Source organism: Gorilla gorilla, chromosome X, assembly GCF_029281585.2.
Source record: "Gorilla gorilla gorilla isolate KB3781 chromosome X, NHGRI_mGorGor1-v2.1_pri, whole genome shotgun sequence".
Classification (NCBI taxonomy): domain Eukaryota; kingdom Metazoa; phylum Chordata; class Mammalia; order Primates; family Hominidae; genus Gorilla; species Gorilla gorilla.
Window position 1 is genome coordinate 146,661,393 of NC_073247.2, and position 71,729 is coordinate 146,733,121.

Sequence of the window (71,729 nt, forward strand, 5' to 3'; positions counted from 1 at the left end):
GGCTTTGGGTCTACGCCACAGCCCACAACCAAGGGCCATCATAAGCACAATGAGTGCAGCTTCTTATGTCTCAAGTTTTCTGCCCCATCAAATAATCCACCAGGTGTAATTTGTAATTTCCAAAGAGAAAAGGTGTTTTCAACTAATTTAGTAAACCTGACATGTTCTCAGTTGCCTTGGTTTTTGTAGGAGGTCATTTTTGTGGCTACTGTCACGCTGTCTTTTTCTTCAACTTATGGGAAGTGGAAAGAATGCAGGGCTGGCACGTGATCTGCTTGCTGGTCTTGGCTCTGCATCTTACTCACTGGGAGGCCTTTTTTCAGAGGGCAAGTAACTTCGACTTCAGAGTCTTAGTTTTCTCAGCTGTAAAAGAGAGATAAATAATAACTGCCCTTCCAATCTTACAATGGTGGTCATTGAAATACAATTATGGCTTAGAAAAGTCTTGTGAAGCTTTGGAGGGAAAATACAGTGATTAATACATTATCAAAATACACTACTAATAGTACCCTATTTTAAAATGTTCTTCAGTGTTTAGAAAAACATTCTTAGAATAACTCTTAAGGTCTTATCTATTTACCCTATATGTTTTTTGGTTTTGTTTTTGCTTATGTTGACTCTATTAATATTGTTCATTACATTTTTTAGTATGAGGGCAAGGTTGGCCATGAAATATTAAATTCATTAGAATGTGGGATAAAATGACCCAAATGGTTATTTACATGGCAGGGGAGATACACTAAGAATTTGATCTCATGTATAAAGACAATTAGCTTTGTTGAGCCAGTAGGTTTACTACTTTTCCATAGTATATTACTGTTTCACAACAGCACATTATGTCCAGGTCATTTGGTTATAAAGGAGAAAGTCAATCATAACCCCATGGCGACCTATCATCAGGCCAGTTTGTGAACCTCTTCACCTGGTCTTTTTGATTATGAGAGCAGATTGCCCTGAACTGGATCCCTGGAGCTTTGAGCTAAGAACTTCATCAGATTCCTGCTAGAGGCTAATTAATCATCAAATCAGCTCATTGCAAAACCAAGTAGCCATGCTGATCCATTAATGCAAGTCCCCAGAGTCATTAGGGCAGCAAAAGAGAAGGAAATGGCCTAATCTCCTCCCAGGATTAGAAGGGAGAAGTTCCTGAGATCTAATGAGTTCCTGCTAAACTGGGGGTTGTGCTCCAAGAATTATGCTTTTTCTACCTTTTCCAGTAATATTCCTTTCAAAAAGCTACCCAGAAACAAAAGCGCCTGTTGTATTGCCCTGCAGTGCTCAAGCATTTAAGTTTCTCTTCTTGGTGTAAGCAATTCAACACTCATGCAGAGCTACAGGCTAAGGTCACTCAGTGGGTTAGAAAGAGAAATAGCAATCAACTACCTGCCCTTTCTGCCTACATGAAGTCAGACTGATCTGACTGATTTTTTAAAATGCCTTTACCAGTTATGTGGGACTATAGCAAATCTTCTCTTTGTTCTGGAAGAGCATGTGGTTTGCAATTTGGTTCCTATTTGGGTTAACAGTCACTGACAAGAGAGAATAACTTTGATAATTGCTCTAGGTTTTTTTCTGATTGCTCTGAAATGTTTAGCTGTCCAACATGACACCATAATAACTGGCTGAAACGTGAAAAGCCTTCTAGTGGAGCAAGTAGCATGCAAGTAGCTTGCATGGTAGCAGTTTGGTTTTCTGCTGTTGTTGCTGAGATGACTGGTTGTTTTGGTGTTATGTATACACATACCATCCTGGTTTCTTTTTTTCACTGAGTTGCCCTAAAAGTAAGCTCCTTTATTTTATTTATTTATTTTTGAGACGGAGTTTCGCTCTTGTTGCCCAGTCTGGAGTGCAGTGGTGCAATCTCAGCTCACCGCATCCTCCTCCTCCTGAGTTCAAGCGATTCTCCTGCCTCAGCCTCCCTAGTAGCTGGGATTACAGGCATGCGCCACCATGCCCGGCTAATTCTTGTATTTTTAATACAGACAGGGTTTCACCATGTTGGTCAGGCTGTTCTTGAACTCCTGACCTCAGGTGATCCGCCCGCCTCAGCCTCCCAAAGTGCTGGGATTACAGGTGTGAGCCACAGCACCCGGCCAGTAAACTCCCTTTAAAAAAGCGAACTCTTGGCCGGGCACGGTGGCTCACGCCTGTAATCCCAGCACTTTGGGAGGCCGAGGCGGGCAGATCACAAGGTCAGGAGTTTGAGACCAGCCTGGCCAACATGGTGAAACCCTGTCTCTACTAAAAATACAAAAATTAGCTGGGCATGGTGACGGGTGCCTGTAATCACAGGTACTTGGGAGGCTGAGGCAGGAGAATCACTTGAACCCAGGAGATGGAGGTTGCAGTGAGCTGAGATCGTGCCATTGCACTCCAGCCTGGGCAACAAGAGCAAAACTCTGCCTCAAAAAAAAAAAAAAAAAAAAAAAAAAAAAAAAAAAAAAAAAAAAAATGAACTCTCTGAGAGGAAGCATGCTATAAATCATAGACTCTGAAGCCAGACTGACCTAAGTTTATTAGCTGTGGGATCTTGGAAAAGCCAAATAACATCTCTGCACTGTAGTTATCTCATTTTGTAAATCTGACATGATGATATCTGCCTTGTGGTCTTGTTGCAAGATTGTTAGGAGGCTGTTTAGAGCCTACTCTGTGCCAGGCAGTCAGTACTTCCTAACTTTCAATACACAGACAGAGCACCTGGGGAATCTTGTTAAACTGCACACCCTGGTTCAGTCAGTCGTGGGTGGAGCCTGAGGCTCTCCATGGCCAGTAAGCTCCCAGGTAAGCCCATGCTGCTGGGCCACGGACCACACATGGAATAGCAAGGGTCTAGATATCATTTGCAAAGTGCCTAACACAGCTAATGCTCAATACTAATGCCTGTTTACCCTGGAATAATTCAATCACTCATTTTAAAGTGGGTGAGAAGTCCCTTTTTCACAAAAGTAATATCAGTCTGCCAATAGCTATGTACTCATATCCTTTACAAAATCCATCTTGGCCCCGCAGGTGGCTCACACCTGTAATCCCAGCACTTTGGGAGGCGGAGGCGGGTGGATCACTTGAGGTCAGGAGTTCGAGACCAGCCTGGCCAATATGGTGAAACCCCCATCTCTACTAAAAATGCAAAAATTAGCAGGGCATGGTGGCACGAGCCTGTAATCCCAGCTACTCGGGAGGCTGAGACAGGAGAATCGCTTGAACCCAGGAGGCGGAGGTTGCAGTGAGCCGACATTGTGCCGCTGCACTTCAGCCTGGGCAACAGAGTGAGACTCTGTCTCAAAAAAACAAAACAAACAAATAAAAAACACCAAAATCCATCTCATCACAATTGGCCATGGTTGGTAGTTTCTGAAGGCAGGTGATAGGTACATAGGCAGAGTTCATTTATATTATTCTCTTGACTTTTGTAAATATTCAAAATTTTCCATAAGAAATATTTTAAGGTAAGAAAGAAAACCCCAACAGAGGATTTTTAGGGCAGTGAAACTACTACCTATGATGCTATACTGGTGGGTGCATGTCATTAAACATTTGTCCAAACCCATAGAATATATTACACCAACAGTGAACCCTAATGTAAACTATGGGCTTTGAGTGATCATGATGTGTCAATGTAGGTTCATTGATTGTAACAAATGTACCAGTCTGGTGAGGAATGTTGCTAGTGGTAGAGGCTGTGCATGTGGGGGAGGGAGGATGGAGTATATCTGAACTCTGTACTTTCTGAACAATTTTGCTGTGAACCCAAAACTGCTCTCAAAAATAAAGTCTATTAAAAAAAAAACACACAAAGAAACAAAAAACATCTGCTCCCTAGCAGACTGAGAACAGCAAAAGATACAAGTTATCTAGTACAGTGATTAGCTGCAAAAACATGTTTATTAGGAGAGAGGGTGCTTTTGTTTAATAGATTGCATTCCTGGCCGAGTATGATGGCTGACACCTGTAATCCTAGCACTCTGGGAGGCCGAGGTGGGAGGATTGCTTGAACCCAGGAATTCGAGACCAGCCTGACAAAGTGAGACCCCCATATCTACAAAAAATAATAATAATAAATTAGCCAGGTGTGGTGGTGTGTGCCTGTAATCCCAGCTACTTGGGAGGCTAAGGTGGGAGGATCACTTGAGCCTGGGAGGTTGAGGCTGAAGTGAGCCATGATCACAATACTGCACTGCAGCCTAGGCGACAGAGCAAGGCTCTGTCTCAGACAAAAAAAAAAAGAAAGAAGGAGAGAGAGAGAGAAAGAAGGAAAGAGAAAGAAAGAGAGAAAAGAAAAAGAAAGAAAGAGAGAAAAGAAAAAGAAAGAAGGAAAGAGAAAGAGAGAAAAGAAAAAGAAAGAGAGAAAAGAAAAAGAAAGAAAGAGAAAAGAAAAAGAAAAAGAAAGAAAGAAAGAAAGAAAGAAAGAAAGAAAGAAAGAAAGAAAGAAACCAAATCCATTCCTAACCGTGCCTCCTGTGACTTATGATTGTGCAAAAGTAATTTACTGTGGGATTTCATCTGTGTGTATGCGCGCGCGCCTGTGCCACATTTACATTCTGCTTTCTATTCCAGAGGTTGGCAGTTCTCTTAACATAATCACACCTCACACTTCGTTTTGTCAAGACAGATTTCGCATTGTTTTTCTCTACCCTGGTGGACTAAAAAATCTGTCTGTATTCTTATGAAATCATTTCATTTATTCTTTTCACTTTATCAAATCAAGCCTTTCCCCCACCTACCTGGATCACATTCTGAACTGTCTAGCTTATGTGTTTGTTAAGTCAGTGATTCACAAAGCAATCACCCAGCTAATTGGCAAACGTATTTAGTGAGCTGGACATTCCTCACCATCATCTTCTTTGAACTGGACCCAGTTTCTATTAGGCGCTGAAGCTAACATAGCCCATGGCAGGTGTCACTTTGATTTTTGTGACTATCTTTTGATTAACTAAGTGATGGGCAAATCACAGAAAACCTAAATGAACAAAATAAACAGCCAGCTTGCATTTTTGTTCTCTTGGTCATATAAAGCCTCTCCAAACCAGTGTCAATTTATTCCTCCTTTTTCTGCCCATGGCTTACTTAAAGGGTCTTTGATGTGGTAACTGGATAGGCCTCTCTTAGCTGGTCAACTCTTTGTTATTCTGTTTGGTATTTAATCCCGGAGACTAATGTTCTGCTCTGGTATGTTGTTTATCACGTCCAGATTATAGGTGTAGCAAATACTTTCCTAATGAAATAATCACTAACTTGACATTCTGCTTCTAGGATAATGCAGCTAGGCTGGCTGGGCCCCTCCATTTGAATCTTCTAAGATAGCTCTATGGTCCCAGTTCCTCCTACCCCTAACTTCCTTTAGGTCTAAATTGTTCCTTTTAGGCATGCTTTCTCTAAATGGCAGGGTTTTAGGCACCACTTGAAATCTTCAATCTCTTTCATAATAGTCAAGTTTTGAAACCTTAGCGTCTATTTCCGTGTGTGGAAACCCTGTAGATATCACCTCTGCAGCTGCTATAGTCCTTCAACTTACTCATTCAGTGAATGAAACTACCTGGGAGACACTCGTTTCCAGAATCTTTTCTAGAAACTTAAAACTTCACATGCCGACTTTGTACAACTCCTTTTGAAATGAACTCGGGTGGCAGAACTGTGCTGGCCTAACGATTTCGAGGTGGCAGAAACACCCGCAGTGACAGATAATTGCAACTATTGCCATGTCTCTTGCTGTGTTTCCTGTTTGCTAGCTGCCTTCAGGATGAATCATATTTGTTTTCACGAATTACTTCTTTACCTCTTCTCTGACTAAATTTTGTGATACCTGTGGCCCCTTGGCTAGCTTAGTTCTTTCCTCATGAGCATGTGTTCATCCCCATGAGTCATGGCAGTAAAGTTTTCTTCGCAGCAGACAGGAAATAATGGAATACACAACAGCCTCATCTCCCTAGACATTATTTCAAAACAAATCTCACCTTGTGGCACATCCTTGCCTCTTCTCGTGAATCCAATTCCTCTCTGTATGTGAATTAAACTCACCCTTCCAGAGCCAGCTCAAGCCCCAGGTCTCTGACTACTCATCAAACTATTATTGTTTCTATAGAAAAGAAATAAGAATATACAGGTTGAGCGCCCCTAATCCAAAACTCCAAAGTCTGAAATGCTCCAAACTGAAACTTCTGGAGTGCTGACATGATGCCCCAAGTGGAAAATTCCACACCTGACCTCATGTGATGGGTCACAGTCAAAAGGCAGGTGCACAAGTTTATTCAATGTCCCCAAGGGAAAAATAAACTTACCTGCTATGTATATAAGGTATGTATGAAACAAATTTCATGTTTAGAGATGGGGTCCTATCCCCAAGCTATCTCATTATGTATATGCAAGTATCCCCAAATCTGAAAAAATTCCCAAATCCTAAACACTTCTGGTCTCAAGCATTTTGGATGAGGGATACATTTTGGATAAGGGATACTCAACTTGTGTATGTTTTGCATAAAGAAACAGAAGTAGCCTGGCCAACATGGCAAAACCCTGTCTCTACTAAAAATACAAAAATTAGCCAGGTGTGGTGGTGCAAATCTGTAATCCCACCTACTCAGGAGGCTGAGGTTGCAGTGAGCCGAGATTGCGCCACTGAACTGCAGCCTGGGTGACAGAGAGAGACCCTGTCTCAAACACACACACACGTATATTTAAACTAATAAAAGTGGTCACTTGTAAGGGGCTGGGTGCACCAGGAGGGTGAGGAGTGATTTTTCACTGTATATCTATAGTTTTCTACTTTTGAAGCATATGATTGTTACCTATTCAAGAAGTTAAATTACAAAGTGAATTAAATCCCTTGGTAAATCAAGCTGATATATTTCACTGTTTCTATTTTTCCTGTGTCAGTCACAGAAATATGAGACAACTTTAGGAAATAGGAGAGCTAAAACCTTAAGTTCCTCAAAGATAAGTCAAATAAAATGTTTAAATCAATGTGAAGCTCAGGTCTCCATTTCTGTTTATTTTTTAAAGTAATTTCTGTTCTTTACAATGTTATTACACACACACATATGTGCACTTGCACACACGTGCACACACAGGACTTGAGATGGAGAAACAAGAATAGCCTCCACACATCATTTTTACAAAGTTCAAAGTAGATTACATTTATGTGCTTTTCATTCATTACACAATGTACAGACATGATCTGTTTAATGACTTAGGCTCCTCACACGGTTAAACAGTGAGGATTTCCTATGGAAGACTAGACATAGAAGTTTTTAGAAGCAGAGACTGTTTTCTGCAAAAACCAACCTCAGGCATACATTTGTGTTTACATATATTCCTTGAGAATACTACAGTAGCAGTGCATAAGTTCATTCTGTAAAAAGATCTCAAAGATGATTTTCAAGAGACTCAATACATTGTGCTTTCAGGTAAAAATCCTTAGACAAAAGATCAGTTACTATGAAAATAACAGTTAAAACTGCATATGTGTTAGAGATCAGAAGAGGCTATAAAGAAATGTAAATAGTTGTGCTTAGGGGACTTTTTTGGCAAAGTTGTCTTAATAATAAATAAAAACTTAAAAAAAAGTCTCAGTGACTGATATAAAATAGACATAGCTATCAAGAGTTTCTTACACTTGGCTTAGAGTTTAAAGGTGAAAAATCATCTCCACATAAATCACCTGGTATCTGGTAATCCCAGTCTGGGCAAGTCAGGCAGGGAGGGGCTTGGAAGAAAAGATAAAGTGATTTTTCCTTCCTATTAACACAAAGCATTAACCAGAGGTAAAGCCAGAGTGAACCAACTAATTAAACAGATGCCTACCTTCCTTTAGAACTCTTAGACCAAAGAGAGAGGTCACCCTACTTCTATTAGGTTTTTTCAAAAAACCCCTATGATTCTTGGTGTCTGGACCACAACCTGTTCTGTAATTCACAAGATTAATTAAATATGTCCTCTCTTCTGTGAGACCCTAGGATAAGCATGATCCCTTAGTACTTTATGCTTTGTTTGCCCTCTACACATTAATGGTAAAACACTTATTTTTAGAAACACCATGGCAACCATTTATAATGATAGAGGGCAAGGTATAATTAACATAATAACGCTGATGTTTGTAGCTAGGGAATAAATGTCATTTTAGTTTTAGGCCGGTCAGTTTGCTCTTTTAGTCCTGTAACTTCGAAGCATACATGACCCCTAGCAATCAAAGTGAATTAGAAAAAAAGGTGAGAAAATAACAAATGTTTTAAAGTTTCTTGCACAACAGGTATAGATATAAAAAGAATTTCTTCAAATAATTTCCTAGGTGTCGCTCAGAAGCATCCTTGCTGTCTGTAAAATAATGTTCTGCAGTCCTTCAAATTAAATTATAATTTAAAATATATATTATACATTTGCAATTATTTGAAATCATTCAATAGTTTGTTGCATGTTAATGGAGTGAAATAGAGATAAAAGGCAGTCCACATTCATATTTTCAAGACAGATTTACTTCAGAAGTCAATTGAAATCCTTGCTCATGTTCTAAGTATGGCCATTGTGATAAGACCTGAAAGAAGAAAAATGGAGAACAGTTAAAGATACACACCTAACAGAATCTTTCATTCAATAAGCAATTGTTTGGACCTCAATGAACAAATAAAACATAGCACATAGGCAGGCACTCTACCAAGAACTCAAAGTCAATTTGAATTTTGTTGATATCATAAAGAAGAAATCCAATTTACAGCAATGGGCAGTCACTGGAGAGATTTAATTAAATCACTAATGTCTGGCCATAGCAAATCTATCTATCAAACATACCTCCTACTTTATCCAGTCACATCAAACATAATAATAGCAGATGTGCCATTTTGAAGCATGGGTAAAGCCAGTGGACTTTGTTAACAGAAGCATCAAGAGTCTACCTGTATCCCAGGGCCCTAGGGCCACAAAGAGACAGAAGTATGGCATTCCTACTTTGCTTCTCTCTTTTGAAGAGAGAATATATAAAATATAAAATAATAATAAGAATATGCTCAGTCCTAAATGAAGGATGATGAAAGTGTGATAAAAAAAAAAAGTACAGAGAAGGAGGATAACCACATGGGACTGGGGCAGTCAGAAAAGTTGCCCCCAATGATAAAAAGCTGCTTTAAAAGATGGACAGGGGCTAGGCATGGTGGCTCATGCCTGTAATGCCAGCACTTTGGGAGCCCGGGGCAGGTGGATCACACGAGGTCAGGAGTTCAAGACAAGCCTGGCCAACATGGCAAAACCCCGTCTCTACTAAAAATACAAAAATTAGCCGGGTGTGGTGGCAAGCACCTGTAATCCCAGCTACTTGGGAAGCTGAGGCAGGAGAATCCCCTGAACTGGGGAGGCGGAGGTTGCAGTGAGCCGAGATCCAGCCAGCCACTGCACTCCAGCCTGGGTGACAGAGCAAGACTATCTCAAAAAAAAAAAAAAGATAGACAGGAAAGAGAGAGAGAACGAGGAGATGGGCAGGCATTTCAGGTGAGGGAATGGCATGAGTAAGGGCCTGGAGAACTGGGCCGCTAGAGGAGCTTTTCCAGAATGAGTGAATAATCTAAAAGGCTTTATGCAGTGATTTACAGAAGGAAGCAGCTAGACAAAATTGGCTCAGAGAGGTCTCAGATTGTGGAGAGTCTTAAATGACAAGCTATGGCACTGAAGGTTATATACTTCATCCTATGGATTATGGGGAACCACTGAAGGTTTTTGACTAGGGGGTGGTCGTGAGAGCAAAAGAGAAATTAATCTGACAACATGATGGATGGCTGGGGGTGGGAATGAATGGGGGAAAGAAATAGCGAGAGAAGGAACACAGACAGAAGGGAGAGAGACAATCAAGATGATTTCAAAATAAAAAAGAGAGAGCAGCCAGGCATGGTGGCTCACGCCTGTAATCCTAGCACTTTGGGAGGCTGAGTTGGGCGGATCACCTGAGGTCGGGAGTTCGAGACCACCCTGACCAAAATGGAGAAACCCCGTCTCTACTAAAAATACAAAATTAGCCTGGTGTGGTGGTGCATGCCTGTAATCCCAGCTACTCAGGAGGCTGAGGCAGGAGAATCGCTTGAACCTGGGAGGCGGGGCTTGCAGTGAGCCGAGATGGCAACATTGCACTCCAGCCTGGGCAACAAGAGCGAAATTCCGTCTCTAAATAAATAAATAAATAAGAGAAAGCACATATGCCAGGGAATACTGAAAAGAGTTGGCATCTAAGCAAAGGTGAGAGGAGAACATGAGGAAAGTCATTCATCACCAGAACACTAATCCTCGACACATGGAAGGTACGGAATAAATATTTGTTCAATTGAAACAATTAACTCTAAGATTTCAAGCCAGGATGACTGAAATAGTGAATCAACAGGAAATAAGGGAATTAGTTTAAAGAGAAAGGTTCTGAACATGGTGGCTTCAAAAGTAAAGAAAAAATAATAATAAAAGAGAAACGTTCACAATATTAAACAAGGCTGCACTGTTCATCTTTATCACTGTATGTACTTTGTCTGTTTCCCTAGGAGCAATTCCTAAAAGTAGAAATGCTGTATCATGGAATGCATGCGTCTTACATTTTATACATGTTTTATGCCATTGTAAGTCAGCAAAAGGAAAATAATTGAATACAGTATCAGGTACTAGATAAATAAGCTAAAAAGAACTAAATGTGAGTTTAAAAAGTCTTCAAAGGCACCTGACCTCAATATGCTCTTGAAGCATTTCTTTACCTGTTCTTTGGAAGAAAAAAAATCAAACCACCACCACCCTACCACACACATAAAGCCCTACACATATGTCCCAAATGCATCTTTAAAACCCTTACCTAAGATATAAGCAGCCACTAATTTTTGATTCACACTTAAGTGGAGGTAGAGAGGCACCAGCGATTCCACATCCCCCAGTGTAGGCAGCATCAGGGCTGCAATGCACACCACTCCCAGGAAGACAGTTAGTAAACTAGGTCCTGAGGATACAGCTCTGTTTTCTGTAAAAAGACAAAAATCCCTAAGCTTCCTTCTAAAAACTTTAAGACGAAAGTTCCTTCACATACACTGGCCGCCACAGACCAGGATTCTGATTTTGTCTAACTTCTCCAATTGTTTCCCCATCATTTTTATCCATCTGAGAGTTAACTGCTGGGCTGATGTGGAAGCCCATGTCTTAACTGGTCTGAATCATTGCAGGATGGAATGCTGACGTGGCATTGTGAGGTAGTGAGTTCTTACTGAAAGGTGGTCACCAACTCCCCCGACCATCCCACCCTAGTCAGTAGAAAGTATTCAAGCATGTATCATCGATGTATGCACATTTTAAAATTATATGCACAAGTTCTGTACTGTGATGCTTAATATAAAACATACAAATAGATTTTTGGAAGAATGTGCTAAAAATAAATATAAATTGAAGTTCTGATACTTTCTTCCAGTACCCCAGTGGCTTGCCTGTGTATATTCAATTTGAGCCTGCCACACTAGACTTCCACTACCTTTATGAGAATATTTTAAGGAGCTCCCCAGATAGGTTTGATCCTAATAACTGTACATCCCGCTATCAATTTTGAAAATGTTAAGGAACCAAAAGTGTTTCCCTCTGCTCTAACCCATTTATAGCAAAGAAGAAAACAGCAGAAACAGTATCTGGCAAATACGCTAAGAGAAATAAGCCAGTCACAGAAGGACAAATACTGCATGATTCCACTTACACAGGAAATCTAAAATAGTCAAACTCATAGAAGCAGAGAGCAAAATGGGTGGTTGCCAGGGGCTGGAGGAGGAGGATAATGCAAATTGCTAATCAATGGGCATAGGTCTCAATTATGCAAACTGAGTGAGTCCTAGAAATCTACTCGACAATTGTTCCCACATTTAACCAATATTTTATTGTACACGAACATTCATTAAGAGAGTAGATCTCATGTTAAATGTTCCTAAAATAAAATTCTAAAAGATTTTTTAAAAAGGCTGGGCACGGCTCACGCCTGTAATCCTAGCACTTTGGGAAGCCAAGGTGGGTGGACCATGAGGTCAGGGGTTTGAGAACAGCCTGGCCAACATGGTGAAACCCCATCTCTACTAAAAATACAAAAATTAGCCGGGTGTGGTGGCACGCACCTGTAGTCCCAGCTACTCAGGAGGCTGAGGGAGGAGAATCGCTTGAATTCGGGAGGTGGAGGTTGCAGTGAGCCTAGACTGCACCATTGTACTTCAGCCTGGGTGACAGAGCAAGACTCTGTCTCAAAAAAACAAACAAAAAAAAAAAACAAAACAAAAAAGATTAAAAATGTTATCAGACCTGCTATTCTACAGTTCTGGCTCTATGTGTATAGTATACATACTCATATTTTTAAGAAACCCAATAACAGCATTTTCTGTCATACGGCTTTTCCCACTACCTTTCCTTTCATTGAAAGGAATAGCCAACAGCAACACAATCTTTGTGTTTCATTAATGAAATAATGCTGTTCATTCTATTATTAAATGGAACTTTTCTAAATTATTAATACCTTAGCTGTTGTGTGGAGTTTAACTGAACTTCATCAGAGCCAGAGAGGTGAAAACAAATTCAAATTTTATAGTAATTATTGCTTGGAATGAAACAATAGCAGAAATACCTAAAAGAAAAACCCCAAGTCTTGTTTCAGTTAATAGAGTACCTTTATAGTTATCTTTGTTGCAAGGATGAATTCTCAAAGAAAACAGTTATTTATGACAAGTACGCCATTCACTGCAAACCCACAATAAAGATAATTTCAAATAATTTTTAGTAGAGAACATTTAGTATTTAGAGAAATTTGGAATTTTTAGTATTCGAAAAACATTTGCATAAATGCTTGAAATTTTTCAAAATGGAAAAAGCTTTTTTCCCTAGTACTACAGGATCGTTGTAAAATATGTTATAAAGATACAGAAAACGTAAATGTTCCTCCATAATTCCACCCTCCTAGAGCTAACACTGTTAACAGCTTGGTATGTATCCTTTTAGATTTTACAAATGCCCATATAAACATGTAGAAGAATCTTTTACATAAATAAGGCCATATTATACATACTGTTATATAACTGTTTTTTTTTCCTTACTTAGAAATATATTTGAAGCTCTTTCTATGACAATGTATAAGCATTCGTCATTCTATCAGATCCTTGTAAATGTCTGCCTGGCACACTATCTTATGAATATTTATAATTTAATCAATTCCCAATTGATGGACTTTTCGGTTATTTTCAATTTTGTATTATTATAAACAATAATTAAGACCATAATTTTCTGAAGCCAGAGGGCACTGACTCAAACATTATAGCATAGACATAGCAGTTCATTAATAATGTAATTAAGACAAACCCACTAAGATTCAGATGTATCTTTTAAAATGGCTTTTTAATAACCTGAACTCTAGCATTTTATGAAAGTATACTTTGTAGGTTTCCCTTAATTTCACAGTTAAATTTCTGTTGAATGAAAAAAACTCACAAAATATACTCACAAAATGTACTTATGCACATAGGCAAGGTCTGGAAAGTAACATGGAACACTTATATAAGCAGATCTGTTAAGTGTGTGAGATTACAGGTACATTTTCTTATGTTACTGCTATATGTGTTTTATACAATAAACTTAAATTTTTTTCTCGTTTTTACTGACTTTCAATATATTTCAAAATCCAAATTTTTCATAATGTAGCCATCAACCATTTTCCTGCTAAAAGTGAGTCTCACAACACTGCTGCACCTCTAATACTTTATAATACGCATTTGTTGAAATATTCTCTAAGCTAAGGACTTGTAAAAGTAATGACATTTCAAAGCCTCCCCAAAACAATCTCAATTAATTTTCAACATTTTAGTTCAGAAAAACTTAAAAACCTGAGTTTTCCACATGTTGGAAACTACACATAAATTCCTGTAAATTTAATAGACAGGAGACTAAATCGGTCATCATGATACTCTATTAAAGAAGAAAACTTTACTCAACTTACTTCCAGGTAATTAGGCACATTGGGGTAACTACCCATAAACGGGACATGTTGGCCAGGACTGTGAATGGGGCTCTGCTGTGGTATCACCTTTCCTCTAAACAGCTGTCATAGCCATGAAAACCTTGTAAGCCAAAACAAAACAAAACAAAAAAACCATTCCCACAGACCCTCACCAGACCTGAAGTCCAGCCTTCCTAGCTCAGCCCATTTACAAGTTCATTATGTAACTTCTCTGTGCCAGGCCCTGTGCTAGGTGCTGAGGATATAATATTACTAGGAAAAGTGCCTGCCTTCATTGAGCTCCCTTACAGGAATGGATTAGATAATTTTTTCCCTCAAAACAGAGATCACCATGTGTTATGCTAGCATCACCTATCCTCATTCATCTGCCTACTCCAATTTTACTATTAGAAAAATTCTCTAATATACTTTAGATACCAAGGTTTGTTAGAAAACTAAAATAAGGCCGGGTGCGGGAGCTCAGGCCTGTAATCCCAGTACTTTAGGAGGCTGAGGCAGGAGGATTGCTTGAGGCTAGGTAAGACGAGCCTGGGCAACATAGCGAGACCCTGGGTGTGGTGACGAGCACCTGTAGTCCCAGCTACTCGGGAGGCTGAGGCAGGAGGATTACTTGAATCCAGGAGTTGGAGGCTGCAGAGAACTATGATGGCACCACTGCACTCTAGCCTGGGCGATAGAGAGAAACCCTTTCTCAAAAAATAAAAAATAAAACAAAATAAGACAATACATACTTTAATTATTTAGCCTTTTTAGCATGATCTTCGCCTGAATTTTAATAAATTTAAAAATAAAAGGAATAAAGTTCTCCTTACATATATTTACATACACATATACCCCTAAATCTTACTCCTTATTATTCTTGGTTATTAAACCAATCTGTTAAATACAAAACTGAACTTCAAAGACCATTTTAAATTACAAGTGTAACTTCAAAAAACAAATACAAATTAAATGGCCTTCCTTGTACTAGAGGAAGCATTTTAAAAAGGGAATCTTGCATTTCATAACTATGTTAACTTTACAATACTGATCTGACAAAGTGACACTGGACAAAGGTTCTCTTTCAGCTTCAAAAGATGAAAAGCTGGTCCTGTCAGTTGATAATAGTTGCTGAGAATAAAACAATCCACTATAGGTTGGTGCAAAAGTAATTGCGGATTTTGCAATTAAAAGTAATGGCAAAAATCGCAATTGCTTTTGCACCAACCTAATAGCTACTACCTAGTCACTAGTCCTGGTATTACCAGAAAATCTAGATGGTCCCTAATGGACTAGGAAAAAACTCTTGGCTACAGTAAATCAAAGAGGCACTACTCCCTGTTATTGAAATAAACATCCTAAAACGAACAAACTGATACGACTGAATGTAACAGCAAGTAGATTTTTTTTAATTCTTCATAAAATGTTGCAATTTCAAGGACAGCTGCTATCATATTCATGTACCAGTATCACCATCAAAAAGTTTCCAGTTTCCCTGGTTTTCTATGAAAATTTTATCATCCTCCTATTACAACAGGTTTAGGAGGAGATAATGAGAAGTTAAGAAGACGGGATAATGACGTCCAAAGAGTTGAATATGAGGGTAGTGTCAATGTTGAAAGAATATATCATAACACTTCTGAATATCTAAGCTGGAAGGAAATGAGGGCTGGAGAGGGATTCAATTAATAGCCCACAGGGGATATCATAATCTACTTAGTTTAATTAACTTCAACTTTAATGAGATTTTTTTTTTCAAAATAATATGAACAGTGCACTAAGCTTGGCCTATTACCAAACACAATCTCTCTCTTCCTTGGAACTAATTAAATGAGAAAGGATATAGGAAAGTCATGGAAACAAAAGTATAGAACTGCCAAATTGTACTAGCTTCATAAAGTATGGTGCCTGCAGTCTTAGATATATTTATGTTTATGTTTAAATACAGATATATTTAAAAGGCTACAGCAACATCTACCCTCTCCTTACAGCCTGGTCCAGTGAGGGGTATTCCCTCCTCTCAAAGTCCACCTCCAGGCTTCTTGTTCTACTTCAGGTACCTGATTCTCTAGGTGCAGTTTTGAAGTAGTTGACCATGTTTGAAGTGGTAGATGATTTTTCTAGTAATCATTCTTAGCTGCCTGATTATTTTAAAGTTAATAATGTGTAAGACCTCAAAAGGGCTTTAAAAACAACCCAAAACTACCTGGTTGAAACGACTGCTCAAAAAATAAACTTTCAGTTAAATGTTCCTTTAATCTTTTTTCCTCTTCTTCCTTTTGTTGTTCTTTTGCTGATGGGAGAAGAGTAGCAACAACCTCTTTTCTTCCCAAAGCCTTCCTTTGGCTTTGCTCGGAAACTTGGAGACGGAATTTGTCTATTACACCATAGTGACAGGATCGAACATCTCGATGACGAATCACACTGAAAACAGCAAAAAAAACAAATGCTGTTTAGATTTCTGGGGGCTGGCCAAACAGAATGCAGTGAGATATTTTAATATATTAAACAATATTAACTGACTACAACCAAATACTCAAAAACAGAAATTTGCTAAGATGTTAAAAAATCACAGTATAACCCAAAAGAAATGAGTAATTCGGAAACATTGGATGAAAGCACATAATCTAAAACACAGAATAAAAGTCTTAAGCAAAAAAATAACAGGTAAAGAAAATTCCTTTTTGGTCAGGCGCAGTGGCTCACACCTGTAATCCCAGCACTTTGGGAGGTTGAGGCCTGGAGTTTGAGACCAGCCTATGCAACACAGAGACCCCGTCTCTACAAAAAAAATTAAAAATTAACTGGCTTGGTGGCGTGCGTGTAGTCCTAGCTACTTGGGAGGCTGAGGTAGGAAGATCCCTTAAGCCCAAGAGGTTGAGGCTGCACTAAGCTATGATCGCTGCCATAGCAAGAGAGCAAGACTCTGTCTTATTAAAAAAAAAAAAAAAAAAAAAGGAAAGAAAAAAAATTCTCTTTAGCAATCACATTTTTTTTTTTTTCCTGGATAACTCAGCGCAGCAACATTTACTAAATAGGAATACATGCAATTGTTTATTCCCCACAAACATCTCATAAATTTCTATTGCTACTTACTTATTGTTTAGGCAACAAACCTCACCCTACACTTAAAATTGAATTCCATGTATGCAGGTAGAAACGAGCAATCAAATAAGTAAGTAATCCACTATTACCAGTGCAACAGAAGGCCAATAATACACTTCTACTTCTCTAAAGAGAAAAGAGTATACAGCACTGTAATTTTATTTTATTTTTTGAGACGGAGTTTCACTTTTGTTGCCCAGGCTGGAGCGCAATGGTGTGGTCTCGGCTCACTGCAACCTCTGCCTCCTGGGTTCAAGTGATTCTCCTGCCTCAGCCTCCCAAGTAGCTGGGATTACAGGCACCTGTCACCATGCCCAGGTATTTTTCTTTTATTTTTATTTTTAGTAGAGACGGGGTTTCACCATGTTGGCCAGGCTGGTCTTGAACTCCTGACCTCAGGTGATCCTCCCACCTCAGCCTCCCAAAGTGCTGGGATTACAGGCGTAAGCCACTGCACCCAGCCAAACACTGTAATTCTTATGGGTTTTCTGCAATTCCATTTATTTTATTTTGTTCGTACTAGGGAACACAAAACAATTAGGTCAAAGTAACACATTTATTTGGCAAGAGACTACATTTCTTTGTAATAGCTCTTGCTTACTGTGTACTGAATGAAAATTTTTAAAAATATGCAAAAATGTTCTCAAAGATACATCATTTTATGGCCTTGAGCTGGTGAAAAAGTATTCAAAAGAAAAGAATTCTGCTTCTCATTCTCACAGAAGATTTAAACAAATACAGTGTACTTGGTAGCTTAAATTAAGGGCTGGTCAATGGATCCATCTGGTCACCACTAGTTCCAAAATAAAAATTAAATATGAACAGCTTGAACAATCATTTATCTGACACTCTAAGATGAAATTATCTGGAAGAGCTCAAATAATATTTTACAGATGAGTGGTTGCACAACTGCTTCCTGTTTATATAGATTAACTTCCAGGCTTTTCGTTGAATCACTTCAGATGAACTTATATTACCCTTGTTCTTAGACTGTAGTATTACAGTTTTCCAAATGTCACTATAATAGCAGTATGTTCCAAGGAAAGCTAAATCCCCTATTATAGCTGGAGAAATTTAAAGGAATAAGTCAGAACTTTTACCTTTATAAGCATCCCTGGTATGACTAAAACCACAACAATGAGAAAATGTTCATGGAGATACTAACATATACATGAGCTCCAACGTAATGAAATATTATTAAGTATTTGGCCGAATCTCTTAGAAACAATTTCGATAGACAAACTTTCGGCAAAAACTCAAAATATAATAAATGCCTATGTGAGAACAGCTTCAAGAAAATATCTTTTTTTTTCAAGTTAAAAACATAAATATTAACACACTTAAAACGTGTTACCAGGAATTGATCTTGACTTACATATCCACACAACACTGAGGCTTTACTGCACCTGCAGCATCAACGACAACATACTTATTTGGAGTAGTACACAAAACTGAAAGAAAAAGTCACAATGGCCATTAGTGTTTTTTTTTTTTTTAATTAGTTTCTACAAGTAAAAAATTAGTAGGGACCAGTTAAAAACCCAGAAAATAGAGCTAGGAGACTCACCTTTGAACTTTAAGGCAAACTCATAGGGATTGTACAGTGTCAACACTTGCTTATGTGTTGACTGATCATCTGCATAAAATATGAGCTCCGTGGGGAACACGAAAACAGGAAGATTTCCTTCCACTAACTCTGGTTGTCTTTTTTGTTGATGCATTGGCACTGAATCCCCCTTGCTGCAGTTTCTGTTTTTACAGTCTCAAATCTATTTTGGACTTTTCTTAGATTCAGTTAAAAACTCCAAAGCATTTTGGCAATCTAGAAATAGAAGGAGAAAGCGAGAAGAAAAGTGAATGATCCCAATTTTCATTAATCTATAGCCCCTACACAAAAAGTATATTTAGCATGCATTAAAATAGGCCCCTAAATTGGCCAGGTGCAGTAGCTCATGCCTGTAATCCCAGCACTTTGGGAGGTCGAGGCAGGCATATCACTTGAGGTCAGGAGTTCCAGACCAGCCTGGCTAATGTGGTGAAATGCTGTCTCTACTAAAAATACAAAATACAAAAATGCAAAATCAAAAATACAAAAATTAGCTGGGTGTGGTGACATGCCTGTAGTCTCAGCTACTCAGGAGGCCGAGGCAGGAGAATCGCTTGAACCTGGGAGGTAAAGGTTGCAGTGACCCGAGATCACACTGCTGCACTCCAGCCTGGGCTACAGAGGGAGACTCCGACTCAAAAAAAGTCCCCAAATCACTTAAACATGCCTTTTGACTTTTTCCCTTGACTTACATGTATAGCTTTTACCAAATTATGCAAAGAAGTTTATACATGCTCCTTTCACATTGAGGATTTCAACCTATGATTAATAATCTAAATACTCAAAGGAATAAAGAAGACTTTCTCAAATTAATGACCCCCTTTCAAAGAGGTGAGATCAAAGGGATATCGCTCTTTTTAAACCTCAGATTTTTTAAAAAGTAGAATAAAGTATCATCACAACTGATTTTGCATGAGTCCAGCAGAATTCTTAAAGACTAAAAAATAAACACAAAGTAAGTTTCCATGATTTCTGGAGAAAACCATGAGAATCACTTTTACACTCATGTCAACAATACTTTATTTAGTGCCTTCTTGGCAGCATGGGTGGGAGAGTTCTTTTAATCTTTTTTCTACTGAAACCAGAAACAAGCTAAAATGTCTTGAAAGGAGGCCGAATGACCACACATGCTAAGCAGTCCTTGGAATTTTTTTATGAAAATGTGAAGTCAGTAAGTAGGGCTTTGGCATGTGAGTGGCACTGTGCCTCTCCCTCCTACATCAAGTACACACGCTTTGTGAGAGCTATTCTCCAACTTCAGAGGCTTTTTTGGATTCCCTCTGGGTTCCTGAATATGTTCCAGATAGCTATAACTGACAGAAGTCTGAATGCCTGATAAGCGTGATGTTTCTGTATTTATTTCCTAATCTCATTTTAATCAATATTCTTATTTACCAAGCACACCAAGTGTGCCTTTTTTTTTTTTAAGAGACAGGGTCTCCCTATGTTGCCCTGGTTGGATTTGAACTCCTGGCCTCAAGCAATCCTCCTGCCTCAGCCTCCGGAGTAGCTGGGACTACAGGCGTGCCCCCACAATTGAAACATAGCTTTTAAAAATAAAATGCAAAAGCTAAAATGTACAATCAGAGAAAATATCTGATTTTTACCCTGTGGATCACACCTTTAAAATAGACTATAAGCCATTTAACAGTTTCAAGTTCAGGTTCTCATACATTCAAAGAGAAATAAAACGAATGAATGATTTGGTTTTACCAGCTATTGAGGCTCATATGCTCTGATTCTGATAGAGGCCTTTCCAACTTCTATCAAATAGGAGCTATATAGTCATGTATGCAAATGTTTATTCTTTTCTTTCAGCTGGACATCTATTATATGCCAAGAACTATGTCAGAAGCTGAGCAGAGATACAAAGATGAATAATGCACAGGCTCTACTCTCAAGAAGTTCAAGTCTAATTGACAAGCAAAAATATTGAAGCTACCTCTATTATAATAGATACTTGTAAGGATACCATGGTATTTATGGTGCTAGAGAATCAGAAGACTACATGAATAATTCTACCTGTAAGAAAGGCCAGGAGTTGGCCGGGCGCGGTGGCTCACACCTGTAATCCCAGCACTTTGCCAGGCCGAAGCGGGCGGATCACTTGAGGTCAGGAGTTTGAGACTAGCCTGGCCAACATGGTGAAGCCCCCGTCTCTACTAAAAATACAAAAATTAGCCAGGCATGGTGGTGGGTGCCTGTAATCCCAGCTACTTGTGAGGCTGAGGCAGGAGAACCACTTGAACCCGGGAGCAGAGGTTGCAGTGAGCCAAGATCACACCACTGCACTCCAGCCTAGGTGACAGAGCAAGACTCTATCTCAAAAAAAAGAAAGGCCAGGAGTTGATATTTGAGGTGGTCTTGGAAGAAAAGAAGGGTACACACTTAAGTGTTGAGGGGAGAGCATTCAGACCAAGGGAACAACAAAGGCACAGAAACATGAAGGTAAAAAGGAAAGTACTTAATGCATAGGCTGCTTCAGATAATCATTCTACTTTATTTCCATACTTTATAGCATGAATGTAATTAACAACAGTGTCGGATGTGTTTTTGTTTTTTTGACTGAGCTGAAAGCGCCTATCAACATTTTCTTAGTAAAGATATTTAACATTTGTATAATTCATAAGAGATTATAAACTTTTTATTAATTATATAGACTGAATGAATTAATATACTGTATGTAAAGCTCTTGAATAACACTTACTAAAGGCCAGGCAATGTTCTAAGTGTTGTTGTTATTATTATTATTTAATTATGAAGAGACCAGACTGAGACAAAAACAAAAACAAGGTTGAAGCCTGGCGCCATGGTGGCTGACGCCTGTAATCCCAGCACTTTGGGAGGCCGAGGCGGACAGATCACCTGATGTCGGGAGTTCGAGACCAGCCTGACCAACATGCAGAAACCCCATCTCTACTAAAAATACAAAATTAGCCACGCGTGGTGGTGGGCGCCTGTAGTCCCAGCTACTCGGGAGGCTAAGGCAGGAGAATTGCTTGAACCCGGGAGGCGGAGGTTGCAGTGAGCCGAGATCGCTGGGCAACAAGAGCGAAATTCCGTCTCATAAATAAATAAATAAATAAATAAATAAATAAATAAATAAAACAAAAAACCAAAGTTGACAGGCCTCCTGCCTCCTAGGCCAGTATTCTTTCCACTATACTGTCTGTCCACTTCAATAAATAAAACTAAGGCTAGATGCGGTGGCTCATGCCTGTAATCCAAGCACTTTGGGAATCCAAGGTGGGAGGATTTATTGAGCCCAGGAGTTCAAAATCTTCCTGGGCAATATGGCAAAATCCTGTCTCTACAAAGAATACAAAAATTAGCTGGGGGTAGTGGCACATGCCTGTAGTCCCAGCTACTCAGGGGGCTGAGGTGGGAGGATCATCTGAGTCCAGGGACATTGAGGCTACAGTGAGCCATGACCATGCCACTGCACTCCAGCCTGGGTAACAAACTGAGATTTTGTCTCAAAAAAAAGATAAAATAAAACAGAACTAAGATTATCAAGTTCCTGGGTTTATACAAAAAAAAAAAAAAACAAACAAACTAAGATTATTCTAAAAGGCTTCCGATTAAATAATTCTAATTTTGCATTTTTATTTCTTCTACTCAAAAGCATACACATTTCTATTGGGATAATGTGCTCTCAGAAGTTTGATGTGTTCTCTTTTTTTTTTTTCAATAAAAAATGGTAAGCTGTATAATTACTATCTTAGGAAGCATTAGGAAGAGAACATCCAAATTTGGCATCACAAAATTATATGCACCATCTCATTCTAAAACTCTGTCGAGATGAGAATTTAATTTAGGATAAAAGGTGGTATATCTCTGATTTGTGGAGGATAGATTAATCAATAAATGTTGGCTAAAGCAGGTATCTATCTAGAAAAAAATAATTTATCTTTCACTCCTTAATCAGGGAAAATTCTAAACAGATAAACTTTTTTTAAAAAAGTAAAATTAAAAAATAATAATAAAGCCATAAATACTCTAGAAGAAACAATGAGAAAAACAAACAAAAAAACCTCAGGCTTTCTAACAGTGATGTAAAAACAGAAACCAAATTGTTTTTTTTTTCACTTAGAAATTGTCCCTGGCTGGGCATAGTGGCTCACGCCTGTAATCCTAGTGCTTTGGGAGGCCGAGGTGGGCGGATCACCTGAGGTCAGGAGTTCGAGACCAGCCTGACCAACATGGTGAAACGCCGTCTCTATTAAACACACTAAAATTAGCCAGGGGTGGTGGTGTGTGCCTGTAGTCCCAGCTACTTGGGAGGCTGAGGCAGGAAAATCACTGGAACCCGGCAGGTGGAGCTTGCAGTGAGCCAAGATCGTACCACTGCACTCCACCCTGGGTGACAGAGTGAGACTCCATCTCGAAAAAAAAAAAAAAAAGAAAGAAAGAAAGAAAAAGAAACTGTTCCTGAAGGCCAGGCTCGGTGGCTCACGCCTGTAATCCCAACACTTTGGGAGGCCAAGGCAGGCAGATCACGAGGTCAGGAGTTTGAGACCAGCCTGGCCAACATGGTGAAACCCGTCTCTACTAAAAATACAAACATTAGCCAGGCATAGTGGCGTGCGCCTGTAATCCCAGCTACTTGGGAGGCTGAAACAGAGAATTGCTTGAACCTAGGAGGTGGAGGTTGCAGTGAGCGAGACTGTGCCACTGCACTCCAGCCTGGGCAACAGAGCACAAATTTGTCTTGGGAAAAAAACAAACAAACAAATGAAAAACTGTTTCTGAAGACAGAAACAAACAAAAAATGATAAATTCATCTGTATAACTTTTTAAACTCTGCATGGCAAAAAAACTTTACTTCATAGAAAAGGGACATAGAAATTGTCCTTGAACTTACAAAAGGATGTTTAACCTCACTCACAGCAAAGGAAACCCAAACTAAAGCCATACTATGACACAATTTTTTACCTGTCCCATTAGTAAAACTCAAATTTTGATAGCATATGATGGGAACGATCAAGCATGTGCTTACATTGCTTGTGGGGAGGTGAATTGGCATAACCACTACATGTGCCAAAATTAAATGCACATAGCCTCAGTTCCAGAGATTGTACGTCTAGGGATTTATCTGGCATATATATTCCCCTTTTTGTGTGAAGTCATGTAGGTGAAAGGTTTCTCTGCAGTGCTGAGGGTTAAATAAAATGATTTATGTGAAACAACATGGAACAGAACTTGGCACCCAGTAAGAGCTAGTTTTTTGTTGTTAATAGCAAAAGACTGGAAACAAGCCAGGGGAGGTGGCTCACACCTGTAATCTTAGCGCTTTGGGAGGCCAAGGTGGGCGGATCACCTGAGGTCAGGAGTTTGAGACCAGCCTGACCAACACGGTGAAACCCCGTCTCTACTAAACATACTAAAATTAGCCGGGCGTGGTGGTACACACCTGTAATCCCAGCTACTAGGGAGGCTGAGGCAGGAGAATCACTTGAACCCGGGAGGCGGAGGTTGCAGTGAGCCGAGATCATGCCACTGCACTCCAACCTGGGAGACAGAGTGAGACTCCATCTGAAAAAAAAAAAAAGAAGATTGGAAACAGCCCAACTGTCCATTAAAAGAGGATTCATTAAATAAAGTACAGTCTATCCATTCATTGGGATACCAGATATCAAGAGGAGACTGGGATACCAGATATCAAGAGGAGACTATGTAGTTGGAGATGGACTGATCTTCAAGTGGTAGTGTTAAGTGAGAAACGCAAGGAGCAGTGCAGTGTGTAATGCATGCTGCCATTTGTATAAAAAGGGAGATAAGGCCGGGCGCGGTGGCTCACGCCTGTAATCCCAGCACTTTGGGAGGCCGATGCGGGCGGATCATGAGGGCAGAAGATCGAGACCATCCTGGCTAACACAGTGAAACCCTGTCTCTACTAAAAATACAAAAAAAAAATACACCACGCCAGGCGTCGTGGCGGACGCCTGTAGTCCCAGCTACTCAGGAGGCTGAGGCAGGAGAATGGCGTGAACCCGGGAGGCAGAGCTTGCAGTGAGCCAAGGCTGCGCCACTGCACTCCAGCCTGGGCGAGAGAGACTCTGTCTCAAAAAGAAAAAAAAAAAAAAAAAAAGGGAGATAAGAATATGTAAACCTATTATCTTGGATATGGGTGAAATTCTTTGGAAGGATATCCGCGTTTGTCCCTGGAGAGAGAAATGGGGGTGGGAGGAATTTTTCTCTGGATATCCTTTTGTATCTTTTGAATTCTGAAGTCTTTGAATACTTATTAAAAAAAAAACGAATATTTAAAAAAAAAACAAATTAAGTAACAACTCTACTAGGGCCTACTTTGAAAAAGGTGCCTGTTTTTGAAAACACAAGAGGGAATTTAGAAACAATGTGAAAAATCTCTGTTAACTGTATTTTCTAGTTTATAATCCTCTAAAAACATATTGAAAACCTTAAACTATGGGCTAAACAGAATAATTTCAATTATTTAAAATAATTTACATGCAACAGAAACATAATGAGAAAAAGATTTAAGATAACTTGCAAACTTAAGAACATGTATAACTCTAACGTGAAACTATTTGTTTTAAAAGAGTATGAAATGGTTCATAAATCTGACTGGGAAGTCAAAATTAACCACACAGACAAATGCTAAACTCTTGGTTCTAACTTTAAGAAGAAGTTAGTCAACAGAGGTCAAAGTAGAAATTTTACTTTTACTATCTTTGAATAATGCCACAGTAGAAATTCTTTTTCTTTTAATTTCAAAGCTTTCTCTTTGTGAGTTGAACATGTACACATTTTCCCATGAATCACGAATGGGCTATCTCCTTGTTACTATGAAAGAAGTGTTTAATAATTTTTGAGCAGTATACTATTATTTCTTTTCCTATCTCTGTTCCCATTTATCACTTTTTTTTTTTTTTGAGACGGAGTTTCGCTCGTTACCCAGGCTGGAGTGCAATGTCATGATCTTGGCTCACCACAACCTCTGCCTCCCGGGTTCAAGCGATTCTCGTGCCTCAGCCTCCCGAGTAGCTGGGAATAGAGGTGCACGCCACCACGCCTGGCTAATTTTTTTTTTTTTAATTTTTGTAGAGACGGGGTTTCACCATGCTGGCCAGGCTGGTCTTGAACTCCTGACCTCGTGATCCACCCACCTTGGCCTCCCAAAGTGGTGGGATTACAGGCGTGAGCCACCGCGCCCAGCTTATCTTGGCTAAGCTATAAGTTGCATCCTAAACTCCAACCAGTGGAAATTAGGGAAGAATTAGCACCAGGTCAACAGAGCAATATTAGCAACTGTGCCAGTGAACATAATAAGGTGTAACACCTGCCATGAATTGATAGTTTTCTGGAGACTAACACTTTCTCTTTGCTGCAGTCCATATTACAAAATGATAAAGTGCAAAAATCCTGGGGAAAGATTATATATTAAACTGGTAAAAACTTACTGCAAATCGGTTTATGAGGTTGCTTTCCAAAAGTCAAGTGCACACCAAGTCAGAGTTAGTTGGTTCCCACTTTTCTAATTTGACAGATGTGGGAAGCAGGCCCAGGATGGTTAAGAGACTTATGCAAGGTTGCACAGGGTATTGGTGGCAGAACTCTGGTCTCCAGGCTTCCACTTCCTTATACAGTCATCCCTTCTATGTCTCAAGTAAGTCCTGCCTCGGCCTGGCGCGGTGGCTCACGCCTGTAATCCCAGCACTTTGGAAGGCTGAGGCGGGCAGATCACCTGAGGTCAAGAGTTAGAGACCAGCCTGGCCATCATGGTGAAACCCCGTCTGTACTAAAATACAAAAATTAGCTGGGCATGGTGGTGCATGCCTGTAATCCCAGCTACTCAGGAGGCTGAGGCAGGACAATTGCTTGAACCCGGGAGGTGGAGGTTGCATTGAGCTGAGATCGCACTACTGCACCCCAGCCTGGGCAACAGAGCGAAACTCCATCTCAAAAAATAAAAAAATAAAAAATAAAGTCCTGCCTCCCTGATGCTGACTACCACACATGCCCTAATCTGTAGCAATTGTCCCTGCTTATCAAGAAGATCAGAGTTCTCAAAGGATGATCCAAAATTCAAGTCACAACTAAGTCTGCATTATCTTCATTTGTGTTTCCTTTTCAGTTTTATAAAGAAAAATCAAGAGACAATTTCACTTACTGAGTGGCACACACTATTTTCCTGATGATGAAACAGCTATAGTTGTCAGGAACTATTCATCAGGGCATTAATAACGAAGGTTTGCTGCATTCTTCCTCTCTGGACAGCAAAATTTTACTCATTTTTCAAAACCTAATTCAAATTCCCCTTCCCTGGCTGGGCACAGTGGCTCACGCCTGTAATCCCAGCACTTTGAGAGGCCGATGCGGGCGGATCACTTGAGGCCAGGAGTTCGAGACCAGCCTGGCCAACATGGCGAAACCCCGTCTCTACTAAAACTACAAAAAAATTAGCTGGGCGTGGTAGTGCACACATGTAATCCTAGCTACTCGGGAGGCTGAGGCGGGAGAATTGCTTGAACCAGGGAGACGGAGGTTGCACCCAGGCTGGAGTGCATTGGCACGATCTCAGCTCACTGCAGCCTCAAACTCCTGGGCTCAAGTGATTCTTCCACCTCAGCCTCCCAAGTAGCTGGGACCACAGGTTAAGTGCCACCACTCCTGGCTAATGTTTTTAAAAAATGTATGTAGAGACAGGGTCTCCCTATGTTGTCCAGGCTGGTCTTGAACTCCTGAACTGAAGCAATCCTCCCACCTTGGCCTCCCAAAGTGCTGAGATTACAGGCATGAGCCACTGCACCCAGCCAGAATGGAATATTTTGACATTTGTTTTGTGTGCATTAATTTTGACTTCTCAGTTAGATTTTAGGTACAATGCCATATTGTTGTTTGGTGGGATGCTTTTGTTTTTTGCACCCCTCACAGGCCCAAGGTCAGTGCTGGGCACTTAGCAGATAGCTAAAAGCTTACCAGTTATCCTACAGATGTCTACTAATAACTGTCTCCTCCACTGGGGAACATTCCCCCCACCACTCGCCCGTCATAGCTGAACACACTTTGTCTATACAAGACAAGCAAGGGATCCTAATTAGAGGAGCAGTAAATCTTAAGTGGCTGCTCACCATGGGTTGGGGTAAGAGGAGAACAGAGAGAATCAGCACTCCCAGTTACCTCTCTTCCCCTCTTCTCCCCTCCCCTCCTTCTGTTTCCCTCTGATTTTCCCTGGCTCTTCAGTGCCTAACTGTGCCAGCAAGCATTTAGAAATCTGAGGCTCCAACACACTTCTGACCTCACAGGCAGAGAGCGCAGCTGAGATCTGGTGATACAGGAAACTGTCTTGTCTTCCTCCCCTGTACTAAAGGCACAGAAAAACAATCCTGAATGAAATTATAAAGAAAACCTTATGTGTGCACACCACCTTGTGACCAGTTTGCAAACTACTTTGACACAAAAAGAAGCATAAACACTCTGAGATATTCACACATGCCTGCCACTACCATCAATCCAAGGAGACCAGTACCCCAAAGTATGATGGTTTTTTCCATTTTCCTCACTTTGCATTGACCAGAGGAATGAAAAGATAAGACTTTGAGATAAACAGGAATCCATTTTACCACCATAGATACAAAACTTAGAGACCGTTAAGGAGCACTGAAACCACTTTCATAGCATTTTCTCATTTGCACCCCGCAACCTGTATTTAGAAAGAGGAGGCTGCAGGCCGGGCGCGGTGGCTCACGCCTGTAATCCCAGCACTTTGGAAGGCCGAGGCGGGCGGATCACGAGGTCAGGAGATCGAGACCATCCTGGATAACACAGTGAAATCCCGTCTCTACTAAAAATACAAAAAAAAATTAGCCGGGAGTAGTGGAGGGCGCCTGTAGTCCCAGCTACTCGGGAGGCTGAGGCAGAATGGCGTGAACCCGGGAGGCGGAGCTTGCAGTGAGCCGAGATCCGCCACTGCACTCCAGCCTGGGCGACAGGCAAGACTCCCCAAAAAGAAAAAAGAAAGAAAGAGGAGGCTGCAAGAAGCAAGTGAAGTAAGTGGATCGAAGTTTGAAAACAGTTAAGGATGATTCAAAGTACAGCCTTCACCCAGAAACTGGTGACCCATCTGCTTGGTCACAGTGTACCAGCTACTTAACTATCTCTCCCTGGCTCTTGCTGTTTACTCTGATTAAGGTTCCCAGCTCCACCTTCAGGTCAGCTCCCTTTTATCTGGGCACAGGGGCTATCTCCTTCTTCCATACTCTGTGCAATCCTTGCCAATGACCAACTAAATACTAAATTGTTAAGAGCGATATGTTATTTTCCTTTAGTCTCACTAGCATTAAAACCTCCTTCCCTCCCACTTCATAAACTCAGTTGGCCTCCTCTGAATTCCCAGTATTGTTTATTGGGGTTTTTAATTGCTGGCATTTTCCTAAAGTCATAACAAGTGATGTTCTAATGTTTACTTTCTACTTTAATGTTCATTGCTTAATATTTGACACTTTTGTTTTTATATATTTTCTAGATTTTTGGTATGCTTTGCTATTTTAACTAATGGGATTGACTGCTATAAATAATATGTAGTGATTGGCTCTTCTATATTCAAGATGTAAAAGTTGAGTAGTATACATTTTAAGATTTTTTAAAAAAAGAATACCCTAATGTCTCTTTGAAAACAATTCATATTTTCAAATATGTTATTTACAACCCGGTTATAATTAATGTGTTGTTTCCATGTTTTACAACATCTCAGTATGTCCTCATTTCAAGATGCGCAATTCTCAAAGCAAAATCCATATTATATGATTTTATATATATATGTTGCTACATGAAACACTCAGAAGTTTTAGAATCACAAATTCATGGCCGGGCGTGGTGACTCACGCCTATAATCCCAGCACTTTGGGAGGCCGAGGTGGGCAGGATCACCTGAGGTTAGGAGTTCAAGACCAACCTGGCCAACATGGCGAATCCTCATCTCTATAAAAATACAAAAATGAACTGGGCATGGTGGCGGGCGCCTGTAATCCCAGCTACTTGGGAGGCTGAGGCAAGAGAATCACTTGAGCAGAGAAGGCGGAGGTTGCAGTGAGCCAAGATCGCACCACTGCACTCCAGCCTGGGCAACAGAGCGAGACTCTGTCTCAAAAAAAAAAAAAAATCACAGATTCACTCAACAAACATTTCCTGAGCACTTATTATATACAAGGCACTGTGCTAGGGAATATGGAGACAAGATGAAAATATTTTGTCAGCCTTCCAAAAACTCAGACTAGCAGGAAAAACAGATATACAGCAGTAATTAAGATATGATGTGAGCAGTGTTAAACTGCTGATAGATATAAAGTGCTCTGGGAGCATAAAGAAAGTGATCATCTGCCTTAAGGCTAGTCTGCAGTAGAAGTGGAGGGCCGGGTGAATTCCAGGAAGAATGTGTGTAGAAGCATGAAAGGGATGCTTAAAATGAGCTTTGGCATTGCATACGGTTAAAAACAGCAAATATGGGGAGAGGGTCAAGTTTCGGCTAGAAAGATAAGTTAGAGGCAGATTGTGCAAGATTTTGTGAACGTTTGGGGGTTTAGACTTGATTCCCTATGCCAGTGGTTCTGGCTTGTTAGAAACACAAATTCTTGGTTCTCACCCTAGACCTACTGAATCAGAAATTCCGGGATTGGGGCCCAGCCATCTGTTTTAACAAGTCTTCCAGGTGATTCCGATCCACACTAAACTTTGAGAACCACTGCTGCAGGCAATAGGAAACCACTTAAGGATTTTTCTTTTTTAAATATAGGGATAAGGTCTCGCTATGTTGCCCAGGCTGGTCTTGAACTCCTGGCCTCAAGCAACCTTCCTGCCTTGGCCTCCCAAAGCACTGGGGTTACAAGTGTAACCTACGATTTTGCCTGGCCTTAAGGATTTTAAGCACAGAACTGACCAATTCAGATTTGAAGTTGGAGAGGGGTTGCCATTGACCATTCAAGCACAACACCTGACTCCTGAGTAGTTACTATAAAAAATTAAAAAACTGTTGAATGAATGTGGCATGAAGAAATGATGAGGGCCTAGGTTAAGGCTGCAGGAATGGAGAAGAAACAGATTTTAGAGATGTTTTACATGTGACCCAATTCAACCAGGTGACTAGGATATATCCATACAAAGGTGTAACTGAAATGGTTTTTATATAAAAGAAACCTGCAATTGTGTGGAATATATTGACTGCTAGGCTTGAAAAAAGTGGTCCTCATAGAACCTGGAAAAAGGGAAAGTCAAGAGCAAGTTCTTTGTGTTTCCATATAGTCAATAGCAAAGCTTGCCTTGGCTTGTACGTGAGTCTTCTGGTCTGTTTGGCAGTTCTCACTGAGAGTTAGCAAATTGCCATTCATGCTCATAGAAATCTTTTGAGTTTGGTTGGTGTGAATCAATCAGTGAGACTGACAATTTCTTGATGTGCCAATGAAATTTTGAACCTGGAAAAGCTGAAAACCAGACATTGGTTCTGGTGATCTAACCAAGGTACTGCTAAAGTAAGACACTGCTAGAGCCTTCCTTCTTAAAAAAAATTCTAACTTCATCACTAATAACGTGGTCTGCCTAATCCAGGAAGAAGCTGGAATGAGTAAAAGAATCAGACTTTGTTTTCTGCCCTGAAGGTCAAGAAAGTCAACTGAAACTGTTATTTCTAATTTTGGAGGCAGGATTTAGCTGAGGCCATCTTCAATTTCCCGATGAAAAGAGGTATAGGTCAACCTATATGGTTAAAATACCTAATGAGAATTTTGCAGGGTGCAATTCCTATTTCTTTTTCTTTTTGAGACAGAGTTTCGCTCTTATTGCCCAGGCTGGAGTGCAATGGTGCCATCTTGGCTCACCGCAACCTCTGCTCCCAGATTCGAGCGATTTGCCTGCCTCCACCTCCTGAGTAGCTGGGATTACAGGCATGCGCCCCACGCCTGCCTAATTTTGTATTTTTAGTAGAGACGGGGTTGCTCCATGTTGGTCAGGCTGGTCTCAAACTTCCAACCTCAGGTGATCCGCCTGCCTCGGCCTCCCAAAGCTCTGGGATCACAGGCACCTGCCACCATGCCCAGCTAATTTTTCTATTTTTAGTAGAGATGAGGTTTTGCCATGTTGGCCAGGCTGGTCTTGAACTCCCTCAGGTGATCCACCTGCCTCGGCCTCCCAAAGTGCTGAGATTACAGGTGTGAGCCACCACTCCCCACCTTTTTTTTCTTTTTGAGACAGGGTCTCCCTCTGTCACCCAGGCTGGAGTGCAGTGGCATGGCTTCAGCTTAATGCAGCCTTGATCTCCCGGGTTCAAGCAATCTTCCCACCTCAGCCTCTCAAGTAGCTGGGACCACAGGTGCCAAGCCACTATGTCCAGCTAATTAAAAAAAAAACTGGCCAGGCGCGGTGGCTCATGCCTGTAATCCCAGCACTTTGGAAGGCCGAGGCGGGTAGATCACGAGGTCAGGAGATCGAGACCATCCTGGCTAACACGGTGAAACCCCGTCTCTACTAAAAATACAAAAAATTAACTGGGCGTGGTGGCAGGCGCCTGTAGTCCCAGGTACTGGGGAGGCTGAGGCAGGAGAATGGCGTGAACCCAGGAGGCAGAGTTTGCAGTGAGCCGAGATTGTGCCACTGCACGCTCCAACCAGGGCGACGGAGACTCTGTCTCAAAAAAAAAAAAAAAAAATTTTGGCCAGGCACAGTGGATCACGCCTGTAATCCCAGCACTTTGGGAGGCCGAGGTGGGCAGATCACCTGAGGTCAGGAGTTCGAGACCAGCCTGGCCAACACTGGGAAATCTCTACTAAAAAATACAAAATAAAGTTGGCTGGGCGTGGTGGCTCACGCCTGTAATCATAGCACTTTGGGAGGCCGAGGGGGGCGGATCACTTGAGGTCAGGAGTTCGAGACCAGCCTGGTAGACATGGTGAAACCCTGTCTCCACTAAACATACAAAAAGTAGCTGGGCATGGTGGTGCACTCCTGTAATCCCAGCTGCTCGGGAGGCTGAGGTGGGAGATCGCTTGAGCCCAGGAGGCAAAGGTTGCAGTGAGCTGAGATTGCACCACTGCACTATAGCCTGGGTGACAGAGCAAGACCCTGTCTCAAAAAATATATATATTTTTGTAGACATGTAAAATGTCTATATATTCCATTTTAAACTTCTTTAAAAACAGAAAAAGAATAGTAGCAAATTACTTTACTGACCTATTAGGGAATGGAATGGCTTCTCTGATCATTTCTTAACTGTTAGTTTTCAGAAAATGGAGTTAAATGTAAAAGCTCTCTAAGAAAAGAAAAATAAAACACTTGGGAAGCAAATGTACATAAACAATTTAAGGAAGAAGCATGCATTGTTTTTACAAGCTATTTGTTCTATTGTCTATTTTTGCCTATAAAGGAGTAACTTTATACTGAATATTGTCCATTACATTTAATTATATATTATTAATACATGTATGGAGAATCTATCACAGCTATCCCTTACAGAGTTGAAAAACTCCAAAATTTCAACTCTCCTAGTATTTAGGTATACCTGTTGTTTTAAGAGTTCAAGAAATGCTTCAGAAATTAGTTTAATCTCGCATCCTGATTGGGTATGTAGACGTGAACAACTTGAAAGACACATTTGGCCGTTTCCTGTTTTCCAAACTTCCCACTACCAACTATAAGTGTAATCTAAAAGTTGGTATCCACTCCATATTCAATATCCTGCATATAGTCTTTTCTAGGCAAACAGATTTTCCAGTACTCAGAGTAAGTGTGGACAAGATATTCACCAAGAATATTAAATCCCATGTGTGCCTTGCCTGAAAAAGTAGACTTTCTCCTTTCTGTCTGGAATTCACATTAAGAATGCAATGCACTCTGAAAGAACAGGACTGCTTTTTAGGCAAGATCCAAAGGACACAATTTTTCACGTTTGAGTCCTCTTCTTATCTCCCTCAAAGGTCAATTTTCACTTAGCATTTGTCCTCTCGTTCCCCGACGTGAGATCTCTCAGATTCTACTGGGGCAGATCTGCTACTTCAGCTGGAGAGGGCAGATGTCAATTACTTTCTTTCAAAGGGGGAAACCGCAGAACATTGATTAAGGGCAGGAGGGCTGGAGAGGGAGTACAAAATGGACTGTCCTAGGACTTCAGCTCCACCTGATTGGGGCCCAGCCTTCCCAGCCCACGTCCCCACACCGGCCGCTCCATGTGAAACCGGTCATGTGAGCCTGTTTACAGCAGAGCAGCTGGTGCAACCATCAAGATCCGTGCAGAGGTCTGGGGAGGGGGAAGGATACAGGCCACGCACCCCCTACACCCTACCCCATTTTTCCAAGAAGGCGTTCGCTCTCCCCTCCCCGCCTCTCCACCCTACTTTCATCTCCCTCCAGGCAAAGAGAGTAAAGCTGAGGCTATCCCGGGACGCCTCGCTCCAACCCTGCCGATTTCCTTCCAGTTGCTCGCTGGGGCAACCGGCTAGGCTGGAGGAAGGGCGAGGACGGTGTCACCCCAAACGGGGAGTCAACTTCCCTCCCCCAGCCGTCCTCGGTGCGTCCACCGAAGAGTTGTCCCTAGAGCCGCATCCCCGGGGCAACCGAACTCCGTCGGGCAGGCACCGAGAGGCTCCTGAGCCTGCCTTTGCCCGGGCAGGAGCGAGCTACACACCAGCTGGCCAGACCCCGGGGCCGGGCGCCGCGGGCGGCGGAGCCACCGCCAGTCACACACGGGACAGGAAAGGATCCCCTCCGTCTCCTCCCCGCCGCCCACCCGCATCCCGGCGCCGCGGAGCCCCGCTGTCAATCACAGAGCCAAGCTCCGGCTGTGGGGATGGGTCATTCTTTGGCGGGGGGCTCTCAGCCACTAACTTCCACATTTTCCCGAAGTCAGAGGAAGTGGGTGACGGGACGGTGGGGGACTCTCACCTCGGCAACACCGGCTTCCTCGGAAAGCAGCTGCGACTGCTCCTCCGCTCCTTTGTCAGCGTCTCTAGGCTGCACTGCCTGCTGGGATACCGGAGGACTCAAATGCCACCTCTCTCCGCCCTAGAGGATGAGCCGCGGCTCGGGGGTGGGAGGCGGGAGGAAGAAGAGGTGGGGCTGGGGGCGGGGCCGGAGCCTGGGGCGGGGCTTCGGCCTTGCCACCTGGCCTCTTGGGGTTTCTTCATTCATGCTCTAAACTTCTTCCTTCTCTGTCCTCTGATCTGCCCCTCCCCTCCCGCCTCCCCTTGAAGAGACAGACTGGAGGCTCTCACAGAGGGCCATCTCTCTCTGCGCTCCTTAGGCAGTCCCTCTTGCCTCCTGTCCTGTCTCACTCTCCTGCACACACGCACCCAGTGAGTACTCAAGGCTAGTGGCTTCTATTCATACTTCCGAGACATGTCTTGTTGACCGCCTCAGGCTCCACCCCATCCTCAGAACCTGTTTAGGCCCCATGACTTTTTGCTTGGACTCCTTCAGTAGCCTCCTGTTTGAACTCTGCTTTCACTCTTACCTCAGTCTAAACCATCTCCCAGAAAGCAGCCAGAGGTATCGATCTAAGATGTACACATGACCACGTTACTTTTCTCCTTAAAATCTTTCAGTCTCAACAGTACCTACAACACCTTAGCATGGTATATAAAGTGGGCCAAGGCAGGCAGATCCCTTGAGGTCAGGAGTTCAAGACCAGCCTGGGCAACATGCTGAAACTCCATCTCTACTAAACATACAAAAATTAGCCAGGCGCTGTGGCTCACGCCTGTAATTCCAGCACTTTGCGAGGCTGAGGTGGGCAGGTCACTTGAAGCCAGGAGTTCGAGACCAGCCTGGCCAATATGGCAAAACCCATCTCTACTAAAAATACAAAAATTAGCCAGGTGTGGTGGTGCATGCCTGTAGTCCTAGCTACTCCGGAGGCTGAGGCACGAGAATCGCTTGAATCTGGGAGGTCCAAGGCTGCAGTGAGCCAATATCATTGTGCCACTGCACTCCAGCCTGGGTGACAGTCAGATGCTCTCTGAAAAAAAAAAAAAAGAAAAGAAAAATAGAGGTTGTACATATTTTCGGAGTTCAGGTGATATTTTGATATCTTCATATAATGTGTAACAATCAAATCAGAGTAATTAGGATACCCATCACCTCAGAAGTTTGTCTTTTCTGGCCGGGCACGGTGGCTCAAGCCTGTAATCCCAGCACTCTGGGAGGCCAAGGCGGATCACGAGGTCAGGAGATCGAGACCATCCTGGCTAACAGTGAAACCCCGTCTCTACTAAAAAATATTAAAAAATTAGCCAGGCGTGGTGGCAGGCACCTGTAGTCCCAGCTACTAGGGAGGCTGAGGCAGGAGAATGGTGTGAACCCGGGAGATGGAGCTTGCAGTGAGCCGAGATTGCGCCACTGCACTCCAGCCTGGGCCACAGAGTGAGACTCCATCTCAAAAAAAAAAAAAAGAAGAAGTTTGTCTTTTCTTTATACTGAGAACATTCAAATTTTTCTCTTCTACCTATTTTGAAATATACAATAAATTACTGTAAACTACAGTTACCCTATTGAAGTATCGAATACTAGCTCTCATTCCTTCTGAAACTATGAAACTACTAGAAAAACATATTGGGGAAATGCTTCAGGACAGGGCAAAGATATTTTGGGTAAGACTGCAAAAGCACGGGCAACAAAAGCAGAAATAGACAAGTGGGATTACATCAAGCTAAGAAGCTTCTGTACAGCAAAGGAAACATTCAACGAAGAGAAGAGACAATCTACAGAATGAGAAAAGATATTTGGGATCTTGGCTTACTGCAGCCTCAACCTCCTGGGCTCAAACCATCCTCCCACCTCAGCCTCCCGAGTAGCTGGGACTACAGGCGCATGCATTCATAGCTAATTTTGATATTTTCAGTAGAGACGGGGTTTCCCCATGTTGGCCAGGCTGGTCTTGAACTCCTGGCCTCATGTGATCCGCCCGCCTTGACCTCCCAAAGTGCTGAGATTACAGGCGTAAGGCACCACGCCCAGTCTGGAGGTCATTATCTTAAGTGAAATAAGCCAAGGACAGAAAGACAAATATTCAATGCTCTCACTCATTGTGGGAGTAAAAAAGTGGATCTCATAAAGATAGAGAGTAGATTGGTAGTTATTAGAGGCTGGGAAGGGGAGGGGAGAAGGGTGTATTGAAGAGAGGTTGATGAATGGGTAGAAATATTTTCTCCCATTCTGTAGATTGTCTCTTCACTTTGTTGAATGTTTCCTTTGCTGTACAGAAGCTCTTAAGATTGATGTAATCCATTTATCTATTTTTGCTTTTGTTGCCTGTGCTTTTGCAGTCTTACTCAAAAAAATCTTTGCCCTGAAGCATTTCTCCAATATGTTTTTTTTTTTTTTTTTGAGACAGAGTCTTGCTCTGTCGCCCAGGCTGGAGTGCAATGGTGTGATCTCAGCTCACTGCAACTTCCACCTCCTGGGTTCAAGCGATTCTCCCGCCTCAGCCTCCCGAGTAGCTGGGATTATAGCCACCCATCACCACACCTGGCTAATTTTTGTATTTTTTTTTAATAGAGACAGGGTTTCACCATGTTGGTCAGGCTGGTCTTGAACTCCTGACCCCAAGTGATCCACCCGCCTCAGCCTCCCAAAGTGCTGGGATTACAGGCGTGAGCCACCGCACCCAGCCTCCAATATGTTTTGCTAGTGGTGTCATAGTTTCAGGTCTTAGATTTAAGTCTTTCTTTTGATTTGATTTTTGTATATGGTGAGAGGTAGGGGTCTAGTTTCATTCTTTTGCATATGGTTATCCAGTTTTCCCAGCACCATTTATTGAAGGGGCTGTTCTTTCCCCAAGGTATGTTCTTGGGATCTTTTTTCAAAAACGAATTGGCTGTAAATGCATGGACTTTTTCCAGGGTTCTCTATTCTGTTCCATTGGTCTACAGGTTTGTATTTATGATGGTAGCAAGCTGTTTTGGTTACTATGGCTTTGTAACCAAAGTATACTTTGAAGTAAGGCAATGTGATGCCTCCAGCTTTGTTCTTTTTGCTCAGGATCTCTGCAACCCTCTTCTTCTTTTTAAAAAAATATGGAATGCTTCATGAATCTGTTTGTCATCCTTGTGCAGGGGCCATGCTAGTCTTCTCTATGTTGTTCCATTTTTAGTATATGTGCTGCCAAAGAAAGCACTGCAATCCTCTTCTGATGTACCCTATACTCTAGCCCAATACATTTGGCCATCTGTAGAAGAGAGCAGGGTCTGGGACAACTCAACCAGCACTGGCTACCTCAAATACTCTCCCTTGAAAGGAGGCCACACTATCAGTAACTTCCATAGGTCCCTTGGAGTATAATTAAAGATACAATTTTCAAAATCAAATTGTATTGATGCTCACAGGAAGAGTAAGAGATCCCCTCTCCATAAGAAAAAGGCCCAAAGAATTCTCCCCAGTTGCCCTACCCGGGCTGCCAGTAGATCTTCCTTAAGCTCATGCCTCTGATAACTTTGTTCACAGATTTCCTCAATTTATAATGCCCTTCTCTGTCTTTGGAATACCTACTTATCTTTCAAGGCCCAGTGGAAATGCTCCTTCCTCCACTAACCTTCCAGGATCTTCCATGAGAACTATTAACTCCTGCTCCATCACCATAGAATGTTGCTTATTCTGCTTTACAATTCATCTTAGGTAATCACTAGCCACATGTATATCTTCCTTTCTCTCCTACCTAGACTATGAATTCTTCAGGATGCCAGCACAATGCCTGATCCAGAAATGACATTAATACCATTTGATGAAATAAAATCCATCATCTCCATTGCATCTGAAGCCCTAAGTAGGCCCAGAAAGGACCCTAGGCAAGGGTCCATCCACCCTTCCCTAGGACATCTCCAACTTAACCTGGCCATGTGTCACTTTTGCAAATACAAACTGGTTAGGCAGCAGGGCATTGCAAAAGGACCAATGCTTGTACTTCCCTTGCAGGTCAGACTGGTTTGTGGTATAATATGCGGTTGTGGAAAATGTAACTGGTACAGCTCACATAAGAATCCAGTATAGAAGGCCAGGCACAGTGGCTCACGCCTGTAATCCCAGCATTTTGGGAGGCCCAGGCAAGCAGATCACCTGAGGTCAGGTGTTCGAGACCAGCCTGGCCAACGTGGTGAAACCCCGTCTCTACTAAAAATACAAAAATTAGCCGGGCCTGGTGGCAGGCGCCTATAATCCCAGCTACTGAGTAGGCTGAGGCAGCAGAATTGATTGAACCCGGGAGGCGGAGGTTGCAGTGAGCCGAGATCCCGCCATTGCACTCCAGCCTGGGCGACACAGTGAGACTCGGTCTCAAAAATAATAATAATAATAATAATCCAGTATAGAAAAATTGTATGGTGCCAAAAAAACAACTGAATTTCCAAAAGGAGACACGTCTCCCACCTCTGGGAGGCTTTTGACTCCTATTTGCTTTAGACTACCCTTGGGCTTGATATCTCTTCAGATCTTATAAATTGGAAGATTTCTTCTTTTGCAAAAGTGGGCATCTTGTTTTGTGTTGTTCTTGCATCATTTAAGATACATTTGCTTTCTTTCCAATTATATCACAAGTTACACTCTGGAGGGTTTGCAGGTTGCAGTGAGCCAAGATCGCACCACTGCACTCCTGGGCAACAGCCTGGGCAACAGAGAAAGACTTTGTCTCAAAACAAACAAACAAACAAAAAGGGTGAATGGTCTCCCTTTTAGTAAAGCCTATGTTAGTTACTTCAGGAAAGATGCAGAGTCCTCTAGGCATTGGCACTGGCAGTCTTGGGATTAGGACTCAGTGAGAGCCTACTGTTCATAGCCTTTATATATGTGTGCTATTTTTGAGCTGAGGTGAGTTTGAGAGGGGCCTTATGAGAGGAGTGGGGAATATTGCCTAGTTCTCCCATTACCTTGAGGCAAGGGCTGGAGACCAAAAGATGTGGCTAAAACAGGGTTGAACACCAACAAGGCTTCGGCTGCATTCTCATTAGCTGACAATCCAGACACATGGTCAATCCAGCCATAAAAAGGTACTAAAAATCACACCTTTAATTCTAGACTGTTCAGACATGTTGCATTGCCAGTCCATTTTGGTAGCCCTTGCCCAGAGCTCCTCTCCTGTTATTTCTTGCCATAGCTCATTTTGGAAAAAAATTAAGGAACAGGAATCATAATTGCAGTCATTCAGTGGCAGAGCAGACAATAGAGACCCGTTTTAATTCCCTAGAGCACTTTTTGCAAAAGTAGGAACTGGTTTCCACTGTTGCACTAACTAGCTGTACCTTTTTTCTTCCTGGGCCTTGAAATTCACTTCATAAAATGAAGCTGCTGGACTAGAACGAGTCTGTGGCAGGCCTGGTCAGAAATTTCTGTTCAAGGTCCTGGAACTAGCCTTTCTCCTGTCTTGATTCCTTGTGCAAGTTTATAGAATCAAGCCACAGAGAAACTGCCCTGTATTTCTCATCACTCCTACCCCATGACCCATATAAGTTAAATAAAAATGACTAATCAAGTTAATCAAGAGCACTTGAATTGCCTGCTAGACGTCAACACTATGTATGAACAACTTTGTTTTATTCTTTAAATAGTGGGAGCATTTTCCATGCTCCAGAGCTTGGGGTGGCCTCAGGGATGCCAAGAACCCTATGACTTAGTGAGCCTGTGGGCAGAGCTAAGGATGGTTTTTCACCTTCTGTAGTAGCAACCAGGGCACCTGTACTCTTTGCACCTGTTAGGTTACAACACTGTTACACAAGGCTATCTATTCACCATGCTAGAGAAAATTGACCAAGACAAGGAGACTGTCTTGGGCATAGTATTAAGGGGAAAGAAATAAAAGTCAGGAATTCCTTGTGAATGTGGAAAATAACCATGGAATGAGGCATGTGAGGCAGTGTGGTTCACTGGAAGAAACATAGAGTCATGAGCTGTGGAAACTGGCGTAAGTTGCTTAAATTCTCTGAGCTCAAGCCTAGGCAACATGGCAAACCCCTTTCCTGCTAAAAATACAAAAAATTAGCCGGGTGTGGTGGCACACGCCTGTGATCCCAGCTACACGGGAGGCTGAGGCACGAGAATTGCTTGAACCCAGGAGGTGGAGGTTGCAGTGAGCCAAGATTGCACCACTGTACTCCAGCCAGGGGGACAGAGCGAGACTCCATCTAGAAAGAAAAAAAATTCTCTGAGCTCAGATCCTTCATTTGTGAAACTTTCCTTCATAAGGTAGCCTGAGTAGAGGAAATAATGCATGTCTGTGAACTGACTAGAACACAGAAGGCACTCATATATATGTTTATATTATGAAGAAGCTGGGACTTGAAGAATGAAATAAAGGCCATGGCCACTGAGATTAGTCAACTTTGTTGTAAAAATTCAAGAGGCTGTTGATAACGGGGGAGGCTGTGCATATGTGGGGGCAGGGGCTAAATGGGATATCTTGGTACCTTCCTCTCAGTTTTGCTATGAACCTAAAACTGCTCTAAAACAATAACGTCTTTAAGAAAAACTATCAAGGGGAGGACAGGCAGTGGCTCACACCTGTAATCCCAGCACTTTGGAAGGCCGAGGCGGGCAGATCACGAGGTCAGGAGATTGAGACCAGCCTGGCCAACATGGTGAAACCCCGTCTCTACTAAAAATACAAAAATTAGCCGGGCATGGTGGTGTGTGCCTGTAGTTCCAGCTACTCGGGAGGATGAGGCAGGAGAATCGCTTGAACCCAGGAGGTGGAGGTTGCAGTGAGCTGAGATCACGCCACTGCACTCTAGCCTGGGCGACAGAGTGAGACTCCGCCTCAAAAAAAAAAAAAAGACTATCAAGGGGAAACAAAAACAAAACAGAACAAAAAAGCAAGGGAATCCATCTTATCTGATGTTGTAGACCAGATACTGTCTTAGGTCACCCTCAACTGCAGCTCATGTCTCAGCATCCTCCAGGGATTTCCAAGTGGTAATTCATACTTGGTGTCTCCACGCTCTTGGACATTTGTGCATGCTATTTTCACCCTGTCCGGTACCAAACCCTGATGAGTGTTGCTATTTTCCACAAGAAATCCAGATACAATCAGCATTTTCTAAATTTGTCAATTTTACTGCAATTCTTAAGGATTGTGGGGGAGATCCCACATCGTACCCTGAGTAGCTTTGTACTATCCCACTGTCTCTACTCTTCCACTCTGTTCCTTTCCAAAGTCTGTACTTCCTGTGGCCTTATCCTTTATACTTAGCTCCTTGGCTTCTCTCATAAATGGCAGGCCCACCAGGTTCATCTGGAATTTTCTATCTAGCAATCTGGTAGGTGCTCAATGAAACATATTTAAAACTTAAAACTGGACTAAGACTTTTGAAACACCCAGTTGAGGGAATATGCCAAAGGGCATCACTGAAATTTCATTAAGCATCCAAGATGTATAACTTACCACCCTCACCTACTTACCTACTTTCTTCATGGGCAAACTTGGAAGGCAGACTGAACTAATAATATACCTAGAAAAAACCCCACAAGTTTGTTGTTGTTGTTGTTGTTGTTGTTTGAGACGGACTTTCACTTTTTTTGCCCAGGCTGGAGTGCAATGGCGCCATCTCTGCTCACTGCAACCTCTGCCTCCTGGGTTCAAGCAATTCTCTTGCCTCAGCCTCCCAAGTAGCTGGGATTATAGGCACCCACCAACCATGCCCAGCTAATTTTTGTATTTTAGTAGAGACGGGGTTTCACCATGTTGGCCGGGCTTGGTCTTGAGCTCCTGACCTCAGGTGATCTGCCCACCTCAGCCTCCCAAAGTGCTGGGATTACAGGCATGAGCCACTGTGCCTGGCCAAACCACAAGTTTTTAAGGTAAGCATGTGCGTCACAGCACTTCTGGGAATATGTCCTCACAGAGGCACAGATGATTTCAATGACCGGGGTGAGCAAGCCACAGCAAGGGGAGATTCTGCAATAACATATACTTAAGATATAGCTTGTATATAATTATACTCCACTTCAGCCCATGTGATTTTGTACTTCAAAAGTGACCAGCTCTATAATCCAGCTGTAAGTATTTTCCCAAATGTCCACTGCAAGAGGCAGGTATACTATACTGTAGTGCAGTGGTTAAGAGCATGGATAAGAGGCATTCAGACCTGGGTTAAAACTTCATTTTGAAACTTACTAGCTGTGTGTGACCTTGGGCCAGTTTGCCTCTTGTAGCTTCAGTTTCCTTATTTGCAAAATAGGGGTGATTATATAAATGTTGATGTTCTCAGTATAACTCTTCAAAACACATTTTTAATGTTGGCATTTGGAGTAACACCAGCATCTAGATACATATTTAGAATCAGTAACTTTCCTAAATACATGAAATTCAGCATTTGAAATATCTAAACTACATTTTAAAAAGCCAATTCTAGTTTAAGCTGGTTACGCACACCCAAACAAGTTCCTAGTCTTTGAAGTAAAACCCCCAAATAAAAAACCAGTAAAAAACTAAGTTACACAAGATTACGTCCCCAGAATACACTTTCACCAGTGGTACTTTATTATTAATTTTTTTTTTTTAGAGGCAGGATCTTATTCTGTCTCCCAGGCTGGAGTGGAGTGGCACGATCATAGCTCACTGCTGCCTTGAACTCCTAGACTCAAGGGATCCTCCTGCCTCAACTTTCCGACCTGCCTCAGCCTTCCAACCCACCTCAGTTTTCCGAGTAGCTGGGACTAAAAGCACATGCCATGACACCTGGTTAATTTTTTATTTATTTTTTCTTTTTCTTTTTTTTTGAGACAGTCTCATTCTGTTGCCCAGGCTGGAGTGCAGTGGTGCGATCACAGTTCACTGCAACCTCCACCTCCCAGGCAAGCGACTCTCCTGCCTCAGCCTCCTGAGTAGAGGGGATTAGAGGCATGCGCCACCATGCCCGGCTAATTTTTGTATTTTTAGTAGAGATGGGGTTTCATCATGTTGGTCAGGCTGGTATCGAATTCCCAACCTCGTGATCCGCCTGCCTCAGCCTCCCAGAGTGCTGGGATTACAGGCATGAGCCACCGCGCCCAGCCTAATTTTTTATTTTTTGTAGAGATGGGGGTCTCCCTTTGTTGCTCAGGCTGGCCTCAAACTCCTGGCTTCAAGCAATCCTCCCACCTTGGCTTCCCTGCCTCCTGCTTGGGATTACAGGTGTAAGCCACTGTACTGGGTCTACCAGTGGTACTTTTAAGCTGGCATGCTTAAACTTGCCTAACTGTATATGCTCAGCAGTGATAGTCCATGATTGCCTGTCCCCTTGTTCAGAACACTTGGGGCAATTTTTGTTTTTTTCAGAACAAAGGCACATCTGCCTCAAAGAAGTGTACAATTCCATACTTCTTAAGATATAGAAAATGCTGGCTGGGCATGGTGGCTCACGCCTGTAATCCCGGCACTTTGAGAGGCCGAGGCGGGTGGATCACGAGGTCAGGAGATCGAGACCATGCTGGCTAACATGGTGAAACCCCGTCTCTACTAAAAAATACAAAAAACTAGCCGGGCAGGGTGGCAGGCACCCATAGTCCCAGCTACTCGGGAGGCTGAGGCAGGAGAATGGCGTGAACCTGGGAGGCGGAACTCACAGTGAGCGGAGACTGGGCCACTGCACTCCAGCCTGGGCGACAGAGCAAGACTGGTTTGGTCTAGCTCCTGTTTTCCACCGCACAGAAAGCCAATTATTGACACAACAATTATTGCCAAGGAAGAAGGAAGAAGGCTTTAACTGGGTGCTGCAGTCAAGAAGATGGGAGCTCAGTCTCAAACCCATCTCCCTGACCCACTAAAACTAGGGGTTTATATCGCAGGGAAAAAGTGTAACAATGTATAAGAAAGTAGGAACTAAGGAGAAGCAAGGAAGCAATCATGACTAATGAGGAGTCCCACATCTCATTATCTGGATGTGCTTATCTGATGAGTTTCAGTTCTCGATACTTTTCCTGAGAGGCCTGAAGGTCATCTCCTGAGGAAGTAACTCAGATAAAACAAATATAAGTTTTATGCTTTAAGATCAGAAGGCTCAATTTCTGTTTATCAAAAAAAAAAATAAAAATAAAAATAACTATCTATGAGACTATTGGGTCAGTTTCACTTGCAGCTTTGAAATGAATGTTGTTGTTGCTGTTTCAAACCTTAGCTGTATTCTGGAGACCTGAGTTTGCTCCTCCCAGAGGCTGTCAGGACAAAATCTAGGATAGCTTAAGCTCCTCTAGTTACATATTACTCCCACTGAGAGGTGACAGCGTGCTGGCAGCCCTCACTCACTCTCCACACCTCCTTGGCCTCGGCGCCCACTCTGGTCACACTTGAGAAGCCCTTCGGCCCGCTGCTGCATTGTGGGAGCCCCTCTCTGGGCTGGCTGAGGCCGGAGCCGGCTCCCTCTGCTTGCGGGGAGGTGTCGAGGGAGAGGCGCAGGCGGGAACTGGGGCTGAGTTCCAGGTGGGCGTGGGCTCGACGGGCCCCAAGCTCGGAGCGGCCAGGCTGGCTCCACAGGCCCGGGGCACTGAGGGGCTTAGCACCCCGGCCAGCAGCTGCGGAGGGTGTGTCAGGTCCCCCAGCAGTGCCTGCCCACCAGCGCTGCGCTCCAGTTTTCCCCGGGCCCCTGCTGCCTCCCAGCGGGGCAGGGCTCGGGACCTGCAGCCCGCCATGCCCAAGCCTCCCCCGCACCTGGGGCTCCTGCGCAGTCCAAGCCGCCCCCTGCTCCGTGGTGCCCCATCCCATCGAAGGCCCAAGGTCTGAGGAGTGCGGATTCACTGCGCCAGACTGGTGGGCAGTTCCGCCTGTGGCCCCTGTGCAGGATCCACTAGGTGAAGCCAGCTGAGCTCCTGAGTCTAGTGGGGACTTGGAGAACCTTTGTCTAGCTAAGGGATTGTAAATACACCAATCAGCACCCTGTGTCTAGCTCAAGGTTTGTAAATGCACCAATCAGTGCTCTGTGCCTAGCTAATCTAGTGGGGACTTGGAGAACTTTTGTGTCTAGCTCAGGGATTGTAAACACACCAATCAGCACCCTGTCAAAATGGACCAATCAGCTCTCTGTAAAACAGGCCAATCAGCAGGATGTGGGTGGGGCCAGATAAGAGAATAAAAGCAGGCTGCCTGAGCTCAAGTGGCAACTTGCTTGGGTCGGCTTCCACAGTGTGAAAGCTGTTCTCTTTTGCTCTTTGCAATAAATCTTGCTGCTGTTCACTTTTTGGGTCTGCACTACCTTTACGAGCTGTAACACTCACCGTGAAGGTCTGCAGCTTCACTCCTGAGGCCAGTGAGACCACGAACCCACCAGAAAGAAGAAACTCTGAACACATGTGAACATCAGAAGGAACAAACTCCAGACACGCCGCCTTTAAGAACTGTAACACTCACCACGAGGGTTCGCGGCTTCATTCTTGAAGTCAGTGAGACCAAGAACCCACCAATTCTGGATACACCACCATCTCCCAATTATGCTTCTTGCCCTAATTCTCTGCTTCTCCTATTACTTGAAGTTCCACTCTTCCCTCAGCAACCAAAAACTTCTATCATGCCTTTTCTGGAATGGCTGCTATATAACTATGACATACCTTTATATCCTCAACACCTTTTATGAGCATTTTTCCACCTCCTTAGTGGAAATCTGATTTTCCTGTGAGAACACCGTTTCCTCTGTAGCCCCGTTCAATGGTAGCTACTTAATCTCTCAGCACTGCACCTTCCATAGTCTGGGAGGTGGGGTTGGTGTCTTCCACACTGGGGAATGCCACTTTCAAACCATTACTCCTTCGTTTGAGTTACATGCTGTTTGGCTATGATAATGCTTCCCCATCTTGGTCCTTGTTATCTACTGAACTCCTGGCCACTCCTGTGTATTCACTGGAGACTTTAGCAAGTGGCTTTTAGTCTTGCTGTCTACTGTAAGTCCTGCTGCCATCATTCTGGGGGACTTAAGTGTCCGCATGGTCAACCCACCCATTAACCTGGCCATTCTGTCCATTGACCTAATTTTTTTTTTTTTTTTTTTTTTTTTTTTTTTTTTTTTGAGATAGAGCCTCATTCTGTTGCTCAGGCTGGAGTGCAGTGGCGTGATCTCAGCTCACTGCAAGCTCTGCCTCCCGGGTTCATGCCATTCTCCTGCCTCAGCCTCCTGAGTAGCTGGGACTGCAGGCGTCCGCCACCATGCCCGGCTAATTTTTTGTATTTTTAGTAGAGACGGGGTTTCACCGTGTTACTCAGGATAGTCTCAATCTCCGGGTCTCGTGATCCACCCGCCTCGGCCTCCCAAAGTGCTGGGATTATAGGCGTGAGCCACTGCGCCCAGCCTTACCTCCTAATTTCTAATGACCTTCTCCTCCACACAGCCACCCACTTCAACTGTTGCACCCTAGACCTTATAAACAGCAGAAACTTACCCTACCTAATTCAAGCTTGTCCAATCCATGGTCCATGGGCTGCATGCAGCCCAGGATGGTTTTGAATGCAGCCCAAGACAAATTTGTAAACTTTCTTAAAATGTTATTTTTTTGTGATTTTTTGTAGCTCATCTGCTGTCTTAGTGTATTTTATGTGTGGCTGAAGACAATTCTTCTTCCAGTGTGGCCCAGGGAAGCCAAAAGATTGGACACCCCTGCCCTAATTTGAAATTCTACTTTCTGATCAAACCTCCCCGTATGCCATTTTCCCTTCAATTACTCCACTATACCTGATTTTTTTTTTTCTTCGACGAGGAGATATTTGGCTGGCTATGAACACTAATTCTGTTCCTCTTTGATGCTAACAGAAACCCACTTTTTTTCCACGATCCATCTTTTAGGGAATGTGATTCTATTTATCAGCTTTGGGGTCAGTCCTGATTAATCTAAAATGACAATTTTCAAATTGTGGTCCATATTGGTCCCTTTCCAAGGTTTCATAAAGTCAAAACAACTTGCAAAATAATAGTCATTATTTGCCTTTTTTTTTCTTTGTGGGCAATTTCACTGATGGTGTAAAAGCAATGGTAAGTAAAACTGCAGGTGCACTGGCACACAAATCAAGACAGTAGCATCAGCCTACTAATGGTCATTATACTTTTCCCCACCACACACTTGAAGAAAGAAAAAAAATCAAATTTTACCTGATTAAGCAGTGAAAATTACTAATTTTATTAAATATCAACTTTTGAGTACAGGTGTTAATATTCTGTGTGACAAAATAGGAAGTATGCATAAACCACTCTGTATACAAAAGTATGATGGTTATCTCAAAAATAAAAACAACTTGTTACTTGAGTTGCAAACTGAACTAGCTGATTTTGTCATGGAACTCCATTTTTACTTGAAAGAATAGCTGACAGACAAACTGTGGTTGTTTAGACTTGAGTATCTGGCAGATTATTTTTCATAAGTGAATGAAGTGAGCTTGTCACTTTAAAAAAACAACCTTTGTTCTTCACTGCTTTCAACTGTGACAAATGCTCCTGAGCAATCAAAGAAGATGAAAAACAAAAAAATCCATTAGATTTAAGAACATGAAGGTCCTGCTGACCTTCTCAAAAGATTTCACTAGAATGGTGTGGGCGGAATACAGATTAAGGTAGATTGAGAAATGAGTGGGAAGTGAAAAAAATGGAAGCAGTGAGAATAGACAACTCTTTGAAGAAGTTTAACAATGAAGGGGAAAAGGATAGAATGATAGCTGGAAGGAGGAGTGGGATCAAGGAAAATTATCCTAAAGATGTGAGAGACTTGAACTTGTATAAACAATGATGGAATGGAGAAAATATTAGGTTGGTGCAAAAGTAAGTGCGGCTTTTTCCAATTAAAACTAATGGCAGGCTGGGCGCGCTGGCTCACGCCTGTAATCCCAGCACTTTGGGAGGCCAAGGCAGGCTAATCACGAGGTCAGGAGTTCGAGACCAGCCTGGCCAACATGGTGAAAACCCATCTCTACTAAAAATACAAAAAATTAACTGGTCGTAGTGGCGGGCGCCTGTAATCCCAGCTACTCGGGAGGCTGAGGCAGGAGAATCATTGAACCTGGGAGGCAGAGGTTGCAGTGAGCTGAGATCATGCCACTACACTCCGGTCCAGGAGACAGAGTGAGACTCTGTCTCCAAAAAAAAAAAAAAAAAAAAAAAAAAAGTAACGGCAAAAATCGCAATTACTCTTGCACCAACCTAATAAAAAGGGAGTGACCAAAGATACAGAAAAGGGAGAGAATAGTGGGTAAGATTCAGGAGAAGAGTTTGGGATCTGGGGCTCAGCTGATGATGATGGTAGTGGTGGTGGTCGTGGTGTGTGTTTGTGTGGATTGAGTAGGGGTGGTAGAAGTTTTGAAGAAGGTGGAAAAGGTAAATTGTCATTGTAGAAAGTGGGAGAGCAAACAGACCAAAGAAACAAAGTAGTCTTGCTAGGCAGTGTTGATCTTGAGCTCATTCTCTCCCCTTGCTTCTCCCTCCCTCTATAAGTTGCTGGTTTCCAGATCTGTACCTCTAGTCCATGCACTCACTGCCTCTTGATACCAGTGGGCTAGGTGAGATCCCCAAACACTGGTGGGACCTTGACCCTGCCTGTTGTCCAAGCTCTTGACACTGTCTTGAGAAAGAATTCAAGGACAAGTCAGAAAATAGTGAAAGCACACTCTCAAGAAAGGGGCGTGCAAGTGTACTCAAGACAGTCGCACCCAATGGGCTTTGGGGCTTCTATTTTTATGGGTTTCTTTAACCAAGGGATGAAATATTCATGAAGACTTCTGGAAAAAGGTGAAGATTTCTCAGAACTGTGGCACCACCCATTTTTACACCAAATATGGGTGTTCCCAGAACTGTTATGGTGCTGGTGGATGTGAGATTATGTTAATGAGCATATAGTGAGATCCTATAGGTCAAATCCAGGGCCATGTTGGGTCCAGTCATTCTTAGCCAGCTTGGCCCACATCCTGTTATTCAGGGTCTTATGGGTCCTTAGCATATGCAGCTGTTTCAACAGTTTCCTTTTGCTAGTCATGTAAAACTGCTGCCTGAAATTTTCTATTCTCCTGCGACCACCCTATATTATTCCTGTCCCACTCTGACCTCTAGACCCTCATATCTAACCAACAACTGGATATCTCCACTTGGGTGTCACACAAGCATTTCACTCACAACATCCAAAAGCGAACTCGTGATCTTCTCTCCCAAATCAGGTCTTCTCTTAGTGTTCCTTATGCCAGTGAATGATGCTATCATCCATCCTGTTTTACAAGACAGCACCCTAGGAGTCATCCTTGTTTTGTCAATTTTCTTCTCCCTCTATATTCAACCAATTACCAAGTCCTATTAATTCAATTTCCTTCACAAATCTTAAATCTATCCATATCATTCATTCTCCCTACTACCACTTTAATTCAGGCCAGTATTATCATCTGCACTACTGCTATATCCTCCTACCTTCCTCTCCCACCCTTTTATTTTGTTATAAGCAGTCTGAGTGATCTTTTTCGAAAGCAAATATGTCACACCTCTATTTAAAACCCTTTAAGAGCTTTTCATTGCCTCTAGGATAAAGAGCAAAATCTGTAGCTCTTCCTCTTTCCTTCCGTCTGCACCTCCGCCCTCTGTCACACGGCTCATATTCCCAACCCTTCATCCTTCCCTACGTTATCTTTTTTTTTTCCCATAATCACCTTCTTCTTCTTCTCCTTCTTTTTTTTTTTTTTTTTTAGGGTTTTGCCATGCTGCCCAGGCTGATCTCGTTGAACTCCTGGCCTCAAGTGATCCTCCCACTTCGGCCTCCCAAAGTGCTGGGATTACAGGTGTGAGCCACCACACTCGGCCTCCATAATCACTTTCTAACAGTCTATATACTTTATTCGGACTATTATTTGTTGTCTATCTCCCTCCCTCCTCTAGAATGTAAGCTGCATGAGTCCATGGATCTTTGTTTTGCACACAGCTATATCGCTAGTTTGCACCAAATTTGCCCCCTCAAGTCTGCCCCCCACCCCGCCAAAATTCGTATGTTTAAGTCCTAACGCCCAGTACCTCAGAATGTGACTATATTTGACATAGGGTCTTTAGGAGGTAATTAAGTAAAATGAAGTCATTAGGATGGGTCATAATTCGATCTGACTGGTGTCCTTATAAGAAGAGATGAGGGCTGAGCGTGGTGGCTCGTGCCTGTAATCTCAGCACTTTGGGAGGCCAAGGCAGGTGGATCATGTGAGGTCAGGAATTTGAGACCAGCCTGACCAATATGGTGAAACCCCATCTCTACTAAAAATACAAAAATTAGCTGGGCGTGGTGGAGTGCACTTGTAGTCCCAGCTACTCGGGAATTGCTTGAACCCGGGAGGCAGAGGTTGCAGTGAGCTAAGATTGTGCCACTGCACTCCAGCCTGGGCAACAGAGTGAGACTCCATCTCAAAAAGAAAAAAAAAAAAAAGATGAGGACACAGACAAATATAGAGGGAAGATCATGTGAAGACACAGGATGAAGGTGGCCATCTACAGGCCAAAGAGAGAGGCCTCAGAAGAAACCAACCGTACTGACACCTTGATCTCAGACGTCAGCCTCTAGGACTGTGAGAAAATAAATTTCTGTTGTTTAAGCCACCTGGTCTGTGGCACCTTGTTACTGGGCAGCCCTGACAAACTAATACACTCCCAAACACCTAGGACAGCTCCCAGCGCATAGTAAGCACTCAGCAAATATTTGCTAAAAGACTAGATAAATGGGAGGCTGTTTTGGAAAACTTTCAAACTGGTTTTCTCCTCTGCTTTCACACCACCACAGCATCATCACAACAGAAGAAGAATTCTATGAGCAAAAGTGGTGAGGGGGTTTTCCCCCACACACTAAGTCCTCCAATTGAATTCCAACACTCTCTACCTGGAGATACTGTCAGATCCCACAAAGGGAGGGCTCAGTCTCCAAGGCTGCCCCTCCACACACACTAGGTGCAAGTCCAAGCCTCCAGAACTTCTGACTGACTGGTTTAAGTTGGGGTTCCCACAATCGCCTCTTTGGGTTCCATTAATTTGCTGAAGCAGCTCAGAGAACTCAGGAAACAAGTTTACTGGTTTATTATGAAGGGTATTGAAAAAGATACAGGTAAAGAGATGCATAGGGCAAGGTATGGGGCAAGGGGCGCGGAGCTTCTACGATCTCCCTGGGTGCAGCACCCTCCAGGAACCTTTATGTGTTCAGCTATCGGGAAGCTCTCCAAACCCAGTCTTCTTGGATTTTGACGGACGTGTCATTATGTCAGCATTCCTTCCCCTAAGGTATGTGGCAAGACTCTGTCAGGAGAGGGTCTTAAGATCCATAATCAGAAAAGTGGGGGAAAGATTTGAGTTCTGCCTTGCGGCAGGTGAAAGGAGAGTGGGAGAAGATCAGATTCTGTTTCCTGAGGCCAGCTTCTGAGGCCTAGCACACCCAATATTATAACAAGAGTGTAACAAGGGCTATGGGAGTTATGAGCCAAGAACCATGGGCGAAAACCAATATATATATGTACATCATAACACCGCAGAGGCCCTCCTTGATCTGGCCCCTGCTGTCGTCTCCCAACATCCCCTGCAACATTTCCCTTTGATCTCTCAACTCTATCCAAACAGGACTTTTCCGAAGTCCTGAAACATGACTTGCTTTCCCCACTCAGAACCTTTGCATACTGTGCTCTCTGTCCCGGAGTGCTCTCCCCATCATCCCACTAGCCCTCCCCCACACCAGCACCACAGTTTTGCATGATTTATCCTTCAGGTCTCAAATGAAATTCAAAAAAATATTTTCTCAAGCAGATTAATTGGCTCTCAAATGAGGTTAGTTAGGCCTTTGTGTTCTGCTCTCCCATCTATTCATCTCTTCTCTGTGTGTACGTTGCTTAGAAGGAATGTTGTGTTGGTTTGGAAGAATGACTGATAAATTACTCAGAGGAGGGAGTGAGACCCACAGTGAGACATAAGGAAAGTAATTTTTTCTCTTGAGTGGGATGCAGATAAAAGGAAGGAGAGAATAAAAGCTTCAGATTCATCTGCTATAACTTGTTTTTTTGTTGCTGTTGTTGTTTTTGTTTTTTTTTTTTGAGACAGGGTCTCCGTCTCCCAGGCTGGAGTGCAGTGGCGCCATCACGGCTCACTGCAGCCTCGACCTCCTGGGCTCAAGTGATTCTCCCACCTCAGCCTCCCGAGGAGCTGGGACTACCCATGCCCGGCTAATTTTTGTATTTTCTGTAGAGACAGGGTTTTGGCATGTTGCCTAGGCTGGCCTCAAACTCCTGGGCTCAAGTGATCTGCCCTCCTCAGCCAGCATTACAGGCATGAGCCACCGTGCACCCACTGGTGCCCAGTCTCATCTGTTATAGTTTGACAAATACCTGGTATTGGGACAATTTCTGAGCTGTTTGTTTGAGAGACTGATGGAAGATATTGAGATAAATTTTAACTACACTTTTTTTCTAAACAAGGAAAGGGTCTAGCACTGTGATTTCTGCTTGTTGTGGGGTCCTATCATTTATGGAACTTTCTTATATCTTTTATTTTTTTTGAGACAGAGTCTTGCTTTGTTGCCCAGGCTGGAGTGCAGTGGCATGATCTCAGGTCACTGCAACCTCCGCCTCCCGGGTTCAAGCGATTTCCAGATATTTTTTGTATTTTTAGTAGAGACGGGGTTTCACTATGTTAGTCAGGCTGGTCTCTAACTCCTGACCTCAAGTGATCCACCCGCGTCTGCCTCCCAAAGTGCTGGGATTACAGTCATGAGCCACCGCACCCAGCCCCTTTCCTATATCTTTTAACCCAACATCCACTAGCTATGACCTTCTACTCACTCCATTCTCCCTGTATTCACCCCCTCCCCAGACAAACCCCACCTCCTTTCACTGTTCCAATCTGCTTCTCTCACAGCTCTCTGTCCATTTCTGTGACTGGCTGCTGGATTTGATCCAGCAGCACAGAAACCAGCAACCCAATGAAGGTAAGATACCCACCCAGCAGCCTGGCTCAAGTTCCAGGCATACAGAGCCCTGTTTCCAATCCTGTTGGTCCTAAAAATATACCAACCCTTGGCAGGTGGCTGGGCTATTTTCAACCTTGGGGGCCTCAGGAATCAAGGGATTCGTGCCAGGTCAGGAAGTAGAAAAGCAGGCTTTCATTGGTGGGCTTCATATAGAAACAGCTGTCTCGTGGCATGAGTTCAACTGATTCTCAATTGTCTATTTACTGGCATTGCCATTTTGCTGTTTCCTTTTTAAAGCTCAATCACATTTTCCAGTTCCACCCTAAAACATGAACCTGGGATAGCAAATGCAGATATTGGGAGGGGAGGGTGAAAGTCCAGAGAAATATCTTTTTAAAACCTGTCCACCTTCATGTAGTTCTGGAATTACAGAGGAGCGCTGAAGGAACACTGAGTGACTTCTAGTTTCTCAGCAGTTTCAGGCTTAAACATCATGTCTAAAAAGTGGGTCATGGTGCCTGTTTCTGCTGGCAAAATTAAAGTACTATTATTATCCCCATTTTACAGGGGAGGAAACCTGAGGAACAGAGAGGTTAAATTACTTGTCCAAGCTCACACAACTAGGAAGTGGCAAACTCAGATCTGTCAGGTTTCAAAGCTTATGCTCTTAAACACTAGTGTTTCTGACACTGTGGTCCTCAAGTTGTCCCACAGAATGGTATTAAGTGAATGACCATCTTATAACCAAATACTGTCATGCAATTTCAGCACTAAAATTTGCATTTCTGTTTACAATCATAATGGTACCAAAGATTACTACTTTAATTCTTTTGGATCCAAGGGAAAAGAACAGAGGTAGACATAAAGTATAAGTGATATATTTCCTTCAAATGAAGCCAGATAACATCAAAGTTAATTCAGAGGAATTGTTTTAATAATGCACATGCTAATATTCACACTGGGGCAAGTGATTTCATTTTAGCAAAACAACACCATCCATTATATTAAACTAGTGTTAGTGATTTGAGTTGTATTGATTTTTTAGTTTTGTTTGCATTTAATATGTGAAATCATTCTGGATTTACAGTTGTTTAAATGCTATGAGTATAAGGAGTTTATGTCTTGTTTTATGTTATCATATATGTAAGTAATATTATAATAGAAGATCAACACTGAGGGCCTGAAATAATTATTTTCTGATGGAAAGTGTCCACACATTGTTCCTATTTGAGAATCTGCTGTACAGGGCATTGAAAACTGTAAAGAGCTGCATGACTGTCCAGGAATTCTTTTTGTTAGAATTTTGTTTTTGTTGCTGTTATTACCTTGGAGATATCTGAAGGACTCAAGGTGACCCTAACCTCCCTTAAACCACTGGCGCATGTAGGCAATAAAACTAGACATCTTTGGCATGTCTTGACTATTCAGTCTAGTTACTGTATCTTGGTAATTTGTGTTTTAAGCTATTGCTAAAAGATCGGACAATTTTCTCATTTGTTTCTCCAAACAAAAAGGATGCAGTGGCAGGTCTTAAGGTGAGGAAAGAGAAAAAGGGGGATAATTTCTATTTTCTTTCACTTCCTCCAAATTGCATATCATTTTCAGCTCCTTTCAAACCTGAATGTAGTTATGAAATTGGGCAAATTGGTTCAAAATGATTGCCCACTCCCTATTCTCCAAAAAGAAAGAAATGGAATGAAATCAAAGCTCCTCACTCCATCCCCAGAGTAAAGGGAAATGTTTGATGCAACTCAGACTGGAACTCTAATTCTGGCTTTGCAATTTAGAAGCTCTGAGCCTCAGTTTCCTTACATGCAAAATAGGGATAAGATAATACTATCTTCAACCTCATAGAGCTGTAGTGAAGATTAATGTAAATGAGATAATATGTGTATATCATCTAGATGGTGCCTATCACAAAGGAGGTACTCAAAAAAACTTGATTTTTTTTTTTGAGACAGAGTCTGGAGTGCAGTGGCGCAATCTCGGCCCACTGCAACCTCCGCCTCCCGGGTTCAAGTGATTCTCATGCCTCAGCTTCCCAAGTATCTGGGACTACAGGTGTCCATCACCACGTCTGGCTAATTTTTGTATTTTTTGTACAGACAGGGTTTCACTATTTTGGCCAGGCTGGTCTCGAACTCCTGGACTCAGGTAATCCTCCTGCCTCGGTCTCACAAACTGCTGGGATTACAAGCCTGAGCCACCACACCCGGCTGAAAAACAGTGATTATTATCATCTTCAAATCTCTCTCCCAGCAGGACTGCACAAATGTTTTATTCTTCTTTACTTTTGTAAAAATTATTTTGTTACTACTTTAATGCTTTCAGTGGAATCAACAAATGTTTTATTAACTTACTAATTCCCTCTAACAACAGAGCCTATTTTATTTTTTTGTCCACATTCTTTCAGGGCAAACACATGGAAAAATGCTTAAGATATAATGTTAAGCCAAAAAAAAAAAAAAAAAGGTGAAGGGAAACAAAAGTGCGTGTACATGGAACTTACAACCAAGGCTGGGCCTCTGTCTTCCTCTTTGCTGTATCTCCAGTCCTTAGAACAATGATTGTTGCCTGGTAAGTGGTATGACTTAATAAATACCTGTGGAATGAACAAACTATGGAAAAATTTGAAAGCAGCTGAACAAGGACAGAAGGAAACATCTAGGAGTGAAAAATACTGGGATTGGATTAGAGCAGAAATGTGACTCTCTTTTCCTTCCTTCCTCCCTCCCTCCCTCCCTTCCTTCCTTCTTTCCCTTCTTCTTTCCTTTTTTTCCTCTCTCCCTTCCTTTCTTCTTTCTTTTCCTCCTTCCCTTCTTCTTTCTAAAAATTTTTAAAGCATTAAAATATATTTACAGTTGAAACATGGGAAAATGAATGTATCCTGTTTGCCTTACAGAAAAAATGCACGTTAAAAATTTCAGTCAAGCTGGCCAAAGGAGCCACAGATGTATTATTAAATTGTAATCTGGCATTATAAATTATAAGCAGGCTTTGCTGGGAATGTTCCTTGGTCCTTTTATTGCACTGTAAGGAGAAAATATTCAGAACACTTTCAAGCGTTCGCACTTCAAATAAACATAAAAGAAAGGGGCAACTTGGCAATGGGTGAAATGCCATGCAGGCTTCAACATGTGAACCTAATAGAGTTGCTGTAGAGAGCTTGACAAGTAAATTTATTAGAATTTGTTCATGAAATAATTTATTTATAGTGTATGGACAATGAACCACATTCAACTTTTCTATTTAAACTCTTGGAGTTTTGAATGTACCTTGAAAGAGTTCAACTTCTTCATTTTACAGATGAGAAAAGTAATCCCAGTTTGGGGATGTGACTTCTCCAAAGTCACATTTGTATTTCTATCCCTCAGCAGCCTCATCCCAATCAATCTCCACACTTGCATAGGGCTTGAGTTCTCTTTTTTTTTCTTTTGAGACAGAGTCTCACTCTTTTACCCAGGCTGGAGTGCAGTGGTGGGATCTCAGCTCACTGCAACCTCTGCCTTCCAGGTTCAAGCAATTTTCCTGTCTCAGCCTCCCAAGTAGCTGAGACTACAGGCACACACCACCAGGCCCGGCAAATTTTTGTATTTTTAGTAGAGATGGGGTCAGGCTGGTCTCGAACTCCTGACCTCATGTGATCCACCCACCTTGGCCTCCCAAAGTGTTGGGATTACAGGCGTGAGCCACCGTGCCCGGCCACCAGGTTTGAGTTTTGTTTTTCTTTTTTCTTTCCTTTTTTTTTTTTTTTTTTTGAGATGGAGTCTTGCTCTGTCACCCAGTCTGGAGTGCAGTGGCGTGATCTCGGGTCACTGCGACCTCTGCCTCCTGAGTTCAAGCGATTCCCCTGCCTCAGCCTCCCATGTAGCTGGGATTACAGGTGCCTGCCACCATGCCCGGCTAATTCGGGCTTGATTTTTCAAAGTGCATTGACACACATCTTGGTGTCTCAGGTTCTCCATGTACAAATTGGGGTTAATTATGGAAACTACCTCGTTCAAGACTACTGTGAGAATTAAATGAAATAGCCTCCAGTAAGCATTAACAATTGTTATTATCTTCTTAAATAAAAATTGTGGGAAGCCAATTGTTTTGGACTGAGATCCTGGACTAGGCCTAACAGAGCAAACCAAACCAGAATGGAGTCACTAGTTCTAGGTGCCATGTAATCAAACTGAACTTTAAAATGAGCCAACTTTCCAAAAAATAAGATATTCACAGTGGCCAATCAGAAGGGGCCCAGTTTATCTGAGCCAGTATGATAATGAAGTCCCCTCTATTCTAACCCTGTAAGGAAAGTAACTTTGAAATGAACAATTTGCGGGGTGTGGTGGCTCACACCTGTAATCTCAGCACTTTGGGAGGCCAAGGTGGGAAGACTGTTCGAGCCCAGGAGTTCCAGACCAGCCTGGGCAACATAAGGAGACCCTGTCTCTACAAAAAACTAAAAAATTAGCTGAGTGCAGTAATGCGTGCCTGTGGTCCCAGCTACTTACGAGACTGAGGTGGGAGGATTGCTTGAGCCTAGGAGGATGAGGCTGCAGTGAGCTGTGATCACACCACTGCATTCCAGCCTGGGTGACAGAGTGAGACTCTATCATTAAAAATAAATAAATAAATAAAAACAAGTGAAAAAAATGAACAATCTACTTTTTGTTCTCTATTTTTGCTTCTTTACCACTTTTCTGCCTATAAAACCAACCCTCTCTGCTCTGCTCATTGGAATTCCTTTTATTTTATGGATGGGATGCTGCCCAATTCATGAATCATTAATAAAAGCCATTTAGATCTTTTCAACTCAACTTGTTGAAAGTTTGCTTTTCGACATCTTTATTGTTATAATTACTATCTTGTGGAATTTCCTCCACAGCCTTGGAAGGCAGGCAGCATACGCCCTCCCATCATTTTACCTGTGAACATATGAAAGACAGAGGGGTTAAGCGGCTCATCTAGCTTGTAAGTACCACAGTCACATCTGGAACTCTGATATTCTGCCACCCCATGCATTGATCAACTCCTTCAAGATCCTTTCCAACTCTAAAATTCTGTGGTTTCAATATAAATGAATCTCAGGGTCAGCATTTTAAAAACTGAATTTTTTGTCTCAAGAAAGTAGCAAAGGGTAGAGCTCACATTAGATAGAGTCGTCCCTCTGTATCTACAGAGGATTGGCTCTAGGACCCTCATGGATACCAAAATTCTCAGATGCTCAAGTCTCTGATATAAAATGGCATAGTATTTGCATATAACTGATGCACATCCTTCTTTATATAAACCATCTCTAGATTACTTATAATACCCAATACAATGTAAATGCTATGTAAATACATACACTGCATTGTTTAGGGAAGAATGACAACAACAACAAAAAATCTGTACATGTTCAGCACAGGCATTTTTTTTCAAATATCTTTGATTTGAAGTTGATTGAATCCACAGATGCATAACCCACAGATACAGAGGGCTGTCTGTACTAATAAATCAGTGGTGTCCCATTTAGTGCATTTAATTTATGCAGATTTAACTGTGTGGGTATGCTCTACCAATACAGGAAAATAAAAGAAATAGAAAAAGCAAATCCATTTGCCATTCCATTTAGTAAGTATATGCCACAGAATAAGCATGAGACAGGAGTAAATCAGTTGGACAGCATATATGCAAGGGCATGGATAGTATGCTTTATGGGAAATTATTGGAACTTTCAAGAAATATATATATATATATTTTAGACAGAGTCTTGCTCTGTTGCCCAGGCTGGAGTGCAATGGTGGCATCTCGGCCCACTGCAACCTCTGCCTCCTGGGTTTTCAAGCAATCCTCATCCCTCAGCCTCCCAAGTAGCTGGGATTACAGGCATGCACCACCAAACCTGGTTAATTTTTGTATTTTAGTAGAGACAGGCTTTTCCCATGTTGGCCAGGCTGGTCTCGAATGCTGGCCTCAAGTGGTCTGCCTGACTCGGCCTCCCAAAATGCTGGGATTACAGGTGTGAGCCACTGTGCCCAGTCCTTTCAAGAATAATTTTTTTTTCTTTTTTATTTTGAGATGGAGTCTCACTCTGTCACCCAGGCCAGAGTGCAATGGAGCAATTTCGGCTCACTGCAACATCTGCCTCCCAGGTTCAAGTGATTCGCCTGCCTCAGCCTCCAAAGTAGCTGAGACTATAGGTGCCTGCCACCACGCCTGGCTAATTTTTTGTATTTTTTAGTAGAGACGGGGTTTTGCCATGTTGGCCAGGCTGGTCTTGAACTCCTGACCTCAAGTGATCTGTCTGCCTTGGCCCCCCAAAGTGCTGGGATTACAGACATGAGCCACTGCGTGTGGCCTGCTAGTATCTTTTTTTTTAAATGCTTTTTTTTTTTTTTTTTGAGACAGAGTCTCACTCTGTCACCAAGGCTGGAGTGCAGTGGTGTGATCTCAGCTCACTGCAACCTCTGCCTCCTGGGTTCAAGCAATTCTCCTGCCTCAGCCTCCCGAGTAGCTGGGTATACATGCTCCCGCCACCACGCCTGGCTAATTTTTGTATTTTTAGTAGAGACGGGGTTTCACCATGTTGGCCAGGCTGGTCTCGAACTCCTGACCTCGTGATTCGCCCACCTCGTCCTCCCAAAGTGTTGGGATTACAGGCATGAGCCATCGCATCTGGCCAAGAATAATTTTAATGTGATTTTTGGCTTGACATGCTGACTCTGTAACTTAACTTTCACATTAGATATGACACTGCAATACTACTGCTACTGCTACTACTAACAGTATCATTTACAGATTACTACATGTTGAAGTGTTAAGTTATTTTTAAAGTGCACTACCTTATTTAATTACCATAAGAATCCTATAAGAACAGGTACTTAATTATCCCCATTTTCTTTAGGAATTTATGATACTAGTAATAATAGTATTGTAATAAAAGCTGCAAACTTTTGAAAGTCTAATAGCTCAGAAAGGTCACTTGTTCAAAATCTTAACAGCTCTTAAGTATCAGACCCAGAGTTACAACCCACATTGGTGAAGTTACACAGACAGAACTCATAAAATGTGACAGGCATTGAGAAGTGATTTCTTTCTTTTTCTTAGTTTTTTGTTGAGATAGGGTCTCGCTCTGTTGCCCAGGCTGGAGTGCAGTGGCACAACCTTGGCTCACTGCAACCTCCGCCTCCTGGGTTCAAGCGATTCTCCTGTCTCAGCCTCCTGAGTAGCTGGGATTACAGGCACAAGCCACCACGCCCAGCTAATTTTTGTATTTTTAGTAGAGATGGGGTTTCGCCATGTTGGCCAGGCTGGTCTCAAACTCCTGACCTCAGGTGATCCGCTCACCTTGGCTTCCCAAAGTGCTGGGATTATAGCGGTGAGCCACTGCACCCAGCCGAGAAGTGATTTCTTATTGGTCATCATATCTCCATGAGAAGTTGTATCTAAAAGCCCTAGAATGTCATTTGGAATGGATGTATTTGTTTGAGAACATGCATTTAAATCCTGGACAAGACCAGAATGGCTTTGCTGTCACCCTGACAGTTGTTGAGCCGAAGTATTTGTTTCTCTAAAATTATTTGTATAGGTTCCTTTTAAAAAGTTATTGGCTGGGCAAGATGGTTCACGCCTGTAATCCCAGCACTTTGGGAAGCCAAGGCAGGAGGATTGCTTGAGGTCAGGAGTTCGAGACCAGCCTGGGCAACATGGTCAAACTCCATCTCTATAAAAAATACAAAAATTAGGCCAGGCGGGGTGGCTCACGCCTGTAATCTCAGCACTTTGGGAGGCCAAGGCTGGCAGATCATGAGGTCAGGAGTTCAAGACTAGCCTGACCAACATGCTGAAACCCCGTCTCTACTAAAAACAACAAAAAAATATTAGCTGGGCATGGTGGTGCACGCCTGCAATCCCAGGTACTCAGGAGGCTGGGGCAGGAGAATCTCTTGAACCCGGGAGGTGGAGGTTGCAGTGAGCAGAGATCGAGCCACTGCACTCCAGCCTGGGCAACAGAGGGAGACCCCGTCTCAAAAAACAAACAAACAAACAAAAAAACACACAAAAAACCAACAACAACAACAAAAATTAGCTGGGTGTGGTGGTGCACACTTATGGTCCCAGCTATTCAGGAGGCTGAGGTAGAAGGATCACTTGAGCCTGGGAAGTAGAGGTTGCAGTGAGCTGAGATTGTGCCACTGTGCTCCAGCCTGGGTGACAGAGCAAGACCCTATCTTAAAATAAATAAATAAATAAATGTCATTTTGTAAGGTAGCTATTGTTTTATCTAAAAATGAAAATCTGTTCAACAGAAGCAATGCCTGAAGTTTCAAAAATCATGTGACTTTAGAAACTCTGATAAGTTTGTCCATGAGCTTTAAACTGATTTCCCTTCTACAGTAAAGTAGAAATTTGGAGGCCAGTTTCTGCAAATGCTCTGGGTGACTGTGGCCAACACACCTCCTCTAGATGGTCCTCAGTTTTTTTCCTAAATTTGAGATGGTATTTTAGGATTCCATCCAGCTCTATTATATGAATTGAAATATTCCTGGTTTCTCTTAAATACCTGGATAATTCTGGTCCTTATAAATGGCTAATTTTTATTTCATCAGTTACTAAGTCTAAATATCACCTAGAATATGAAGAGTAAAACTTTCAAAGAGCTCTTCAAAATTTGAGATGTTGTTTTTCACAGTGATATGTTTGTGCCAACAAATAAGAAAACAAGTTGTAGGTATATAAACCATTTGTAAGAGCCCATCGACACTGAATGCAAAAGTGGGGATTCTCCTAAACAACTGTGGAAACCACTTTGAAAATAAATATTTTTCTCTTTTATAATACAAGGTTGAGGCCGGGCGCGGTGGCTCGCGCCTTTAATCCTAGCACTTTGGGAGGCCGGGGCGGGCGGATCATGAGGTCAGGAGATTGAGACCATCCTGGCTAACGTGGTGAAACTCCGTCTCTACTAAAAATACAAAAAATAAGCCGGGCATGGTGGTGGGCGCCTGCAGTCCCAGCTACTCGGGAGGCTGAGGCAGGAGAATGGCGTGAACTTGGGAAGTGGAGCTTGCAGTGAGCTGAGATCGTGCGCGCCACTGCACTCCAGCCTGGGCGACAGAGCGAGACTCCGTCTGAAAAAAAAAAAAAAATACAAGATTGATGTTAAAGACAAAATCTATTTCATACTTCCTATGCATTCCTAAAAGTCAATTTTAACTCTTGTGCTGTCTCCTTAACATTTGTTGTATTTTCAAGTCATATCTTTATTTTCCCAGAACTTTCTCATTTTCTGATTGCTTTTTCTGGTTTTATGTTTGTAATATATTTTTTCATCTTTCTGGGGTTCGTTTTTGATTTTTTTATTATCTGCTTCCTTCAGGATCAGCTGTTTCTTTGTTCTTTTTTTTTTTTTCTTGAGATGGAGTCTCACTCTGTCATCCAGGCTGGAGTGCAGTGGCATGACCTCAGCTCACTACAACCTCCACCTCCCGGGGTCAAGCAATTCTTCTGCCTCAGCCTCCTGAGTAGCTGGGACTACTGGCATGCACCACCATGACCGGCTAATTTTTGTATTTTTAGTGGAGACAGGGTTTCACCATGTTGGGAAGGCTGGTCTTGAACTCCTGACCTCAGGTGATCTGCCCGCCTCAGCCTCCCAAAGTGTTGGGATTACAGGCGTAAGCCACCACGCCGGGCCTTGAACTTCTTTTATGTTGTTTTCCTTCAAATTGTTGGTGTTCCTTAGTTGACCATTTGTTTATAATTGGAGGACTTTGATGAATAGGAGAAATAGCTTGTCTTTGAATAGATCTGTTTACCCTAAGGTCATCATTCCTGTAAGGACTATCTGCCTTCAGCCTCTGTCAGAGCAGATGGGTCCCTTAATGAGCAGGCTTGCCTTTGGGTACTGGGCAGTGAAGCCAGCTCAGGTCATCCTCCCAACATCCTCATTGCTAAAGCAAGCAGGACTTTATTCTTTGTGTACTTTACCCCTGGGTGCTGCTTCGTTTCCTTTCTCCCCTCTGGGTCTGCCGTGGAGGCTGGAAGTAACCACAGGCTCTGTCTGCCTCTCTCCTTTGTCCCAATACCCATTTCTAGGGCTGGCAAGATAAACTACCTACTCCAATAAAGAAACAGTTATTGAGTGGGTGCTGGTTACAAATGCTGCTTCATATACCTTGGAAACAGGGAGGAACCTTCAGTCCTAGATGTTCCACCCTGATTTCTGATCCTCAATCTACTTTGCTTTCTGTACCTGTGAACTTCAAGACCTATGAGTTAGTCCTATGAACTTTTTGAGGGTGGGGGACATGTCTCATTCACTGTCGTATCTCCAGAATCTAGAATAGTATCTGCCACAGAGTAGGTGCTCATGAAGTTTTCATGATCCAATGAAGGGGACCAAATTATGGAGGGCCTTGGTGCCAAATTATTTTATCCTGAAGAAAATGAGGAGTTACTGAAGATTTTTTGAGCAAGGGGAAGTCATGATTGGATCTGTAGTTTTGAAAGATCATTTTGACTACAGAATGGGCAGTTAGAGGAAGTCTAGAGACCTGTTAGAAGACTGTTCCAATTATCCAAACAAGAGATGATGATCAGTGCTTAAACTAAATTTGTGGCAATGGGGATAAAGAGATGGGAATTGATTCAAATGTAAACCAAAAATAAAATTCTAACCCCCCCCCCCCCGCCCCCAATCATCTGAATGGACTTCTTCCTTGGCCAGGGCACTCTCGAAATATAACCTGAGAGACTGGTTCAGGCCTTGACGGGAAGTGGGGGCCAGACATGCCTTCTTATACTTCTCTGGTATTAACATCAATGCAGTCTGATAAGAAGCATTTACGGCCAGGCACGGTGGCTCATGCCTGTAATCCCAGCACTTTGGGAGGCTGAGGTGGGCGGATCACCTGATGTCAGTGTTAGATCTCTGAGCCCAAGCTAAGCCATCGTATCCCCAGTGACCTGCACGTATACATCCAGATGGCCTGAATCAACTGAAGATCCACAAAAAAAGTGAAAATAGCCTTAACTGATGACATTCCACTATTGTGATTTATTTCTGCCCCAGCCTAACTGATCAAAGTTACTTTGTAATCTCCCCCACCCTTAGGAAAGTTCTTTATAATCTCCCCCACCCTTAAGAAGGTTCTTTGTAATTCTCCCCACCCTTGAGAATGTACTTTGTGAGATCCGCCCCGTGCCCCCAAAAACATTGCTCTTAACTCCACCGCCTATCCCAAAACCTATAAGAACTAATGATAATCCCACCACCCTTTGCTGACTCTTTTCGGACTCAGCCCGCCTGCACCCAGGTGAAATAAACAGCCATGTTGCTCAAACAAAGCCTGTTTGGTTGTCTGTTCACACGGATGTGTGAGACAGTCAGGAGTTTGAGACCAGCCTGGCCAACATGGTGAAACCCCATCTCTACTAAAAACACAAAAAATTAGCTGGGCGTGGTGGTGCATGCCTGTAGTCCCAGCTGCTCGGGAGACTGAGGCAGGAGAATCGTCTGAGCCTGGGAGGCAGAGGTTGCAGTGAGCGGAGATCTGTCACTGCACTCCAGCCTGGGTGACAGAGTGAGACTCTGTCTCAATAAAAAAAAAAAAGAAGCATTTACAATCTATTCTCTCTGAAGCCTGCTACCTGGAGGCTTCATCTGCATGGTAAAACTTTGGTCTCCACAACCTCTTATCACATCTCAGACATTTCCTTTCTGTTGATACCAGGTCTTCAGATAAACTTAACCAATTGTCAACCAGAAGGTTTTAAATCTACCTATAACCTGAAAGCCCCCCTCCCTGCTTTGAGTTGTCCCACCTTTCTGGACCAAACCAATGTACATCTTAAATGTATTTGATTTAAGTCTCGGGCCTCCCTAAAATGTATACAACCAAGCTGCACCCTGACCACCTTGGGCAAATGTTCTCAGGATCTCCTGGGGGCTGTGTCACAGGCCATGGTCACTCATATTTGGCTCAGAATAAATCTCTTCAAATATTTTAAAGAGGTTGACTCTTTTTGTCGACACAAACAAATATTTATTGTGCACCTAGCAGGTGGCAGGCTTAGTCCTAGATGCTGGGGATGCAGCAGTGAATAACACAAAGTTTTACCCTTATGGAGCTCACATTCTAGGGGCGGAAGGAAGAAAAATAAACAGCAATTTCATATATTACCTTTGTGAGGTCATAGTAAATACTAAGAAAGATAAAGCAGAATAAGGAGGCAGAGATCAAGTAGGGTAGACGTCAGGCCTCAGAGCCCAGGCTAAGCCATCATATCCCCTGTGACCTACAGGTATACATCCAGATGGCCTGAAGTAACTGAAGAATCACAAAAGAAGTGAAAATGGCCTGTTCCTGCCTTAACTGATGACATTACCTTGTGAAATTCCTTCTCCTGGCTCATCCTGGCTCAAAAGCTCCCCCACTGAGCACCTTGTGTTCCCCGCCCCTGCTCGCCAGAGAACAACCCCCTTTGACTGTAATTTTCCTTTACCTACCCAAATCCTATAAAACAGTCCTACCCCTATCTCCCTTCGCTGACTCTCTTTTCAGACTCAGCCCTTCTGCACCCAGGTGAAATAAACAGCCTTGTTGCTCACACAAAGCCTGTTTGGTGGTCTCTTCACATGGATGCGAGTGAAAGTAGAGACATGCCATTTATGATATGGTGTTCTGTGAAGCAGTGGAGAAAAGACTGAAGGAAGTGAGGAAGCCGCAAGAAAACCTGGGGAGCCTGTGGTGGTTCACGCCTGTAATCCTAGCTTCTCAGGAGGCTGAGGTGGGAGGATTACTTGAGCTCTGGAGTTTGAGACCAGCCTGGGCAACATAGTGAGAACCTGTCTCTACAAAAATAAAAAATTAGCCGGGTGTGATGGCACATGCCTGTAATCCCAGCTATTCGGGAGGCTGAGGCAGGAGGATTGCTTGAGCCTAGAAGGTTGTGGCTGCAATGGGCCATGATCTGGCCACTGCGTTCCAGCCTGGGGACAGAGTGAGACCCTGTATTAGTCAGTTTTCACACTGCTATACCCAAGACTAGATAATTTATAAAGAAAAGAGGTTTGACTCACAGTTCAGCATGGCTGGGGATGCCTCAGGAAACTTAAAATCATGGTGGAAGGCAGAGGGGAAGCAAGGCACCTTCTTCACAAGGCAGCAGGAAGGAGAAGTGCTGAGTGAAGGGGGAAGAGCCCCTTATAAAACCATCAGATCTCGTGAGACTCACTCACTATCACAAGAACAGCATGGGGGAAACCACACCCATGATCCAATTACCTCCACTTGGTCTCTCCTTTGGCATGTGGGGATTATGAGGATTACAATTCAAGATGAGATTTGGGTGGAGACACAAAACCTAACCATATCAGACCCTGTCTCTAAAAAATTAAAATTAAAAAAAAAGAAAAGAGGCCGGGCGTGGTGGCTCACACCTTCAGTCCCAGCACTTTGGGAGGCCGAGGCGGGCAGATCACGAGGTCAGGAGATCGAGATCATCCTGGCTAACACGGTGAAACCCTGTCTCTACTAAAAATACAAAAAATTAGCCGGGCATCGTGGTGGGCACCTGTAGTCCCAGCTACTCGGGAGGCTGAGGCAGGAGAATGGCATGAACCCGGGAGGCGGAGCTTGCAGTGAGCCAAGATCGTGCCACTGCACTCCAGCCTGGGCTACAAAACGAGACTCTGTCTCAAAAAAAAGAAAAAAGAAAAGAAAAAAAGAAAGTCTGGGGGAAGAGCATTCCAAGCAGAGGGAATAGTAATTGCAAAGGCCCTGAAGTGTATAAAAGCTATTTAGAAGTTCAATGTGCCATTCAATAATGAGAAGCTGACCTCAGGTGGGTTGGTTGGTTCTATAATCTGAGCCCAAAAAGCAAGGACCACTTTCGCTTTCTTTCTTGCTTTCTTCCTTCCTTCCTTTCTTTTTTTTTTTTGACAGAGTCTTACTCTGTTGCCCAGGCTGGAGTGCAATGGCACTATCTCAGCTCACTGCAACCTCCGTCTCCTGGGTTCAAACAATTCTCCTGCCTCAGCCTCCCAAGTAGCTAGGATTACAGGTGTCTGCCACCATGCCCGGCTAAGTTTTTGTATTTTTAGTAAAGACGGGGTTTTGCCATGTTGCCCAGGCTGGTCTCGAACTCCTGACCTCACGTGATCGACCCGACTCAGCCTCCCAAAGTGCTGGGATTATAGGTGTGAGCCACCACACCTGGCTGCAAGGACCACTTTCTAGGCAAGAAAACCAATAAAAGAAGAAATTCTGAGAACACAACACTGGCTAAGTAGGGAAGGCTCTGTTACCAGAAGGCTCTATTGTAGAAGGGCCCAGATGCCAGAAAATGGCCCTGAGCCAGGGAGCCAATGTCACTCTGGAAACAGGTCAGTAGTGTGAAGGGAGAGGCTCTTTCAGATGTCCCTGGCATGAATATTGTGGCAAGCAGAATAATGGAGCCCCAAAGATACCCATTTTGTAACTCCCAGCATCTGTGAATATTTACATGGCAAGGAGGTGTAAGCTAAAAGAATCCAAGGTCCCTCCACCGACTGAAGGGACTCCTTCTTGGCCAAGGGGACCTCTCACAAAAACCTTAAAGACTGAATTCCTGGCCATGAGAAGAAGTGAGATTGAACGTGCCTCATTATACCCCCACCCCTTTGGAGCTTAGGCACAACTGACCAGACTCTTTATGACTAAGATACCCAATTGTAAACAAGACCTAAGGCTATGCAAGTCAAAGGTTAAATTGCAGTTGCCAGTCATTGATCTTGTGACATAGCATCCTTATCTTAAAACATTCCTTTCTGTTGACTCCCAAGTTTTAGACAGAGCTTTACTCCTTTAACCAACTGCAAGTTAAAGAATCTCGGAGGCCACCTATGACCTGTAAACCCCCACTTCAAAATATCCAGCTTTTTTTGGCCAAACCAATGTATAAACTCTATGTATTGATTTATGACTTTGCCTGTAACTTCTACTTCCCTGAAATATATGAAACAGAGTTGTGACCTAACTGCCTCACGACCACTTACTCAAGGCTTCTTGGATTTGTGTTTCTTCCTGGGCCCCAATCACTCATGTTGGCTTAGAATAAGTCTCTTTAAAATATTTTAGAGTTTGTTTTTTTTGTTAACCGAAGAATTAAGTTTGTAGGTGGAATTAAGGTTGCTAATCAGCTGACTTTGAGATGGAGCAATTATCCTGGATTATCCAGGTGGGCCCAATATAATCATAAGGATCCTTATAAATAAACAAAGGAGGCAGGGAAATTTGTGTCAGAGTGATTTGATATGAGAAACGCTCAACCTATGCCTTTGAAGATAGAGAAAGTGGGTCAGTCATGAGTCATGTGGTGACCTCTAGAAGCTAGACAAAGCCAGGAAACAGATTCTCTTCTGCAGCCTCCACAAGGGAATGAAGGCTGACATCTAAACTCAATCAGCAAAATAAATTCAATAAGGAAGATTTGAAGATCAAAGACCTTCCTCTCTCTGGCTTCACATTTCTCATCACTAGGTCAGTGATGTTCAAATCATTTTTAGGTGATAGTTTTATATGTCAATTGACTGGGCCATGGAGTCAAGAGGGTTTGGTCAAACATTATTCTAGGTGTGTCTGTAAAGGTAGGTAGGTGTGTGTGTGTGTGTGTGTGTGTGTGTGTGTTTTAATATAGAGATAGGGTCTTGCTCTTGCTCTGTTGCCTAGACTGGAGTGCTGTAGCATGACTATAGCTTACTGCAGCCTCAGCCTCCCAGGTGCAAGCAATCCTCCCATTCCAGCCTCCCAAGTATCTAGAACTACAGGTGCATGCCAACACCTCTGGCTAATTTATTTTAATTTTTTTTGTAGAGACAGGGTCTTGCTCTGTTGCTCAGGCTGGTCTCGAATTCCTGGGCTCAAGTGATCCTCCTGCCTCAGCCTCACATAGCCCTGGGATTACAGGTGTGAACCACTGCACCCAGCCTGTAGGGTGTCCCTCCATGAGAATAATATCTAAATCAGTAGGCTGAGTGAAGCAGATTGCCCTTCCTAATGTGAGTGGGCCTCATCCAACAGTTGAAAGCCTGAAAGAACAAAAAAGCTGACCCTTCCCTGAGTAAGAGAGAATTCTTCCTGCATGATGATCTTCAATCTGGGACATTGACTTTTTTTCTGCCTTTGGCCTGAAACATTGGCTCTCCCTGGGTCTCGAGCCTGCGGGCCTTTGGACTGGAACTAAATTATCAGCTCTCCTGGGCCTCCAGGTTGTCTATTCACCCTGCAGATCTTTCAACTTGCCAGACCCCATAATTATGTGAACCAATTCATCATAAAAATAAATCTCAATTGCTGGCAAGATGGCCGAACAGGAACAGCTCCGGCCTGTAGCTCCCAGCGAGATCGACATAGAAGGTGGGTGATTTCTGCATTTCCAACTGAGGTACCTGGTTCATCTCATTGGGACTGGTTGGACAGTGGGTGCAGCCCACGGAGGGCGAGCCGAAGCAGGGTGGGGCATTGCCTCACCCGGGAAGTGTAAGGGGTGGGGGAATTTTCACCCCTACCCAAGGGAAGCCATGAGAAACTGAGCCTGAGGAACTCCAGCACAGATACTGCGCTTGTCCCACAGTCTTCACAACCCACACACCAGGCGAATCCCTCTGGTTCCCACCCCACCAGGGCTTTGGGTTTCAAGCACAAAACTGGGCGGCCATTTGGGCAGACACCCAACTAGCTGCAGGAGTTCTTTTTTTTTTTTTCTTGAGATGGAGTCTCGCTCTGTCGCCCAAGCTGGATTGCAGTGGCGCAATCTCGGTTCACTGCAAGCTCCACCTCCCGGGTTCACGCCATTCTCCTGCCTCAGCCTCCCGAGTAGCTGGAACTACAGGTGCCCACCACCATGCCTGGCTAATTTTTTGTATTTTTAGTAGAGATGGGGTTTCACCGTGTTAGCCAGGATGGTCTCGATCTCCTGACCTTGCGATCTGCCCGCCTTGGCCTCCCAAAGTGCTGGGATTACAGGCGTAAGCCACCGCGCCCGGCCTGCAGGAGTTCTTTTTTTTCCATACCCCAGTGGCGCCTGGAACACCAGTGAGACAGAACCATTCACTCCCCTGGAAAAGGGGTGCAGAAGCCAGGGAGCCAAGTGGTCTGGCTGAGCGGGTCCCACCCCCATGGAGTCCAGCAAACTAAGATCCACTGGCTTGAAATTCTCACTGCCAGTACAGCGGCAGTCTGAGATCGACCTGGTATGCTGGAGTTTGGTGGGGGGAAGGGCGTCCGCCATTGCTGAGGCTTGAGTAGACCGGTTTTACACTCACAGTGTAAACAAAGCCACTGGGAAGTTCGAACTTGGTGGAGCCCACTGCAGCTTAGCAAGGCTGCAGTGGTCAGACTGCCAGATTTCTCTTCTCTGGGTGGGGCGTCTCTGAAAAAAAAGGCAGTAGCCCCAGTCGGGGACTTAAAGATAAAACTCCCATCTCCCTGGGACAGAGCACCTAGGGAAAGGGGTGGCTGTGGGCGAAGCTTCAGCAGACTTAAAGGTCCCTGCCTGACAGCTCTGAAAGAGAGCCGCAGACCTCCCAGCACAGCATTCGAGCTCTGCTAAGGGTCAGACTGCCTCCTCAAGTGGGTCCCAAATGGAACCAACCCAAATGCCCATCAATGATAGACTGGATAAAGAAAATGTGGCACATATACACCATAGAATACTATGCAACCATAAAAAAGGATGAGTTCATGTTCTTTGCAGGGACACGGATGAAGCTGGCAACTATCATTCTCAGCAAACTATCACAAGAACAGAAAACCAAACACTGCATGTTCTCACTCGTAAGTGGGAGTTGAACAATGAGAATACATGGAAACAGGGAGGGGAATATCATACACTGGGGCCTCTCGGGGGGTGGGGAGCTAGGGGAGGGATAACATTAGGAGAAAAATACCTAATGGAGGTGACGGGTTGATGGGTGCAGCAAACAACCATGGCATGTGTATACCTGTGTAACAAAACTGCACATTCTGCACATGTACCCCAGAACTTAAAGTATAATAAAAAAGAAAGAAAGAGAAAAAAGAAATGATTGATGGTGTTTTTCAAAGGACCCCAGTCCCATTATCTGCCTTGGAAATGGGACTGGGGTCCTTTGAAAAACACCTTTTATCATTTCTTATGGTTTTTTTTTTTACACAATTAATACCATACCACTGCAGAAAATGTGTATCAGTAAAAAGGAAATAAAACCACTGGCATTTCTACCACCCAGAGAAAAAAATA

General features: G+C 43.0%; 1 protein-coding gene, 1 long non-coding RNA gene and 1 other non-coding gene across 9 annotated transcripts in view; 1 reads left to right on the forward strand and 2 right to left on the reverse strand.

The window, feature by feature from the left end:
- Positions 1-6,965: 6,965 nt before the first annotated feature.
- MOSPD1 (motile sperm domain containing 1) lies at positions 6,966-35,169 on the reverse strand. 7 transcript variants are annotated; one of them, XM_055376037.1, is made up of 7 exons: positions 34,554-35,169; positions 32,847-33,671; positions 18,627-18,881; positions 18,435-18,510; positions 16,161-16,378; positions 10,805-10,966; positions 6,966-8,524 (listed from the first exon to the last, which is right to left on the reverse strand). In XM_055376037.1, exons 3-7 carry the CDS (start codon positions 18,778-18,780, stop codon positions 8,493-8,495), a joined length of 642 nt encoding a protein of 213 aa, XP_055232012.1. In that variant the 5' UTR covers positions 18,781-18,881; positions 32,847-33,671; positions 34,554-35,169; the 3' UTR covers positions 6,966-8,492. The 7 variants fall into 7 exon arrangements, with proteins under 7 accessions (XP_055232012.1, XP_055232011.1, XP_004064943.1 ...); XM_055376036.2 differs by lacking the exon at positions 32,847-33,671 and adding an exon at positions 24,079-24,200 and having other exon boundaries at positions 34,554-34,694; XM_004064895.3 differs by lacking the exon at positions 32,847-33,671 and having other exon boundaries at positions 34,554-34,821.
- Positions 35,170-37,675: 2,506 nt separating this feature from the next.
- LOC115932462 (U6 spliceosomal RNA) lies at positions 37,676-37,782 on the reverse strand. The gene has a single exon (XR_004068742.1). It is a non-coding gene; the product is annotated as a U6 spliceosomal RNA (small nuclear RNA).
- Positions 37,783-68,882: 31,100 nt separating this feature from the next.
- Positions 68,883-71,729, forward strand: part of LOC101133565 (uncharacterized) — a 3,828-nt gene continuing 981 nt past the window's right edge. The window contains exons 1-2 of the long non-coding RNA XR_002004218.1: positions 68,883-68,989; positions 69,530-69,865. This is a non-coding gene — a long non-coding RNA (uncharacterized lncRNA). The remainder of the gene's footprint in view (positions 68,990-69,529; positions 69,866-71,729) is intronic.

Coding starts and splice junctions, on each gene's coding strand:
- MOSPD1 (XM_055376037.1), bottom strand. CDS start 18,780: ATGCATCAACAAAAAAGACAACCAGAGTTAGTGGAAGGAAATCTTCCT. Junction 18,511..18,626: donor GTTTGCCTTAAAGTTCAAAG/GTGAGTCTCCTA, acceptor TTTTTCTTTCAG/TTTTGTGTACTACTCCAAAT. Junction 16,379..18,434: donor CCTCAGTGTTGTGTGGATAT/GTAAGTCAAGAT, acceptor TGCTGTTTTCAG/TGTGATTCGTCATCGAGATG.